A 60,193-nucleotide genomic window follows, 5' to 3' on the forward strand; every position below is an offset into this window, starting at 1 on the left:
AGAGAGCCACTGCATATGACTGGACTAAAGGCAAAAGTGGCTGAGCCACAATAGTAAGGCACATGTAACACACATAGGAGACACTTCTGAGGCACCAGGTTCTGGTGAACAGGGAACAAGGCACTGCAGGGCACAATAGGACCTCTTTCTCATAGGGCCACTACTTTCAAGAGCAGGAAATATAGTTGAATTTCCTAACACATGGATACAGACACAGAAGTTGGACAAAATGAGGAAACAGACAAAAATGTCCCAATGAAAATGAAAAAACAGGACAAAATCATAGCAAGAGAGCTAAAAAAAAAAATGGAGATAAACAATATGCCTGATAGAAAATTTAAAATATGGACTTGATACCACTGGACTTAAAAAAGAGTGGAGGACCTTGGTGACACCCTCAACAAAGAGGGGGCCCCTGGGTGGCTCCATTGGTTGAGTCCAACTCTTGATCTCAGCTCAGGTCATGATTTCACAGTTTGTGGGATCAAGCCCAACATCCGGCTCTGGGCTAACAGAGAAGAGCCTGCTTGGAATTCTTTCTCCTCTCTCTCTCTCTTCCCCTTCCTGGTTTGTGCGCATTCTCTCTCTCTCTCTCTTAATGAATAAAATTTAAAAAAAATACATTAGAGGGAATACATAGTAGACTAGAGGAACCAGATGAATGGATCAGTGACCTGGAGGCCACAGCAATGTAAAGCAATTGAGCTGAACAAAAGAGAGAAAAATAATAATAATAAATGAAAATAAACTTAGGGAACACAGTGACACCATCAAGAATAATAGCATTCACATTATATGGACTCCAGAAGAAGAAGAGAGGAAAAAAAGAAGGCAGAAAACTTATTGAATAAATAATAGCTGAAAACTTCCGGAATCTGGGGACGGCAACAAACATCTAGATCCAGAAGGCACAGAGACTCCCCCAACAAAATCAATCCAAGGAGGTCCACATCAAGACATACAGCATTTAAAATGAAAAAAAGTAATGCTAAAGAGAGAATTTTAAAAGCAGTAAGAGAAAAGAAAACAAACATGAGAGAATCTCATAAGGCTATCAGCTGATTTTTCAGCAAAAACTTTGCCATTCAGAAGAGAGTGGTGATATATTCAAAGTACTGAAAGAAAAAAATCTATAAACAAGAATACAGTACCCAGAAAAGCTATCATTCAGAATAGGGGGAAAGATAAAGGGGTTCATAACCACTAAATCAGTTCTACAAGAAATGTTAGAGGGGACTCTCTGAGTAGGGAAAAAAATTCTATTAGCAGGAGCAAGAAAAGTAAAAAGCACAAAAGCAGTAAAATTAAATATGTCTATGAAAATCAGTCAAGGGATTCACAAAATAAAAGGATGTAAAATATGACATCATATACCTAAAGCTTTGGGGAAGAGAAGTAAGGAATAGGTTCAAACTTAAGCAGCCATCAACTTAAAATATAGACTTCTATATGTATAAGATGTTACATACAAACTTAAAGGTAACCACAAATTAAAAATCAGAAATAGGGGCACCTGGGTGGCGCAGTTGCTTAAGTGCCAGACTTCAGCTTAGGTCACGATCTCGCAGTCCGTGAGTTCAAGCCCCTCGTCAGGCCCTATGCTAACAGCTCAGAGCCTAGAGCTTGCTTTGGATTCTACATCTCCCTCTCTCTCTGCCCCTCCCCTGCTCATGCTCTGTCTCTCTCACTCTCAAAAATGAATAAATGTTTAAAAAAAATTTTTTTAATCAGTAACAGATATACAAGATACAAAGAGCAAGGAATCCAAGTGCACCACTAAAGAAAGCAACCAAACTGTGAGGAAACAAAAGAAGAAAGGAACAGAGAAGAACTAAAAACACAACCATAAAACAAGTAACAAAATGGCAATAAGTACATACCTATCAATAATTACTTTGAATGTAAATGAACTAAAAACTCCAATCAAAAGACATAGGGTGACAGAATGGATAAAAAAAAAAAAAAAAGCAAGACCTATCTACATGCTGGCTAAAAGAGATTAATTTCACATATAATGACACCTGCAGATTGAAAATGAAGAGATGGAAAAGCATTCATCATGCAAATAGGAGTGAAAAGAAATCCAGAGTAGCAATACTTTTTTCGGACAAAATTGACTTTAAAACAAACACTGTAACAAGAGACAAAGAAGGACACTATAAATCATTAAGGAGACAATCCAACAAAATATAACAATTGTAAATATTCATGCCTCCATCATGAGAGCACCCAAACACATTAAGCAGTTAATAACAAACATAAAAGAAGTGACTGATAGTAACACAATAATAGTAGGAAACTTTAACACCCCACTTACATCAATGGATAGATCATCCAGGCAGAAAATCAACAAGGAAAACAGTAGTTTTGAAGGACACATTGGACCAGATGGATCTAACAGAAATATTAAGAACATTTCATCCTAAAACAAAAGAAGGCACATTCTTTTCAAGTGCACATAGAACACACAGAACATTCTCCAGAATAAATCATATATTAGGCCACAAAACAAGTCTCAACAAATTCAAAAAGACTGAAATCACCACATGTGGTCTTTTCTGACCACACGGTATGAAACCAGAAATCAACCACAAGAAAAAATATGAAAGGAACAAAAACACATGGGGGTTAAATAAAATGTCACTAAACAATGAATAGGTAAATTAAGATATCAAAGAGGAAATTTAAAAAATATATAGAGGCAAAAGTAAACAAGAACAAAATGGTTCAAAATCTTTGGGATGCAGCAAAAACTGTTCTAAGAGGGAAGTTTATAGCACTACAGGCCTACCTCAAGAAGAAAAACCTCAAATTAACAACCTCACCTTACACCTAAAGGATATATAACAAATAACAAACAAAACCCAAAACAAAAAACCCAATAGAACAGATTGATAAAACCAGAAGCTGGTTCTTTGAAGAGATCAACAAAATTGATAAACTTTTAGCTAGACTCGCTAAAAAAAAAAAAAAAGAATACACACACACATTGAAGACTCAAATAGACAAAATCATAAATGAAAAAGGAGAAATAACAACTTACACCACAGAAACACAAAGGATTATAAGAGAAATTATGAAAACCTATATCCCAGAAAATTGGACAACTTAGAGGAAATGGATAAATTTCTAGAAAACATATAACCTCTCAAACTGAAATCAGAAAAAAAAAATAGAAAATTTGAACAGACTGATTACTAGTAATGAAATTGAATTGGTAATCAAAACTCCCAACAAACCAGGACCAGATGACCTCACAAGTGAATTCTAACAAACATTTAAAGAAAAGTTAATACCTATTCTTCTCAAACTATTCCAAAAATTAGAAAAGGAAGGGAAGCTTCCAAATTCATTCAATGAGACCAGCATTACCCTAACACCAAAACCAGATAAACACACTGCAAAAACAAAACAAAACAAAACAAAACAGAACCACAGGCCAATATCTCCAATGAACATAAATGCAAAAAAAAACATAATCAACAAAATATTAGCAGACCAAATCCAGCAATACATTATGAAAATCATTCATCACAATCAGGTGGGTTTATTCCTGGGTTGCAAAGGTGGATTATTCCTGGGTTGCAAAGATAGTTCAATATTCACAAATAAATCAGTGTCATACACCACATCAACAAGAAAAAGAATAAGAACTATATGCTCATTTCAATAAATGCAAAAAAAGCAATTGACAAAGTATAACACCTGTACATGATAAAAACCCTCAGCTAAGTAGGTTTAGAGGGAACATACCTCAACATAATAAAGGACATATACGAACAACCCACAAATAACATCATACCCAATGGGAAAAAACTGAGAGCTTTTGCATTAAGGTCAGGAACAAGGCAAGGATGCCTACTGTCACCACTTTTATTCAACATAGTATTGGAAGTCCTAGCCACAGCAATCAGACAACAAAAAGAAATAAACAGCATCCAATCTGGTAAAGAAGTAAAGTTTCACTACTTGCAGATGACATGATACCATACACACACACACACACTATATATAAATATATATATAAAGATACTATATACATATATAAAGATACTATATATATATTACTATATATGTGTATGTATGTGTGTGTATGTATGTGTGTGTGTATATATATATATATGTATATATATGTGTGTATATATATATATATATGTATATGTATATATATATATATATATATATATCCCTAAAGATTCCACCAAAAAACTACTAGAACTGATAAATAAATTCAGTAAGGTCACAGATACAAAATCAATGTACAGAATCCATTTGTATTTCTATATACTAATAATGAAGTAGCAGAAAGAGAAATTAAGAAAACAGTCCCATTTACACTTGAACCAAAAAAATAATAAAATACTTAAGTATAAACTTAACCAAGGAGGTGAAAGACCTAAATTCTAAAAACTATAAAACACTATGAAACAAATCAAAGATGACATAAGTAAATGGAAAGGTATTCCGTGCACACGGTTGGAAGAATTAATATCCTAAAATGTGTATGGACCCAAAAAAGAAACCATGTACCTAAAGCAATCTTTAAAAAGAACAACAAAACTGGAAGTCTCACAATCCCAGATTTCAAGATACACTACAAAACTGTAGTAATGAAAAAGGTATTGTACTGACACAAAAATAGACACAAAGATAAACAGGACATAATACAGAGCCTCGAAATAAACCGAGACTTATATGGTTAATTAATCTTCAACAAAGGAGGCAAGAATATTCAATGGGAAAAAGACACTCTCTTCAAAACATGGTGTTGAGAAAACTGAATATCTACATCCAAAAGAATGATGGGGTGCCTGGGTGGCTCAGTCGGTTAAGGGTCCAACTTCAGCTAAGGTCATGATCTCATGGTTTGTGGGTTCAAGTCCTGCGCCGGGCTCTGTGCTGACAGCTCACAGCCTGAAGCCTGCTTCAGATTCTGTCTCCCTCTCTCTCTGCCCTCTCCCCCACTCGCACTCTCTCTCTCTCTCTCTCAAAAATAAACAATAAACATTAAAAAAATTTTAAACAAAAGAATGAAATTGAACCACTTTCTTTTATTTATTTTTTTTAATGTTTATTTATACTTTTGAGAGAGAGAGACAGAGCACAAGCAGGAGAGAGGTAGAAAGAAGGAGACAAAGAATCCGAAGCAGGCTCCAGGCTCTGAGCTGTCAGCACAGAGAACAATGCAGGACTCAAACTCACAAACCATGAGATCATGACCTGAGCTGAAGTTGGACGCTTAATTGACTGAGCCACCTAGGCACCCTGAAATCGAACCACTTGCTCACACCATACACACATATAAACTCAAAATGGACTAAGAACCTAAATGTAAGACCTGAAACCATAAAAATCCTAGAAGAGAGAACAGGCAATAATTTCTCTGACATTGGCCAAAACAACATTTATCTAGATATGTCTTCTGAGGCAAGGGAAATAAAACCAAAAATAAGCTATTGGGACTGCATCAAAATAAAAAGCTCTGCACAGCAAAGGAAACAGTCAACAAAACTACAAGACAACTAAAAGGGAGAAGATATTTGCAAATGACATACCCAATAAAGAGTAAGTATCCTAAATATATAACTCAAAAATATACAACTCAGCACCCAAAATACAAATAATCCAACTAGAAAATGGGCAGAAGACATAAACAGACATTTCTCCAAAGAAGACATATCAAGAAGATGGCCAATAGACATATGAAAAGATGCTCAACATCACTTATCACCAGAGAACTGGAAATTAAAACCACAAGGAGATATTATCTCACACCCATCAAAATGGCTGAAATCAAAAACACAAGAAACAAGTGTTGGCAAGGATGTGGAGAAAAAGGAATTCTCATGTACTCTTGGTGAGAATACAACCAGTCCAGCCACTGTGGAAGACAGTATGGAGGTTCCTCAAAAAATTAAAAATAGAATTACCATATAATCCAGTAATTGCATTACTGGGTATTTACCCAAAGATTATGAAAACATTAACTTGAAAAGGTATATGCACCTTTATACTTGTTGCAGCGTTATTTACAACAGCCAAATTATGAAAGCAGTCCAACTGTGTCCACTGACAGCAGAATGGATAAAGATGTAGTACATACATACAATGGACTATTATTACTCAGCCATAAAAAAGAATGAAATCTTGCCCTTTGCAACAACATGGATGGGGCTAGAGTATTATGGAAGGGAAATAAGTCAGTCAGAGGAAGACAAATACCATATGATTCCACTCATATGTGGAATTTAAGAAACAAATAAACAAAAGGGGAAAAAGACAAACTGAGAAACAGACTCACCTATCGAGAACAAACTGATGGTCACCAGAAGGCAGATGGGTGGGGGGATGGGTTAAACAGGTAATGGGGATGAAGGAGGGCACTTGTGATGAGCACCGGGTGATGCATGGAGATGCTGAATCATTACTGAACTAATGGACACTGAAACTAATATTACACCATATGTTAACTAATTGAAATAAAATAAAAATTAAAATGAAAAGAAGTATAAGTCCAGAAACCATATTATTAGCTGTTATGTTATGCTGTCTCCTAATGTTAGGTTATTATATGTGAGTTCTTTATATGTGTTCTCTATATTTATATATTTATATGTATTCTGTATATATCTGTACAGTCTGACAGTAACTAGGGAAGTGGGAACTCAACCAGGTCTCCCTGAGTCCAAAGTTGATGTTTTTCATCACTATTAACTTGTCATGGCATAACTAAATAGATTATTGAAAAATCAGGAAAATTCTCTACGTGCTACTGAAGCTGGAATGATATTCAGCTCTTAGTAAGCATTCATGGGAAATGGCTGATGAGAACCTAGTGAACAAGCATAGTAAACTATTATAAATACAGTATGACACCTATGTGCAAGGAAATTAAAATCCAGTCTAGAAAAAAGGACAAAAGGGAAGCACACCAAAATAGTTTAAATGGCAATGTTTGGGGGTGACTGGGTGGCTCAGTCAGTTGAGTGGCCAACTCTTGATTTCAGCTCAGGTTATGATCCCAGGGTCTGGGATCAAGTCCCATATCAGGCTCCACAGTGAGCATAGAGACTGCTTGAGATTCTCTTTCTCCCTCCATCCCTCCCCTACTCACATTCCCTATCTCTCTAAAATAAATTTTTTTAATTAAAAGAAATAATAATTGACAATGTTTGGGTAATAACATAGTCTCTTTTTTCTAATTTTTCTTTTTTTTCAATGTTGTGCTTTATTTTAAAATGTTTCTAGGGGCGCCTGGGTGGCTCAGTCGGTTGAGCGGCAGACTTCGCTCAGGTCATGATCTTGCGGTCCGTGAGTTCGAGCCCCGCATCGGCGCTGTGCTGACAGCTCAGAGCCTGGAGCCTGTTTCCGATTCTGTGTCTCCCTCTCTCTGACCCTCCCCCATTCATGCTCTGTCTCTCTCTGTCTCAAAAATAAATAAACGTTAAAAAAAATGTTTAGGGGCGCCTGGGTGGCGCAGTCGGTTAAGCGTCCGACTTCAGCCAGGTCACGATCTCGCGGTCCGTGAGTTCAAGCCCCGCGTCAGGCTCTGGGTTGATGGCTCAGAGCCTGGAGCCTGTTTCCGATTCTGTGTCTCCCTCTCTCTCTGACCCTCCCCTGTTCATGCTCTGTCTCTCTCTGTCCCAAAAATAAATAAACATTGAAAAAAAAAATTAAAAAAAAAAAAAATGTTTAAAAAAAAACTTTAAAAAAATAAAATAAAATAAAATGTTTCTATATCAAGTAATCGTACAATAATAAAATTTATTATAGTAAATTATTTATAATAATAATAATAATGATAAATCTAGCTCAGAGTTTCCAAGTTTAAAAGAACTGGCATAAAAAAAAAAGAACTGGCATAACTTAAGGATATTTATCTATATTAAAAAGTCACTAACCATGCTGTCCATTACTTTTTTTTCTAACAAAGCTTATGATTTCAAAAAGTGTTTTCTTAAATTTCCCATAATCAAGTTAAGAGAGCCAGTAAGTCCCTTGAGATAATGGGTGCAAGAGTAGGAATATTAAAAATGAACACTTAGCTGTGAATAGAAAAAGAGAAAAGGTGGATTGGGATGCTTGGGTGGCTCAGTCAGTTAAGCATCCAACTTCAGCTCAGGTCATGATCTCACTGGTTTGTGAGTTTGAGCCCACATGGGGCTCTGTGCTGAAAGCTGAGCCTGGAGCCTGCTTCAGATTCTGTGTCTCCTCCTCACTCTGCCCCTCCCCCGCTCATGCTCTGTCTCTGTCTCTCAATAATAAATAAACGTTTAAAAAAAATTTTTTTTTAAAGAGAAAAGGCAGGTTGGCCATCCAGCTTCATTGCAGTCAGTTTCATGGGTACTATACAGAACAAGGAAAGTCTCTTGACTCTGATATCAGCTGGTAAGATATAAATTATGACGAAGTCATACCAGCAATATTTCAAAGTGAAGACTCTTATCAATCACATTCTACTGTTTCTTATGCCTCACATTCCTGAGTTAATGTGTCCCTTAAAGTTGGCAGACTGTTTATATTTCTTCACTATTTAAACTGATTTATCTTTCAAGTGTAAATGAACTAGAATAAAATAAGTTGGTCTGCAAAATATAATACAAATCACAATTCAGAACCCAGTTTTTATTTAAACACAGATATATACATATCTAAGTATATATGTATACATGTGTGTTTTAAATATATAATAAAATATGGAAAATAATTCTAAAGAAATAATACAAAGTGTAAATATATATCTAAGTTCTCACATTTCACATGAGTGATAGATCCACATGAAATGTATCTGGGGTCATGAATGAACGACTATATTTAGAATATAACTCTTCCTATCCCAAGGTAAATGTCCTTTACAGCTCCAAAATTCTTACTCATTAAATAATTTCATAAAATAGCTTATTCCTGGCAACTTTTTCACATTTTTTTCTTCTGGAATATTCGTGGTAAGTTCCCCATGCTAAAAGACTTGTAGATGAGGACAACCGTTTACAGTTATTTGCATTCCTCTACTTTTCTCTACATTTCTCTATGCAATTCTCATATTCATTCACAGAAGAGTCATAGACACATAGTGACTGTTAAGTAGCTACTGATAGATTTCTGGAAGTTGTCTAATTTAAAAAGGCTACATGCTTCCAAATACGACCTTGAGAACCAAGAGAAAAAAGATATACTTAAATACAAGAGATCTGAGGATTTTTTTGTAATTTTTCATTTTGAAATATTTTCAGCTTTATAGAAAAGCTGCAAGAATAATATGGAACTTCTATATGCCCTTATTCCAGATTCCAAATGGTTAAAATTTATAATTGCTTTATTACCAACCCCCCCCCCCCTTCTCTCTCTCTCTTTCCCTGTGCATGTGTCTTGCTTTTCTCTACATAGATACCTTTGGAGAGTTAGTTGCGGGCATCTTGCCCCTTTGTTACAGCAAGTCAGCTGGTTTTAAGGGTTAACTCACCTTAAGGGAACACACTCTGCTTGCAAACCTAAGCGCCTTGATCTGTAACAGAACTAACTTACTTTCGTTGAGGTTTGCCGACTGCTGGCTTTGAGGAGTGACAGACCAGAACTTTCCCAGACTGCAGAGGCCAGCAAATCTCCATTTTCTGATTAGCCTAGCAACTTTTTTTTAGCAATTTTTTTTCTTTTTTTAGGTCACACAAATAATGTTACTAACCTCCCTTTGTGTATCTGTAAATCTCGCCCTCCTTTTCAGAAAGAAGAGAGTACTCCTGAACAAAACAAGAACGGAGGCCCTCACACAACCCAGGAGCACTGAGATAACGTTTGCAGCTGGCACCAGTGAGTATGCACGTGATTGAGAAATGCTGCAGGCCATTACATTTCTTTTGCTGATTAACTACCTTAAACCCCTTTAAAAACTCCTAGGCAGGGCAGAAACCTGAGTTGGTTTATGGACAAGTCTGTTTTCTCCCCAGTTGACCCACTTCCTGAATAAAGCTCAAATTTCCTTTCCACTCAAAACTTGTCTCTTGAGTATTGGCACTTCAAGCAATGGACAGCCAAACTTGGAGTTTGGTAACACCATTACATTTCAATGTTTCAGTGTGTATTTTTTTTTTCTTTTTAAGTTTTATTTATTTACTTTGAGACAGACAGCACAAGTGGGGAAGAGGCAGAAAAAGAGAATCCCAAGCAGGCTCCATGCTACCTGCACAGAGCCTGATGCGAGGCTCAGACTCTTGAACCATAAGATCATGACCTGAGCTGAAACCAAGAGTCAGACACTCAACCAACTGAGCCACCCAGGTGCTCCCAGTATGTATTTTCTAGATATAAGGAATGGTTTCTCACATAACCACAATATGTGGTTTATATTTATATTGATATAATACTATTATCTCATTTAGGTCCTTATTCTATAATTTCCCTGATTATCCTGTTGATATCTTTTATAGTAGGAGGGAGGGACAGGTTTCTTTTCCTGGTCCAGATCCAATCAACATTACAAATTGACCATTTTTAAAATCAAATGAGCCTCAGGGCGCCTGGGTGACTCAGTCAGTTAAGCATCCAACTCTTGGTTTTGGCTCAGGTCGTGACCTCACAGTTTGTGAGTTGAAGCCCCACATCAGGTTCCGTGCTGACACACACTCTGACCAAGTGTGGGGGGTAATCTAGGAATCCCCCGGGCTTACACCAATGGGTTAACAAGGCATAAAGAAATACAAAGTCACAAAATGCTCACACCCAAATTTGGGTAAACCAGATTGGAACTCCTAGAATAGGGGGGCGCAAAGACACCCCGAGAAAAGGGAGACACAAATGTGCCAGAAATAGGGAGATGAGAATGCACTCCAAAATAGGGAGGAGGTGTAGAGCCCCCAAAATAGAGAGGGAGAGGCAAAGACCTGAAATAGAAATGGCACAAAGGTGCCCAATACATAGGTATATGAAATAAACAAGATTAGATGTTCAGGGTGGAAGCACCCCCAATTTAGTACTATAGCAGAAAAGCTGCTTTCACAGGAGGATAGGGCCAGGTTAGGTAAGTTGGTGAATTGGACTATGGACCCCTGTGCTGCAGGCAAAGCAGCCCAGAGCGGAGATGGTTAACAAAAGAAAAGGTGCCTTATTAACCCTGAGGTTATTCCCCCTGTCTCATCCCCTAGGCTAGCTAAGATAAACAGGCACGGTGCCTCCTGTCTGCTGTTAACAACAATTTACCCATCTACCAGGCATGGGATTTTGTTTTGTATTGACTCAAACCCCAAACGCTTTTCCCTCACATCCACAAGTTAATGCTCACAGTTTCTTTGTCTCTTAGTACATGCTCATCACGTTTGTAAGCCTTCTGACCTGAATAAATATGGGGCAAGGACCCTTATTCGGGGCTCTTGTCTTCTCCCAGACATTAGCCATCTCTAGCTTTCAATCCTGTGTCTGCTCTTTTGCTGGCCAAAAGAGAACTTTAGAATTAGAGTCTACAACATCCAAGCTCAGAGCCTGCTTGGGATTCTCTCTCCCCCTCTATTTATGCCCTTCCCCCACTTTCATGCGCGCGCTCTCTCTCTCTCTCTCTCTCAAAATAAATAACAAGCAACAAAATCAAATGACCCTCCAGATGTTAGTAAATTGGTGCCAACTTCCAGATTCTAAAGTAGATTTCTAAAAACAAAGTCGTTCTTGCCAAAAAATGCTCAATATCACTCATCATCAGGGAAATACAAACCAAAACCACAATGAGATACCACTTCACACCTATCAGAATGGCTAAAATTAACAACCCAGGAAACAACAGATGTTGGCAAAAACGTGCAGACTGGGGAACCATCTTACACTATTGGTGGGAATGCAAACTAGAGCAGCCACTCTGGATAACAGTGTGGAGGTTCCTCAGAAAGTTAAAGATAAACTCTATGACCCATCAAATGCACTACCAGGTATTTATCCAAAGGATACAAAGCTACTAATTCAAAGGGGCACATACACCCTAATGTCTATAGCAGCATTATCAACAATAGCCAAACTATGAAAAGAGCCCAAATGTCCATCAACTGATGAATGGATAAAGAAGAAGTGGTGTATATATATAATGGAATATTACTTGGCAATCAAAAAGAATGAAATCTTGCCATTTGCAACAATGTGGATGGAGCTAGAGTGTATTGTGCTAAGCAAAATAAGTCAGTCAGAGAAAGACAAATATCATATGATTTCACTCATATGTGGAATTTAAGAAACAAAACAGATGAACATAGAGGAAGGAAAGGAAAAATAAAATAAGATAAAAACAGGGAGGAAAACCATAAGACACTCTTAACTAAATTGAGAGTTGCTGTAGGGGAAGTGGAGGGATGGGCTTAACGGGTGATGGGTTAAGGAGGGCACTTGTGTTGAGTACTGAGTGTTATATGTCAGTGATGAATCACTCAATTTTACTTCTGAAGCCATTACTACACTATATGTTAACTAGCTTGAATTTAAATAAAATCTTGCAAGAAAAAAAAATTCTATGAAAAGGAACTTTTGCCTTCAAAGTTAAACTATCATATTTGAAAATTAAAGTAACATTTTTGTAGCATAAATAAATAGAATGGAATAAGAACCATTAAATCCTAAATGATAAATGCTTAGCTGATCCTATGCAAGATTTTTACAAATTTTTTTCTACAGGAAAAAAAATTTTTAATTAATTTTAGTATGGATCTAAGTTCAATATGAACTGGGCTTGTGTATTTCATAATTAACAAAAATAGAAACAGAATTTTGTTACAGCTTGATTGTTTCACCTACTATTACTAATGGTATATTGTGATACACAAATATCTTGAACTTCATCCTTAAAAAATAATTGACTGGAGATGAGGAATTAAGATGGTGGAGAAGTAGGGGAACCCTGGGCTATCCCTATCCCTCAAACACAGCTGTATTGAGGTCAGATCACTTGGAACACCCTGGAAATCAATCTGAGGACTGGCAGATGGATATCCATCATTGAAGGGTGACAGTGTGGCAGGTGTGAGGTTTATTTTAACAAACAAATCAAAGTACATCTAGTTAAATGTCCACTCAACCACTGCAGGCAAGGAGGAGCTCTGCAGAGGACTGACCAATGGGAAAGAGCAGCCAAAATGCAACAGTAGAGTGCACACAGCATATACAGAAACATCCTGAAGTGCCAGGCTCTGGACAGTGCCTAACCCCTTTTTAATATAGCATTATCTTCAGATGCAGGAAACATAACCAGCATTCAAAATAGACAAAAGGCAGAAACTTAGCCAAAATGACAAGATGGAAGAATTCTCCCCAAAAGAAAGGTCAAAAAGAAATCAGAGCCAGGGACTTGCTCAACACAGATATAAGTAATATATCTGAACAAAAATTTAGAACAACAGTCATAAGACTACGGTCTGGACTTGAGAAAAGCATCGAAGACACCAGAGAAACCCTTGCTGCAGAGATCAAAGACCTAAGAACTAGTCAGACTGAAATAAAAACTGCTATAACTGATCTGCAAAAACAACTGGATATATTTTCAATGAGGACTGAGGAATCTGAGTAGAGAAGAAGTTATATAGAAGATAAAATTATGGAAAACTAAAAGCTCAAAAGAAGATGGAAAGAAAACTATTATACCATGCCAAGGGAGATCAGCAATTCCATAAAGCAAAAATAGTCTCCATATCATAGGAGTCCCAGAAGAAGAAGAGCAGGAAAAGGGGGAAGAAGGATTATTTGAACATATTAAAGCTAAGAACTTCACTAACCTGGGGAAGAGCACAGTAATTCAAGTCCAAGAGACACAGAGAACTCCCCTCAAAATCAACAAAAACAACTCAACACCACAACCTATCATAATGAAACTTGCAAATACAAAGGTAAAGAGAGAATTATGAAAGCAGCTAAGGGAAAATGTCCTTAACCTGCAAGAGTAGACACATAAAGGTAGTAGCAGACCTATCCACTGAAACTTGGCAGGCCAGAAGGGATTTGTAGTAAATATTCAAAGTGCTGAGTGGGAAAAATATGCAGCCAAGAAATATTTATCCAGCTAGCTTGTCATTCAGAATAGAAGAAGGGATAAAAAGTTTCCCAAACAACAAGTAAAGGAGTTTATGACGACTAAACCAGGCCTACAATATATTTTAAGGGGGACTTTGAATGGAGAAAAAAAAAGGCCAAAGCAACAAAGACTACAAAGTACCAGAACATCACTGGAAACACCAACTCCACAGGTAACACAACAGCACTAAATTCATATCTATAGTCACTCTGAATGTAAATGGAATAAATGCTCCAATCAAAAGATATTGGGTATCAGAATGCATAAAAAAAAATCAAGATCTATCCATATGCTGCCCACAAGAGGTTCATTAGACCTAAGACACCTGCAGATCGAAAGTGAGGGGATGGAGAACCATGTTAACAGATGTCAAAAGAAAGTCTGGGTAGCTATACTTATATCAGACAACCTAGATTTTAAATCAAAGACTGTAACAAGAGATTAAGAAGGACATTATATCATATCCATCAAGAAGATCTAACAATTAGAAATATTTATGCCCCAACTCAGAGGCACCCAAATATATAAATCAATTAGTAACCAACATAAAGAAACTAATTGATAATAATACCATAATGGTAGGGGACTTTAACACCCACTTACAGCAAAGAACAGATCATCTAAGCAGAAAATCAACAAGGAAACAATGGTTTTTAGTGACACACTTGACTGGATGGGCTTAGCAGATATATTTAGAACATTTCATCCTAAAGCAGAAGAATATACTTTCTTCTATATTTGCATGTCAATCAATGTAATACACCACATTAATAAAAACAAAGTGTAAGAATCATAGAATCCTATCAATAGACGCAAAAAAAGCATTTGACAAAATACAGCATCAATTCTTGATAAAAACCCCAACAAAGTAAGGATAGATGGAAACATCATAAAGGCCATACATGAAAGACCCACAGCTAATATCCACAGTGAGGAAAAACTAAGAGCTTTTCCCCTAAGGTCAGGAACAAGACAAGGATGTCTACTCTCACCATTACTATTTAACATAGTACTGGAGGTCTTAGCCTCAGCAATCAGACAACAAAAGGAGATAAAAGGCATCCAAATTGGCAAGGAAGAAGTCAAACTTTCACCATTGTATGTAGAAAACCCAAAAGACTCCACCAAAAAATTGTCAGAATTAATACATGAATTCAGCAAAGTTGCAGGATATAAAATCAACTTGCAGAAATCTGTTGCATTTCCATACACCAATAAGGAAGCAACAGAAAAAGAAATCAAGGAATCAATCCCATTTACAATTGCACCAAAAAAATAAGATATCTGGTAACAAAACTAACTAAAGAGGTAAAAGACCTGTACTCTGAGAGCTACAGAACACTTACGAAAGAAATTGAAGAGGACACAAAGAAATGGACAAACATTTCATGCTCATGGATCGGAAGAGCAAACATTGTTGAAATGTATATATTGCCAAAAGCAATCTACACATTTAATGTAATCCCTATCAAAATGCCATCAGTATTCATGGGGAGCCTGGGTGGGTGAGTCAGTTAAGCACCTGACTTCGGCTCACGTTATGATCTCGCAGTTCGTGAGTTCCAACCCCGCATCAGGCTCTGTGCTGACAGCTCAGAGCCTGGAGCCTGCTTCGGATTCTGTGTCTCCCTCTCTCTAACCCTCCCCTGCTTGCTCTCTCTCTCTCTCTCTCTCTCTCTCTCTGTCTCTAAATAATAAATATTAAAAAATTTTAAAAATACCATCAGCATTCCTTACAGAGCTAGATCAAACAATCCTAAAATGTGTATGGAAGCAGAAAAAAACCCAAATAGTCAAAGCAATACTGAAAAAGAAAAACAAAACTGAAGGCATCATGATTCTGTATTTCAACCCATATTACAAAGCTGTAGTCATAAAGATTATATGGTACTGGCACAAAAACAGACACAGAGGTCAATAGAATGGAAAGAAAACCCCAGAAATGGACCCACAACTATTTGGTCAACTAATCTTTGACAAAGCAGCAAAGAATAGTCAATGGAAAAAAGACAGTGTCTTCAACACATGGTGTTGGGATAACTGGACAGCAACATGCAGAAGAATGAAACTAGACTACTTTCTTACACCATACACAAAAGCAAATTCAAAATGGATGAAAGACCTAAATATGAAACAGGAAACCATCAAAATCCTACAGGACAACACAGGCAGCAACCTCTTTGCAGCAACTTGTTACTAGACACATCACCAACGGCAAGGGAAACAAAAGCAAATATAAACTATTGGGATTTCATCAAGAAGCTTCTACACAGCAAAGGAAACAATCAACAAAACTAAAAGACAGCCTACAGAATGAGTGAAGATATTTGCAAATGACATGACTCATAAAGGGATAGTATCCAAAATTTATAAAGAACTTATCAAACTCAACACCCAAAAAACAAATAATTCAGTAAAATATTGGCAAAAGACATGAATAGACACTTTTCCAAAGAAGACATCATGGCTAACAGACACATGAAAAGATGTTCAATATCACTCACCATCAGGGAAATACAAATCAAAACCACAACATGATACCACTTCACAAGAATGGCTAAAATTAACAACACAAGAAACAACAAGTATTGGTAAGGATGTGGAGAAAGGGGAATCCTCTTGCACTGCTAGTGGGAATACAAACTGGTGCAGCCACACTGGAAAACAGTATGAGGCTCCTCAGGAAAAAAAATAGAACTACCCTACAATTCACAGTGGTGCTGTTAGGTATTTACCCATAGGACACAAATACAGAGATTTGAAGGGGTACATGCACTTCATTGTTTATAGCAGCATTATCAACAATAGTCAAACTATGGAAAGAGCCCTAATGTCCACCAACTGATGAATGAATAAAGAAAATGTGGTATATATATACAATGGAATATCACTCAGTCATTAAAAAAGAATAAAAGCTTGCCATTTGCAATGACGTGGATGAAGCTAGAATGAGTTATGCTAAGCAAAATAAGTCAATCAGAGAAAGACAAATACCATATGATTTCACTCATATGTGGAATTTAAGAAACAAAACAGATGAACATATGGGAAGTGGGGGCGAAGAGAAGAGAGGGTAACAAACCACAAGAGACTCCTAATAATAGAGAACAAACTATGGGTTGATGGAGGGAAGTGGGTTAGGAGATGGGCTAGACAGGTGATGGGTATTTAGGAGGGCATTTGTTGTGATGAGCACTTGGTGTTGTATGTTATGAATCGCTAAAAACTACTCATGAAACCAATACTGCACTGTATGTTAACTAAAACTTAAATAAAAAAATAAAAATAGCTGACTGGAAATGTGAAGGAAAAGGAGAATACTGTGTAAATAAAACACCATCAACTTTCTGTGTATTTAGTTATCATTGACGTTTTTGTTTTGCATCGTCTTTTGCAACAAGTTTCCCATACGAAGTGTGTACTTTTAAAGTAATCATTGCTGAAAATACAAATTCATGCAAGGACTGATTGAAATTTGCAACAAGTTTTTCCCATTGAAACATCATGAATGGTGATTAGGTGCCTAAGCAAGCACACAATATCCCATCCAATCCATAATGTACCTGCTCATAGTATCAATGCATTCTAAGATCTAATTACAGGTACCAGGAGGGGTGGGAATGGCAAATAAAAAGGAAGAAAAACAAGCACAGAAACACACGAGTACTCTTGCATGTAAATGACTTGTAAACCTCCCATACTTGGATATGTGAATTAAGATCTTTGAGTTTATCACTCTATAGAAGTGGGTTCTCTGGGGCGCCTGGGTGGCGCAGTCGGTTAAGCGTCCGACTTCAGCCAGGTCACGATCTCGCGGTCCGTGAGTTCGAGCCCCGCGTCAGGCTCTGGGCTGATGGCTCAGAGCCTGGAGCCTGTTTCCGATTCTGTGTCTCCCTCTCTCTCTGCCCCTCCCCCGTTCATGCTCTGTCTCTCTCTGTCCCCCCCAAAAAATAAATAAACGTTGAAAAAAAAATTAAAAAAAAAAAAAAGAAGTGGGTTCTCTCACTTTTAGAGTCAGGGCATTCCTTTAAGCCTTTCAGAAGGTAAAACGACTCACTTACCAGATTCGTGCCTTGAATTCTGTGTGTACACATGTAAGTATGGATGGAGCAGAGGGGGAAAAAGAACAGGAAACTCTGAGAGGCAAGACTTGAAAGATAAGGCAGGGCTGTATTGCAGGGGCCTTATTGACCAGACTATAGACTTTGAGTTATTATACACTATGGGTAGGGGAAACATCAAAGGTGCTTCAACCAAGCGTGAGATGTTTAAGATGAAAACTACTTCAAGGAGTATGAAGGAACAGGCAAGGAGCAGTGCTAAAAGACCTGCTCCTTTGTTAAGGATGAAGAAAAATTGAAAGCCAACTCCCAAGGACATCTTCTCTGCACTTAGCTGCAGAATGACCCTGCTATGTCACCCCTTTGGCCAAGAGTATCCTTGGGCCTGATAAGTGTCCCATGAGAAGCAGGATTCTTCAATGAAGCTGCTGTGACTCAGAACCTCTAACTGAAAGAAGAGCAGGAAAGGTCACTGAGGAGGCCATAGTTGCCTTGGAAAGAGAGTGATTCCACAGCCCCTTGGCTAAGGTCCATTACTCCCCCCAACCAATCTCCTCTTTATTTTGGTGGGGGGTGAGGAATCTTCCCCCAAGACTCAGAATTGACAGCAATTTATCAGAAGGCAAACAAATTAACTTCTGCAATACTGACACCTTATCTTGGGTTTTGTTTGACAGAATTTCCTTAAGCATAAGATACATATTCTGAACAGGTTGGTGAGTGATTGTTCACTATTGATTCCATCTCTGGCTATCTCTAAGAGATTTAGACCCAATAAAAGATATTACTTCCTCCACCACTGGGGAAAATAAAGACAGAAATGGAGGCACAAGGGTCTCCAGAGAAAGTAGGGAGTGAGCAAGGGAATAGTTAGCACAGATATGTCTCCTGGCACAGCTCCCCTTCTAGAGACAGTAAATGAATCCTCAAGGAGCAAAAGACAAACTCTGCTTATAATTCCTGGATCCTACAGTACCTACATTCACTGATATTCATTCCAACCTATTTTTACACCTTCTCTCCAACTGGTTACACAAAGGCAACTACTTCTACTCTCAGAAAAGCCTACAAGAAACTGACTGAGAAGTTTCAGTTGGATTTCCTTTCATGCTTCAGGGAAGAAGGTAATGTAGTGCTTAGAGAGGGAAAAATATTAAAATATAGCTGGAGAATCTATATCTCTGAAAAAAAGCTTCCTGCTAATTCTACTACAGTCTTACATAAAACATTTGGTATTTATTTCATGTTAGATATCGATGAGTTGCTTCCACCTTGTCATTTCATTATCTCATTCAACAGTCTTTATCCCAGGGGAAGGCATTATCACCTCCATTTGACATTTGGGGAAAATAAGAGGTATGAAATAACTGGCTTGTAGAATTTCCCACAACAGTGCAATATAAGTGCTGGAATTCAAGTCCTGGGCTCCCATGTTCAAATCCAGTACTACTTCTATTATACCACAATTACCAACTACTTATGGGCAATGGGTAAGTACACTTACTTTCAAGAAAGTTTATACAATGGGATAGAGAGCTATGTATCACTAACTGGTTGCCAGGAATTTTACAAATGTTATTCATTTAACCCTCGAAACACTCTGTAGTTGGTACACTCACTCTCTCTGCCTTACAGAAAAGAAAACCAAATCATAGAGAGGTTAATAACTTCTCCAGCATTCACAGCTGTAAAGTGGTGGAGGCAGGATTTGAAGCCAGATGTAGTCCTCCATGGAACAGCCTCTCCTAGGCATAAGGCAGAGGGCTATGTTCATGAGGGAATTGTCTGGACTGGCTACTGAAAGAATTTAGTGAAGATACCAAGACTTTCACTTCATTGTGTTTCTGGGTCCAGTTTTAGGGAAAAAGAAAGTATCAGTGAAAAATATTCAGGTTGTTAGATTAGCATCCAGAAGTCAGAAGTTGGGATGTATCCAGGCTGTGAATACTCATTTCACAAGTTAAAAAGTGAAGCTTCTTTGCCTTATTAATCTTCTGTCCAAGCAGCCTGAATCGCATAGATACAGTGAGACCCCTGTGTTCACGTTCCCACAATGTTGGCCATACCACCCTCTGAGGCCCATTTAGGGGGACTCAGCCAACTTAGATGGACAGTTAACATGACAGCTGCCTTCTACACTTAGGAACTAACTGAAAAACAGTGAGTAATAAGACAGCTTAGCAGAAACATATCTACCTTTACTTTAATTTCATTAGATTCAGCATAAAATATTTTTACACACTTCCTATTTTCCAGAACAGTTTTGTCAGGCATTTACCTGGAAAACTATCCTGCAAGGGAGCTGTCCTGTATATCTTCATTTATAATTAACACAATATCCAGCAAGGGTTTTCATTTCAGGATTATATATCACTTCTAGAATTGTAAGTCTAACCTGTGCAGTCTGGGTATTCCTAGAATAACAACAAACATCTCAGAAATAAACAGGATTCAGAATTATGTAGTATAGCTCCCATTCTACATTCAAGAAACTAAGAGATGTTAAATAACTATGCTAGATCCATAAAGCAAGATAATTGTTTTTTGTTTATTCAACAGAATTTAGGCCCTTGTCTTTCTACTTTTCCTCTCTGCCACCCATCCTTTAGCAGTTAATCACTTAAAATAGAATAGTTTCTGTTACCAAGAACATTCAATCTCTCATAACCCTCTTTCAAATGAATTCCCTGAAAACTATATCAGAATTCTAGTAACTCAAGATAATACATGGAAGCTATTAAATAATTCATTCCTGCAAATTTTACTCACATTACATTTTAGGTTCATTTGGTGTAAAAATCACTTTCAAATAAATAATATTATTTTAAGCCTTGGAACATATTTCTCCCAAAATATAATTGTTGTTGTTTTTAAGAGGAGGGAGGGGCAGGGAGAGAGAATAGAGAGAATCCCAAACAGGCTCACGCTGTTGGCACAGAGCCTGAGTCAGGGCTCACACTCACAAAACATGAGATCATGATCTGAGCTGAAATCAAAGTCTGACACTTAACCAACTGAGCCACCCAGGTGCTCCAAAATATTTTCTTTTATAGATATTTTTAAAAGTTCTTATTCTCTTCATTACAACTTATGCGTTTTTCAAAGTATTCCATGATATACATATTTATAATTAGAAAAATATTTGTTAAAAAAAGAGCAGCTATACAACAATTTATTAAGTACCTATTACACACCACAACTATAATCAAACAATGAATTCAACAGACCAGTTCCCTGACTTCATTCAACTGGCAAATGCAACAAATAAATAAAGAAATAAAATAATTTTAGATCTTGATAAGCACCTAAAAGAAAATAAATAGAACTTTAGGAATGAAAGAATGGCAGAGGAACTAACATAGGGTGCTCAAAAGAAGAGAATATTAGTGCTGGAAACTGAAGAATGGGTTCCAGATGAGATTTCCAAACAAAAACAAACACACACACACACACACACACACACACACACACAAAACCTAGAGCAAAAGCACCTGGTCAGAGACAGACTTGGCTTATTCTAGTATAGGAAGAAGGTCCATGTAACTGAAGAAGAGGGAAGAAGGAAAGGCAGAGGAGGAAAAGAGGGAGAGGAAGAGAAAAAACTGGTGAAGTAGGTGAAGGCCAAATCATTCAGAGACTCATGCACCACAAAATGGAGCTTGGATTTTATTCTACGTTGGAGAAGTTACGGAGTGTTTTCACACAAAGAAATGACATGACCTTATTTACATTATTAAAAGGTCAATATGGCTACTGTGTAGAAAATGGGTTGTAAAGAAGCAAAGGCAGGAAGAAGAGAGATAATTCAGGAGGTCTTCGTGGTAATCCAGAGAGATAATAATGGTAGCTTGAACGAGGAAGTTCAGGAGAAAGAAAGAACGGCAGATGCATCAAGATAAATTTTAGAAATAGAGCAAATAGAAATTGTAACTGAGTTGTATGTGAAAGATAGGAGAAAGGGAGATGTGATATTAAAAGAGAAAGTCCATAAAGATTTACTCAAACTATCCACATTTCCAGTAATAAGATGTTCAAATAGATGACCAAGTATAAATTGAGATTTGAGGAAACCCAATAAAACAATCCAAACCAAAATACATAATCACTATTAAGCAACAGATTCCTTGAATTGATCAAGTCCAGGTATTCTGTCTGTAAACTTATTTACAAGCTTCATAGAATTTTTCTTTTAACTTCTGAGACTGGATAACCTGAGTTCATTCGTTACATCAAATCATGCCTTCTGCCATTTGTGAGTAAGCTGTGTACCAAATGGACTCCAATCAATATTAGTTTTAACACATTCTACAGAAACAGGCAAATTAGGGAAAAAAAATTTCTTCAACAAAAGCATAAAATCCTGAATATTTTTACTCTAAATGAGAGTTGCTTTACAAATATAAGCTTTCTAAATAAAACCCGCTTTCAGTGCCCTTTATGAGAAATAAATGTAGGGGCGCCTGGGTGGCTCCGTCAGTTAAGCGTCCGACTTCAGCTCAGGTCATGATCTCACAGTCCGTGAGTTCAAGCCCCACGTCAGGCTCTGTGCTGCTCTGTCTCTCTCTCTCTCTCAAAAATAAATGAATGAAAGAAAGAAAGAAAGAAAGAAAGAAAGAAAGAAAGAAAGAAAGAAAGAAAGAAAGAAAGAAGGAAAGAAAGAAAGAAGGAAGGAAAGAAGGAAAGAAAGAAAGGAAAGAAAGAAAGGAGGAAAGAAAGAAAGAAGGAAAGAAAGAAGGAAGGAAGGAAGGAAGGAAGGAAGGAAGGAAAGAAAGAGAGAAAGAAAGAAAGAAAGAAAGAAAGAAAGAAAGAAAGAAAGAAATGTATAATCACGTAGAACTTAGCCTAAGCTCCCCAGCAGACAAATTTAAAGCTCAGCAAAAGCATACAGAAGATGGAGTTCACAATACAGTCATCTTCTCCCCATCCCTTCCCACCCTAGCAGAAGCCACAAAAGCCCTGTGGCAGTCAATAGATATTGGGATAGAGATGGTTAGGATCTTAAAAGTTCTTATGAGACACATGCCCTTGCCATAGGAATCGAGTAAATGTTCTAAACAATCTTGGGTCCAGAAAAGAGGTGTGTGGTTCAAGCACATCACTTCATTCTTACCCCCAGAGAACAGACCTTTTCCAATATGGTCATATTATTGATGTTAATTTTATCTTTAGGATAACAATCCAAATGGCCTTAGGTGCTATTTTTTCAGGAGTTTTCTCCAGCACACTTGATTTACTCATAAAATTGTTAGACAATGGCATTAAAGATATTGAATCAACAGGTTAGATTGAAATATAGCCAAATGTCAAATAATTTTTAACTGATATCAAAGGTCCCACAGTTTCCTTGCTCCAGAATCACATGACCCAACAAGACACCTGCATATAAGCAGCTGCATTAGGTGACTACTCATGGAGGTCTTAAAGGTAATGCATTTATCCAATCATTTTTTAAAAATTACAGAAACCCTTATGCCCCAGGTCATCTCCATGACACTGCTGTTAGAAATTTCCTCAACTTCCTCTTTTTATTTTGTTAATGTTTTTATTTATTTTTGAGGGAAAGAGACAGAGAACTAGTGAGGGATGGGCAGAGAGAGAGGGAGACACACAATCCAGGCTCTTAATTGTCAGCACAGAACCTGATGCAGGGCTTGAACTCACAAATGGTGAGATCATGACCTGAGGCGAAGTCGGACACTCAAATGTCTGAGCCATCCAGGCGCTCCCCTCAGCTACTCTTACAAAGGCATTCGTGAAGAAGAGAGCTAACCCAGTATATTTAGTTTAGGAGGAGAGAAAAAGAGAATTATGCAGGGTAATGTCAGTCTGCATTGCAATCTCCTATCTGGGATAAGCTAAATGAAATAAGGATTTTAATCTCTTTTGTTCACTGCTATATCCCCAGTATCTAGGAAAAATACCTAGCAAACAGTAAACATTCAGTAAATATTGACTTAATAATTCATAAATAAACAGATCTCAGTTTCTTCTTTGGACAAGGAAAATGAAGCCCCTCTGCTATTCCAGGAACATGCAGTAATTATGGGTTTTTTCACAGCTTCCAGACACATGAAAATCTCAAATACTTTCAACACCTCCAGCACCATCACTGGCTTCATCCTCCTGGGCTTCCCTTGCTCCAGGGAGGGGCAGATCCTCCTCTTTGTGCTCTTCTCTGTTGTCTACCTCCTGACCCTCATGGGCAACGGGTCCATCATCTGTGCTGTGCGCTGGGATCAGAGACTCCACACCCCCATGTACATCTTGCTCGCCAATTTCTCCTTCCTAGAGATCTGGTATGTCACCTCCACTGTCCCCAACATGTTGGCCAACTTCCTGTCTGACACCAAGGTCATCTCCTTCTCTGGGTGCTTTCTCCAGTTCTACTTTTTCTTCTCCTTGGGTTCTACAGAATGCTTCTTCTTGGCTATTATGGCATTTGATCGGTACCTTGCCATCTGCTGGCCTCTACAATACCCTACTCTTATGACTGGACATCTCTGCACCAACCTTGTGGTCAGCTGCTGGGTACTTGGTTTCCTTTGGTTCCCAGTACCTATCATTGTTATTTCCCAAATGTCCTTCTGTGGATTCAGGATAATTGACCACTTCCTGTGTGATCCGGGTCCCCTATTAGCACTCACCTGTGCCAGAGTCCCAGTAATGGAGTTTTTTTGGACGATTATAAGTTCCTTGCTCTTATTTATTCCTTTCCTCTGCATCATGGGGTCCTATACTCTGGTCCTGAGAGCTGTGTTTAGAGTCCCTTCAGCAGCTGGACGAAGAAAAGCTTTCTCGACCTGTGGGTCCCATCTGGCCGTGGTTTCACTGTTCTATGGTTCGGTGATGGTCATGTATCTGAGCCCAACATCTGAGCATGAGGCTGGGATGCAGAAACTTGTGACTCTGTTTTATTCTGTAGGAACCCCACTCATTAATCCTGTGATCTACAGTCTAAGGAACAAAGATATGAAACATGCCCTGCAGAAATTTCTAGGAATATAGAAGTTATGATCTTGATAAAGAAAAATGGGGGTAATTGGCCTACCTTCATATTTTTTCAGGTGAAAAAAGTTAGTAGCTAATACCACTCTGAAAATTGTTCATCCTATTATTGAGCTTATTCATCATGGCTGTTTCTACTTTTCCTGGAATCATGAGAGCAAGAAAAGACTCATAGACATTATCCAATTCCCTCATTTTATAGATGAAGAAGCTGGGGAATGGAAATTTTGAGTGACTTGCTCTGGCCATAACTATATAATGCACAGAAAAATCTTTTTAAAGAGCTGTTCTTTCTACTCATAAAGAAATAAATACATAATAAACTATAAGAAAGTATTATTTTTTGCCGTTCAGATATGTAGCCATCAAATAATCTTTCATCTGAGGAGGGGGAAATATATATATTACTGATAGAATTGTAAATTGGTGCAACTTCTACTTAGGACAAATTGCAAAACAATTTAACAAAATTTAAAACGCACAGTATCCATTAACAGCAAATGCACTCACTCCTAAATACCTAGCCTACACATATAATCAATCATGCATATGTGAAAATATGCATGCAAAAGAATATTTATTGTTGCAGCATTGTAATACCAAATTACTAGAAATCACAAATGCCCATTTATGGAGACCTATTTAGATAACTTATGATGTGCCCATGCAATGGAAAATGATATAGAATTTTTTAAATGAGGGAGTTTTAGATGCACATAGATGGAACCACCCACAAGTTATATTGTTAAGAGAATAAACAATGTATAATACATAAGCTGTCATTTATGTATAAAATCATAAATGTGTATGTGTGTGTTTAAAGGATAGAATATCTTTCAAAGGGTAGATATGAAATCTAACAGTGGTTGAACTTGGGAAGGAAGATGATTGAGAATGTCTTAGATACAAGGCAAAGGAAAATATTTTCACTGTGTACTCTTTGGTATCCTTGATACATTTATTGATGATGATGATGATGATGATGATGATGTCATCTGTATTAGAAAAATTTCCAAGAATTGGATCCTGAGGAACAGTGTTTCCATAATTCCTGGATTCCTTGAGGAATCTATAAAGCAGGGTGTCTTCCCTGGGTCATAACATATGAAGGAGTCAGGATCTAAGAGCCCACAGATATCTTTTCATTCAGACTTCTTGGTTCTGGAGAGACGATGTGAGAATTACTTTGTCATCTGAGGATATCTAGGAGGATATAAACTGTTGAAGTTATATCTAGTCTCTTGTCAGAACAATTGTGTTTATTATATTCTTTATTGTTCACTCATTTATCAAAAACATTTAATGAATACCTTCAATATGTCAGGTACGGAGCTAGGAAATGAATCAAATAAGGTGAAAAATCACATTTGAGTCCTCATGGAACTGACAGTTTATGATGAGAAAAAATTTAAATTGTGAGGTGGATTATGACCAAGAGAGATATTAGTTGTTACAGAAGTCACCTGGAGAACAGTGTGTGCAAAGTAAGGAGAGGTGAGGGGGAAAAGAGCAGGAAAATGAATTATTCCCACATAGCTAATTATAGCTCATAGTCTACAGGATCACAGCAATAAAAAGGTCAGGAGTATCCCTGAAAAGGGTCTATTAAGCTCTTTTTTTAATTAACTAATTTATTTATTTTTTTAATTTACATCCAAGTTAGTTAGCATATAGTGCAACAATAATTTCAGGGGTAGATTCATTAATGCTCCTTACCACATTTAGCCCATCCCCCCTCACACAACACCTCTAACAACACTGTTTGTTCTCTATATTTAAAAGTCTCTTATGTTTTGTTCCAACCCTATTTTTGTAATATTTTTGCTTCCCTTATGTTCATCTGTTTCGTATCTGAAATTCCTCATATGAGTGAATTCATATGATATTTGTCTTTCTCTAATTTCGCTTAGCATAATATCCTCTAGTTCCATCCATGTAGTTGCAAATGGCAAGATTTCATTCTTTTTGATTGCTGAGTACTACTCAATTGTATATATGTACCACATCTTTTTTTTAGTTTTTATTAAAAAACATTTAATTTTTATTAAAATTTCAATAAGATAGCACTTTGAATTCCATGTATGGATCTCAGAGCAGTCTGTGAAACTCAAGTCAGTAATTCCTCAATTTATTTCATTAATCTTCAGATGAAAAATTAAGATTCTCAGAAGGTTGTAATTTTTTTTGTAATTTAACTTTATTTTTTATTTTTTAAAATTTACATCCAAATTAGTTAGTATATAGTGAAGGAATGATTTCAGAAGTAGATTCCTTAATGCCCCTTCCCCCCTCCCACAATCCCTACCATTTAGCCCATCCCCCCTCCCACAATCCCTCCAGCAACCCTCAGTTTGTTCTCCATATTTATGAGTCTCTTTTGTTTTGTCCCCTCCCTGTTTTTATATTATTTTTGTTTCCCTTCCCTTATGTTCATCTGTTTTGTCTCTTAAAGTCCTCATATGAGTGAAGTCATATGATTTTTGTCTTTCTCTGACTAATTTCACTTAGCATAATACCCTCCAGTTCCATCCACATAGTTGCAAATGGCAAGATTTCATTCTTTTTGATTACTGAGTAATACTCCATTGTATACATATACCGGATTTTCTTCATCCATTCATCCATTGATGGACATTTGGGCTCTTTACATACTTTGGCTATTGTTGATAGTGCTGCTATGAACATGGGGGTGCATGTGTCCCTTCAAAACAGCACACCTGTATCTCATGGATAAATCCCTAGTAGTGCAATTGCTGGGCCATAGGATAGTTCTATTTTTAGTTTTTTGAGGGACCTCCATACTGTTTTCCAGAGTGGCTGCACCAGCTTGCATTCCCACCAACAATACAAAAGAGATCCTCTTTCTCCGCATTCTGGCCAACATCTCTTGTTGCCTGAGTTATTCATTTTAGCCATTCTGACAGGTGTCAGGTGGTATCTCATTGTGGTTTTGATTTGTATTTCCCTGATGATGAGTGATGTTGAGCATTTTTTCATGTGTCGGTTGGCCATCTGGATGTCTTCTTTGGAGAAGTGTCTATTCATGTCTTTTGCCCATTTCTTCACTGGATTATTTGTGTTTTGGGTGTTGAGTTTGATAAGTTCTTTATAGATTTTGGATACTAACCCTTTACCTGATATGTCATTTGCAAATATCTTCTCCCATTCTGTCAGTTGCCTTTTAGTTTTGCTGATTGTTTCCTTCCCTGTGCAGAAGACTTTTATTTTGATGAGGTTCCAGTAGTTCATTTTTGCTTTTGTTTCCCTTGCCTCTGGAGACGTGTTGAGTAAGAAATTGCTGCAGCCAAGATCAAAGAGGTTTGTGCCTCCTTTCTCCTCAAGGATTTTGATGGCTTCCTGTCTTACATTGAGGTCTTTCATCCACTTTGAGTTTATTTTTGTGTATGGTGTAAGAAAGTGGTCCAGGTTCATTTTTTTGCATGTTGCTGTCAAGTTTTTCCAGCACCATTTGCTGAAGAGACTGTCTTTATTCCATTGGATATTCTTTCCTGCTTTGTCAAACATTAGTTGGCCATACGTTTGTGGGTCCATTTCTGGGTTCTCTATTCTGTTCCATTGATCTGAGTGTCTGTTTTGTGCCAGTACCATACTGTCTTGCTGATTACAGCTTTGTAATAAAGTTGGAAGTCTGGGATTGTGATGCCTCCAGCTTTGGTTTTCTTTTTCAAGATTGCTTTGGCTATTCGGGGTCTTTTCTGGTTCCATGCAAATTTTAAGATTGTTTGTTCTAGTTCTGTGAAGAATGCTTGTGTTATTTTGAGAGGGATTGCTCTATGACGCTCTTTTAACTTCAACTCATGTTCACCAATTTACTGCAATTATAGGCAAAAGAAGTCTAAATATAAAACATAAAAAAGTTAAAATCAAAATACATTTTTTAAAAACAACATCTGCAAAGGAACGTTATTATCATATAACTAAAATGTGGAAATTATTCTTCAAGGCTCATGAAACTTCAAATAGCCCATCTGATTTCCCTTAAGGTAGGAACCACAAGAGCTAGTAACTATATCAGTTCTTTGCCCTGCCCTTTACATTTAGCATTATATCTCAAAGTAAAATCATTTTTCTCTGAAATATGTATTTTTATATTGAAAATATCTTATCTTCTTTTATTTACACAGTGCTTGTTTATTATAAACATGTTTAGACACAAAGTATAAACAGATATAAATCACATTATCCTAAGATAACAATCATTAAATTTTAGGTAATCACCTCCTCAGTCAGACATGTCTATATGCATATACATATTATATTAAGTATATAATTTATATCAATGTATACATATAATTTATACCCACACATATATAGTTTTACATATATGGTCACAACAGACATGCTGTCTCTATGGAAGACACCCTCCACTTTATTCTTCACTTTTCTTTACTTTTCCTTTACTTACTCTTCCTTTCTCCCATCACTCCTTCCCCACTTCTCTCCAAAACCATCTGACACTCCCTTAAATAAGAATATTAATAACTAATGTATATCATTCTATGTTGTTCTCCAACCCATATAATTATATATTTATACACACAGAGACACACACCTTCACAGTTTTCGCTGGGAAGTTTTCACAATGCATACTTATTTTTATCATGATTTTTTCACTTAACATTATGTTGATGAATTCCTTCAAAGTCAACTACTATAAATTTTAACTCATTCTTCTTCTTGGCCCTTTAATTGTTCATTTAGCACTATTTACTCAGCTGTTTCTCTACTTCTATGCATTAACTTCCTATTTTTATCCCTATAAACAATGATGCAACACACACACACACACACATACAGGCACACACACTCTAACGTACTTGGGTCTTTATTTTTATGGGATAGATTTTCAGGAGTGTGGAAAAGGAGTTAAGATGGCAGAGGAGGGGCGCCTGGGTGGCTCAGTCGGTTAAGCGTCCGACTTCAGCTCAGGTCACGATCTCACGGTCCATGAGTTCGAGCCCCGCGTCAGGCTCTAGGCTGATGGCTCAGAGCCTGGAGCCTGCTTCCGATTCTGTGTCTCCCTCTCTCTCTGCCACTCCCCCATTCATGCTCTGTCTCTCTCTGTCCCCAAAATAAATAAACGTTAAAAAAAATTTTTTTTAAAAAGATGGCAGAGGAATAGGAAGACCCTAGGTTTGCTTTGTCCTCAAGCACAGTTAGATAAATATCAAATCATTTTGAACACCCAAGAAATATATCTGAGGACTGAGAGAGCAAAACTGCACAACTAGAGGTGAATAAACCACCACATTGTGGAAGGTAGGAACTGCATAGAGTTGATTTGGAGGAGAGAAGAGCTGTGGGTGCTGTGTAGGGGAGGGAGCCCTGATTGTAAAGAGAGGAAGGAGAAAGAGAGAGAAAGAGTGAAAGTGCACATGGGGAATTTCACAATACTCCCAAAACCATTAACTGGAAAAAGGAGAGGGGCTGATTGCAAGTTCTTATAAGCAGTGGAGCTCAAAGTCTGAAGTTTTAGAAGTCTGAGCCATCACCAGGGTTGTGACTAGTGAACTTGGCGGTGCTCTAGTGGGGAAAGAGGGTGGAGACCCAGGAGCAGGTAGTGTGATCCTCTGGGTCACACAGGGAGAAGCAATTCCCCTGCTTGGAGTGATTTGAGAGCTGGGACACAGCCTGCCCAGGAGCAAAAGAGCCAGTGGGCACCATTGAGTTGCCCCATTCACTAACATAAGAATGGAGATGCAGAAGGGAAAATGGGTGATGGGCATTGAGGAGGGCACTTGTTGGGATGAGCACTGGGTGTTGTATGTAAGCCAATTTGGCAATAAATTATATTTAAAAAAGATTAAGGCAGACAAACAAACAAAAAAAGAATGGGTATGCTGGCTGAGGGCAGCAAGCCTTGGTGCCTGCTTTCTCCTGTGCTTTACCATAAATCTGAACTGCTGCATGTTCACGCAACCAATATCTCGGATAAGCCAGCACTGGCCATAATGAAACAAGATCTCCCCCAGATGATTAGCATGGGTGGCACTACACAGATCTCCAAAATTTGAAGTTTTGAAACCCAAGTGGGTACCTGAGATGAAAATGCATGAGTGCTGTGCTGCCTGGCAGGTGGACAGCTCAGACATAGGCAGGGTGAAGACAGGGATCTGGCAGAAGCAGGGACACAGGAGAAGTGATTGTTTGCTCTTCTGTGAGGGCTTCCTGAAGAGTGGCAGGCAGAAGCTTACCATTCCATGGGGGAGAGCAGGGCAATGCCATTTTCACCCCACCCATAAGCATGGACCAACTTCAGTGAACAAAACAGTGCCATAAAGTGGAGCCCAGAGGTGCTGACATGAAGCCCCACTTCCATGCGCCCTGGAGAAGCATCTCCACTAGGGCAAGTCCCTGCAGTAGGCTCCACCCCCGCAAGATCAGTACAAAGTCCTGGCACACACACAGTCTACTGCAAGTGCTGCAAAGCTTCAGGTCCAGGGGATATATGATCTAACTTCTTTTGTTTTTTCTTTTTTTTTTTTTTTTTTTTTTTTTCCAGCGTTTATTTATTTTTGGGACAGAGAGAGACAGAGCATGAACGGGGGAGGGGCAGAGAGAGAGGGAGACACAGAATCGGAAACAGGCTCCAGGCTCTGAGCCATCAGCCCAGAGCCCGACGCGGGGCTCGAACTCACAGACTGCGAGATCGTGACCTGGCTGAAGTCGGACGCTCAACCGACTGCGCCACCCAGGCGCCCCTTGTTTTTTCTTTTGATACAGAAAAAGCAATTTTATTGGTTGATTGATTGATTTAATTTAGCTTCTTTTAACAAGCAGACAAAAACACGTCTAGAATCTAGCTTCCCTATCTTTTCTAACATCGACAATATGCCAAGATGGAGGAATTCACCCCAAAAGAAAGAATAGGAATAAGTAATGCCCCAGTGATTTCATCAATACAGATATAAGTAAGATGTCTGAACTAGAATTAAAACAACACTTATAAAGATACAACTGGGCATGAAAAATCATAGAACACTAGAGAATCCTTTACTACAGAGATAAAAGAACGAAAAACTAGTCAGGCCAAAAAAAATGTTATAACTAAGATGCAAACCCAAATAGATGCCATGACAAGGATGGATGAAGCAAATGAATGTATAAGTGATACAGATGATAAAATTATGGAACATAATGAAGCTGAAAAGAAGAGGGAAAGAAAGGTAGTGAATCTTGAATGTAGACTTGGGGAATTCAGCAAGTCTTTAAAACATAATAACATTCATATTATAGGAGTCCCAGAATATGACAGAGAAAAAGGAGCAGGTTTATTTGGGCAAATTATAGCTAAAAATTTCCCTAACCTGGGGAAGGAAACAGACATCAAAATCCAATAAACACAGAGAACTCTCATTAAATTCAACAAAAGCCAGCCATCATCAAGACATATCACAGTCAAATTCACCAAATACACAAACAGGAAAGAATCCTGAAAGAGCAAGGGGAAATAAAACCAAAAACCTTAACCTATAAGGAAAGACAGGTCAGGTTCACAGCAGAACCTTGGCAGTCCAGAAGGGAGTAGCAGGAAATATTGAATGTGCTGAATGGGGAAAAAAATATGCAGCCAAGAAATATTTAACCAGCAAGGCTGTCATTCAGAATACAAGGAGAGATAAAAAAGTTTCCCAGATAAACAAAAATGAAAGGAGTTCGTGACAGTTAAACCAGTCCTGCAAGAAATATTAAAAGGGACTCTTTGAGTGGGGGGAAAAGGACCAAAAGCAGCAAAGACTAGAAAGGAAGAGAGAATATCACCAAAACACCAACTTTACAAGTAATGCTATGGCACCAAATTCATATCCTTCAATAATTACTCTGAATGTAAATGGACTAAACGCTCCAATCAAAAGACACAGGTTGTCAGAATGGATTTAAAAAACAAGACCCGTCTATATGTTGCCCACAAGAGACTCATTTTTGACCTAAAGACACCAGCAGATTGAAAGTGAAGGCATGAAGAACTATCTATCATGCTAATGGATGCCAAAAGAAAGCCAGTGTAGCCATACTTATATCAGACAAACTAGATTTTAAAACAAAGACTGTAACAAGAGATCAAGAAGGGCTTGATTAAGGGGTTTATCCACCAAGAAGATTTAACCATTGTAAATACTTATGCCGCCTACTTGAAAAAAAGCCAAATATATAAATCAATTAATAGCAAACATAAAGAAACTTATGTATAATAATACCATAATATTATGGAAATTTAAAACCCTACTAACAGCAATGAACAGTTCACTAAGCTGAAAATCAACAAGGAAACAATGACTTTGAATGACCACTGGACTGGATGGACTTAACAGATATATTCAGAACATTTTACCCTAAAAGCAGCAGAATACACATTCTTCTCGAGTGCACATGGAACATTCTCTAGAAGAGATCATATACTGGGTCACAAATCATCCCTCAACAGGTACCCAAAAAAAGATTATACAATGCATATTTTCAGATCACAGCGCTATGATATTTGAAATGAACCACAAGAAAAAAATTTGGAAAGCCTTGAAATACATGGAGGTTAAAGAACATCCTACTAAAGAATGAATGGATTAACTAGGAAATTGAAGAAATTTAAAAATTCATGAAAGCAAATGAAAATGAAAACATGACAGTCCAAACACCTCTGCAGCAAAGGTGGTCCTAAGAGGAAAGTACATTGCAATTCAGGCCTATCTCATGAACCAAGAAAGGTCTGAAATACACAAACTATCCTTACACCTAAAGGAGCAGTAAATGAAGCCTAAAGCCAGCAGAGGAAGGGAAATAATAAAGATTAGAGCAGAAATAAATGATATAGAAAGAAAGAAACAAACAAGAAAGTATAACATGTCAATGAAACTAAATGTTGGTTCTTTCAAAGAATAAACAAAATTGATAAACCTCTAGCCAGACTTATCAAAAAGAAAAGAGGGATGCCTGGGCAGCTCATTTGGTTAAGCATCCAACTTCAGCTCAGGTCATGATCTCACAGTTTATGGGTTTGAGCCCCACATCAGGCTCTGTGCCGACAGCTCAGAGTCTGGAGCCTGCTTCCAATTCTGTGTCTCCCCCTCTCTCTCTCTGCCCCACCCCCCACATGTGTTCTCTCACTCATTCTCTCCCCCTCCTCTCTCTCTCTCTCTCAAAAATGAAATAAAAATAAACATTTAAAAAAAGAGAGAGAGACAAAGAGCCCAAATAAACAAAATCACAAATGAAAGAGGAGAGATCACAACCAACACCACAGAAATATAAACAATTATAAGAGAATACTATGAAAAATTATATGCCAACACATTGGGCAATCTGGAAGAAATGGAAAAATTCCTAGAAACTCATGTACTACCAAAACTGAAACAGAAAGAAATAGAAAATCTGAACAGACTGATAACCAGAAAAGAAATTGAATCAGTAATCAAAAATCTCCCAACAACAAGAGCCTGGGCCAGATGGCTTCCCAGGGGGACTTTACCAGACATTTAAAGAAGAAATAATACCTATTCTTCTCAAACTGTTCCAAAAAAAGAGAAATCTAAGGAAAGCTTCCAGATTCATTCTACAATACCAGCAACCTTGATTCCAAAACCAAAGACCCCACTAAAAAGGAGAATTAAATGCTAATGTCCTTGATGAACCTGGATGCAAAAATTCTCAACAAGATACTGTCAAATCAAATTCAACAGTACATTAAAAGAATTATTCACCATGATCAAGTGGGATTTATTTCTGGGTTGAAGGATTGGTTCAATATTTGCATTTCAATCAATGTAATACACCACATTAATAAAAAGAAAGGGTAAGAATCATAGGATCCTGTCAATAGATGCAGAAAAAAGCATTTAACAAAATACAGCATCCAATCTTGATAAAAATCCTCAACAAAGTTGGGATAGATGGAACATACCTCAATGTCATAAAGGCCATATATGCAAGGCCCATGGCTAATATCTTCAATAGGGAAAAACCAATAGCTTTTCCCATAAGATCAAGAACAAGACAAGGATGTCCACCTCATCATTATTATTTAATATAGTACTGGAAGTCTTAGCCTCAGCAATCAGACAATAAAACGAAATAAAAGGCATCCAAATCAGCAAAGAAGAAGTCAAATTTTCACTATTCACAGATGACATGATCCTCTATGTAGGAAACCCAAAAGACTCCACCAAAAATTTCTAGAACTAATACATGAATTCAGCAAAGTCACAGGATATAAAATCAATGAACAGAAATCCATTGCATATCTATACACCAATAACAAAGCAGCAGAAAAAAAAATATCAAGGAGTCAATCCCATTTACAACTGCACCAAAAACCATAAGCTATCTAGGAATAAATCTAAAGAGGTAAAACGTCTATACTCTGAAAACTATAGAAAACTTATGAAAGAAACTTAAGAGGACACAAAGAAATGGAAATACATTTCATGCTCATGGATTGGTAGAACTGACATAGTTAAAATGTCTATACTAGCCAAAGCAAATACACATTTAACGTAATCCCTATCAAAATACCACAACATTGTTCACAGTGCTAGAATAAACAATCCCAAAATAAGTATGGAACCAGAAAAGACTCCAAATATCCAAAGCAATCCTGAAAAGAAACCAAAGCTGGAGGCATCATAATTCCAGACTTCAAGCTATATTGCAAAGCTGTAGTCATCAAGACAGTATAGTACTGGCAAAAAAACAGACACATAGATCAATGGAACACAATAGAAAACCCATAAATCGACCCACAAGTGTATAGTCAACTAATCTTTGACAAAGCAGGAAAGAGCAGCCAATAGAAGAAAGACAGTCTCTTCAAAAAATGGTGTTGGGAAAACTGGACAGAAACATCCAGAACACTGAAAATTGGCCACTTTCTTACACCATACACAAAAATAAACTCAAAATGAATGAAAGATCTATGTCTACATTTTAACTAAACTCCCAGCTGTGGGACTTGGGGAATGAAATATATATTCAGTGATGTGTATGGAGGTACAAAACAGAGTATCAGTGGGTTCATGTCACACAGAAAGTGCTCAGTAATGTTAGGAAAAGAAGAAAATGAGGATTAAGTATATAAGGACACCAATGAATAAATACAGATACATCAGAATTGTCAGAGCCACTGGGTCATGATAATGGGATAGTGCAATGGATGTTCAGGTATGAGTCATTGGCCATGACAGAGAGCCAGCAGCGTTCAGTAGTGTCAGGGAAATGAAGCAGAAGTGAGCAAAGTAGTGAAGAAATAAATGGTGTTGGACTGAATTTTGATCAGTATACTGTGTGAATGTGCAGGAAATGAGAATGTAATCATTACCCCCAACAATTCATCAACATAGCCTCATAGAACAATGGATCCAAACTCCATGACCTCCCCATGACTTCATGACCTTCCCACCAACTTTAGTTTTTCCACTTACTAGTTGTGCAATGGCAGAAAGTAACTAAAATCCTTTAAGTCTCAGTCCCCTTGTATGTAAAGCTAAAATTAAATATAATCTTTGAAAGCCCCATAAATCGTTCAAATTACTGTTCAGTCCCAGGCAAACATCAATTATTTCCATGTTGATTATTGCATAGTTTTGCATTAGAGTGAGAAGGGGATGGGGAGTTACACCAGACGGTTTTATGGTTAACCCTTAATTCATAATTCAATAAGATTAAGAAGAGAGGGACTTCTGGGTAGCTCAATCAGTTAAGTGTCCAACTCTTGGTTTAGGCTCAGGTCATGATCTTGCAGTTCGTGAGTTTGAGCCCCACATTGGACTCTGTGCTGACAGTGCGGAGCCTGTTTGGGATTCTCTCTCTTCCCTCTCTCACCTTTCTCTCTGCCCCTACCCTGTTTGCTCTCTCTCTCTCAAAATAAATAAACTTAAAAAATAAAAGATTAAGAAGAGAGTTTTAGAAACATAAGCTTATATTTTATATAACTGTTAATCATTGGTAAGAGATAAGTGATATACAGAAGATAAGGATATTTTCTATTGAGGCTGTGAGTAGGGTTTGATATGCCTTTTCTGAACTAACGCTATAATTCCCAACGCAAAGACCATATCCAGTTTAGCCAGAGAGATGGTTAGCCCTATTCCAAGTTGCAAGGAACTAAATTATCAAGTCAATCAAACAATTAAGATAAAAATTTAATAAGGAAACTATTGCAGACCCTGCAAAAAAAATGGTAGTCAGTCAATCTCACATCACTTAGCCATCGTATCAGAAACATCTAAACCAACTAATTCCAAAACTCCTTTGTATTGTATTTGTACAGCCAGCAAATCTGACTCTATTTCCCCTGAGTGGACACCCACAGTCAATGAGTGACACTGACATGATTTATGGCAAGGACCTGAGTAAGTACCCATGTCACATGTCAGCTCCAACTGAACAGTCAGTATACATAGAGCCTGTTCATCAATACTTTAAAGGGAGAGGATAAAGAATCAGGGAGTGAAATGCTATTCCCCACTACAATACTCTAGGAGTTAGAGCCTGTCCCACCCCCTAACTTGATGTAAATAGGATGACAGAAGTGATACCCTAGGTCATTCCATTGACATTCACTAACTGCTGGTCTTTTTACATTTAATAGATACATGAACATTTATAACACCTCCAAAGTGCCAACACTCTGACTGACTTCTCTTGCCCTGAGATTTGGATCCTCCTCTTTGTGCTCTTCTCTATTGTCCACCATGGATACTACATCCTACAAGCTCTATTGGTATATGGCTTCCAGCTAAATTCAGCCAATGGGAAACACTATCAGGAGATCAGAGGCAAGGAAGAGAGATAAGTTAGCTTCAACACAGCCTATATACCCAGGCAAATGGCGATTATTCCTGTGCTTTAGAGTGCCCCACTCTGGCCACTTCCAATTCTCTAATGGTGAGGTGGCTGTGGAACCAACAAGACGTTCCCACAGACAGCCTACACCCTCTCCCTTTCTAGATCAAGCCCTGAGTATGTAGGACTCTGGAATTCCTTGCTCTAATGGCCCCAAGTCCACTTCCAGGGCCTGTGTGAACCTCTTCCCTTAGTCTATCTTCTGAATGGCAGACTCTGTGTACATTCCTAGATCATACAGGTGACAACTGGAGCCAATTTGAAGGATGTGGACAGAGCCTGGATATACAAGCTAGATGTCCTCCTGTGAGTATGAGGGCCCCTCACATTGTGGAACAAATTCAAGGGTAAGAAGAGAAAGGAGTAAGCCACAAGCCGGGGTCAGGAGTCAGAGGTCAGCTCTCTCCACACCACCATTCTGCATGAAACTCCCAGGAATCTGAGAATTCAAATTTGAACCTAATAGTCTAAGTCCATACAAAGTACACCTGAAAATGTAGAAGCATATGATATATTTTACAGAACAGTTTGTTAGTTTGATTTTTAACTTTTAAATATTTAGATTTAACTTTTAAATATTTAACTTTTAAATATTAGTATGTGAGTGTCCACTTGTACTCGTGCCCTGGGACCCAAAAACATTCTGGCTCACCCTGAACAGTACATTTCTTCTGTGTTCACTACTTGGTGCTAGCAATGGCTGCATCTCTCTATGACTGTAGCTTCTCTCAGAGGACACCTGCTTGACAGCTCCAGCTCTCATGGGGGCTCCTGAACACTATTTCCTCTCTTGATCTTTTCAGGTCTTGTGTAATGATAGTTTCTCAGTGCTACTAGTCTCTGAGTCTCTGAGTACCTCACTATCCATTCTTGATTCTCTTAACTCTATGTGTCTATTAAAAGTCTCTTAATTAGAGTCTCTTCAGCTGAACCCTCTGAATGAACTTGTGTTCCCCAATAGGACCTTGGTGGATACACCTGGCACCATGTTGGTGAAGTATGTGAGCCACCTCATAGTGTAAGGTATAATGAAAAAGAACATCAGATGGAAAGAGGAATGTCCTAAAAGAAATAATGACATGAAATTTATTATCTTTGAAAAATAAATATTTTGTTCTTCCTCCCCGAGGAAGGACTATTATATTTTTTGATGAACATACTCTTTGATCCATTAAGTCTAGGTGTCAATCCCAAAGAAACAACTTGTTCCCAAAGAAACAACTCTTTTTTTTTAACATATGCATGCAGGTTTTATTTTATTTTATTGTGATTTTTTAATATAATGTATTGTCAACTTGGCTAACATACAGTGTGTACAGTATGCCCTTGGTTTTGGGGGTAGATTCCCATGGTTCATCACTTACATACAACAACAGTGCTCATCCCAACAAGTGCTATCTTTAATGCCCACACTCATTTTCCCCTCTCCCCTACCCCCCATCAACCCTCAGTTTGCTCTCTGTATTTAAGAGTCTCTTATGGTTTGCCTTCATCCCTCTCTGTTTGTAACTATTTTTCCCCTTCCCTTCCCCCATAGTCTTCTGTTAAGTTTCTCAATTTCCACATGTTAGTGAAAACATATGATATCTGTCTTTCTCTGACTGACTTATTTCACTTAGCATAATACACTCCAGTTCCATGCATCCACATTGTGGCAAATGGCATGATTTCATTCTTTCTCAATGCCAAGTAGTATTCCCTTTGTATATAAACCACATCTTCTTTATCCATTCATCAGTTGATGGACATTTAGGTTCTTTCCATAATCTGGCTATTGTTGAAAGAGCTGCCATAAAAATTGGGGTACATGTGCCCTTATACAAAGGATACAGGAGCATAAATTCCTAGTAGTGCTATTGCTGGGGTCGTAGGGAAGTTCTATTTTTAATTTTTTGAGGAACCTCCACACTGTTTTCCACAGCAGCTGCACCAGTTTGCAGTGCAAGAGGGTTGCTGTTTCTCTACATCCTCACCAGCAACTGTACTTTCCTGAGTTGTTCATTTTAGCCACTCTAACTGGTGTGAGGTAGTATTTTGATTTGTCTTTCCCTGATGGTGAGGGATGTTGAGCATGTTTTCATGTGTCTGTTGGCCATCTGGATGTCTTCTTTGGAAAAGTGTCTATTCATGTCTTTTGCCCATTTCTTCACTGGATTACTTGTTTTTTGGGTGTTGAGTTTGGTAAGTTCTTTATAGATTTTGGATATTAACCCTTTATCTGATATGTCATTTGCAAATATCTTTTCCCATTCCTTGGTTGCCTTTTAGTTTTGTTGATTATTTCCTTGGCAGTGCAGCTTTTTATCTTGATGAGGTCCCAATAGTTCATTTTTGCTTTTAATTCCCTTGCCTTTGGAGATGTGTCGAGCAAGAAACTGCTGCAGCTGAGGTCAAAGAGGTTGTTGCCTGTTCTCTCCTCTAGGATTTTGATGGTTTCCTGTCTCACATTTAGGTCTTTCATCCATTTTGAGTTTACTCTTGTGTATGGTGTAAGAAATCAATGTGATACATCACATTAATAAAAGAAAGGATAAGAACCATATGATTCTGTCAATAGATGCAGAAAAAGCATTTGATAAATACAGCATCCTTTCTTAATAAAAACTCTAAAGAAAGTTGTAATAGAAGGAACACACCTAAGCATCATAAAAGCCATATCTGAAAAGCCCACAGCTAATATCATCCTCAGTGGGGAAAAACTGAGAGCTTTCCTGCTGAGATCAGGAACACAACAGGGACTGTTGTTCAAACAACAACTGTTGTTTAACACAGTATTGGAAGTTCTAGCATCAGCAATAAGACAACAAAATGAAATAAAAGGCATCAAAGGCATCAAAATTGGCAAAGAAGTCAAACATTCACTTTCATATGTAGACATAATACTCCACACGGAAAACCCAAAAGACTCAACCAAAAGGCTGCTAGAACTGGTACATGAATTCAGCACAGTTGCAGGGTACAAAATCAATGTACAGAAATCAGTTGCATTACTATACACCAATAATGAAACAACAGAAAGAGAAATCAAGAAACTGATCCCATTTACAATTGTACCAAGAACCATAAAATACTTAGGAACAAACCTAACCAAAGGGGTAAAAGATCTGTATGCTGAAAACTAAAGAAAATTTATGAAGGAAATTGAAGAAGACACAAAGAAATGGAAGAAACAACTCTTAATAAGCCTTTAAACACAATAACAGCTAACATTTACTGGATACTTGCTGTGTGTCTGGCATTGTTCTAAGTATTAGCTCAGTTAAACCTCACAATAATATTATGAGGTGGTCACTGTTGTTACTTCCATTTTACACATGAGGAAAGGAGGGCAAGTTGTTTCAGTGACTTGGTCAGGAATGTTAGTGAGTTTAGAGCCAGGATTTGAACCCCTGCACTTCAGTTCTATCCATCTCTGCTGCTTCATTATGATAGCTGATTATATATGAACCACTGCTAAACACTTTATAGGCATTATCTTTTTTAGTCCTAATGAAGTAGGCACTATTATACTCATTTTACAGAGAGGAGACTAAGGTATGGATAAGAATATAATTGCCCAAAAGCAAACTTATAATAACGACAGGTTAATTCAAACCCAAGTCATCTTAGCCAAAGCACATACCCTCACATACTGCCATTTTGTCATAACTTAGTTACAAACAATAACAAATACAGAAAACATTCTCAGTGTTAAAAGTTTAAAATCATTTAAAATGCTTACTTAATGTTTAGGACTTGTAAATGGCTAATTAGAACTTTAAGTAAATGGATATAATATTGAAAACACACTGTTAATCCTCTGTGGGGAAAAAAAGAAGGAAATAAAAAATCTAATCCTTGGGAAAACTAAATATTGGAATAAATATACCAATGATATCCTGTGTCTCTAGTAAAAGTATACTTGATTTTTTTCTTCTTTTCATTTTTGCTTTTTCTAACTACCTACATTAAGTACAGAGTATATCAAGAGGAATTTCAAATTATAATTAAGTATGTTATTTTATTAATAAAATAGTAAACTTGGCTCAATGATTCCTAGGTTTGAAGGACTGATATATCTTATGTTTATTCACCCATTATTAAATCTCAATAACCATACTGTTCACCTAATTCTTTGTGATAAAAATTGTATTTATAATGTCAGAATATATGTCATTCATTAATTTTTTCAGAATTAAATCCAGAGAGTCAATCCATGGCAATAAATTCATGGGGAGCAGGAAAGCAGGAGGATTAGGAAAATGTCTATTTAAAAATTGATAGAGAAAAGAAAAGGCTGTGAGTCTCACTCAGCTTGATCTCTCTCGTACTACAGAGAATATAGTAACTTTCTTTTCTCTGATAGCTCCTCAGAAAATGCAGATGGCAAAATCCTAAACAAGACACACTGGGACAATTTCTGGAGCCCTCCAGCCCACTCTGGATCTTCATATGCCCATCATATGGCTTTCTGGGGAGTTTGGCTGGGAAGGCATTATAATGCCAAGAAAGATAAGGCAGAGTCCTCTCCTGAAACCAGCCTTACCTGAGCCTGCCATGGATTGCGCAGATTACAAGAACTGGGTCTATATCTGCACTTCCCTGGACCAGTGTAGTAGGCAGAATAATGACATTCCAAAGATATTCATGCCCTAATCTCTAAACCTATGAACTCTAAGGTAATATGGTTGCATTGTTTTTAGCCACTAAATTTGTGGTATTTGTTATAGCATCAATAAGAAACTAACACAATCAACTGGATAAGAACCTGGAATATTCATATTGTAGTAATACTCTGAAGGAAACTGTGTGCCAAGGAGGATGTGAACACATCTTCTGTTTGGACTATGTAAGTAACTACTTTGGGAAAGAAAGTAAAGCATGCTGCTCTCCAGCTTAGCCAACAGATGATAAAATAAACAATTAGTATGATCCAACTTGGTAGCAAGCTTCAAAATATGGTAGTAAGTTTAAAAAGTTGAAAGAAGACACATCTAATAAGCCTATGCATATAAGCTCAACTAATCTTTAGAATAGGACAAAGAATACCATTGGGGAAAGGATAGTGTCAATAAATGGTGTGAGAAAATTGGATATCCACATGCAAAAGAATGAAATTGGAACTATATCTCACACCATACACAAAATCAACTCAAATAGATTAAAGACTTAGATATAAGACCTAAAACTGGAAAACTCCTAGAAGTAACCATAAGGGTAAAGCTTCCTACTACAGGGGAAAAGTTTCTGGTCTGAGCAATGATTTTTTGGATATGACACCAAAAGTACATGCAACAAAAGCAAAAACTAAGTGATACTACATCAAACTAAAAATTCTGCACAGCAAAAGAAACAAACAAAATGAAAAGTGACCTACAGAATGGCAAAGTATTTGCAAACCATACATTTGACAAGAGGTTAAAACCCAAAATATATAAAGAACTTCTACAACTCAAAAAAATTTTTTTAATTTTTACCAAAGTTTATTGGTGAATGCTGAGTGGCTATGCTAGTTTAGTTTCATAATTAGCATAAAGAGAAACAAAAAACAGGACATCTGGGTGGCTTAATCAGCTGAGCGTCTGACTTGGCTCAAGTCATGATCTCGCAGTTCATGAGATGGAGCCCCACATCGGGCTCACTGCTGTCAGTCTGAGAGCACAAAGCCTGCTTCAGATTCTCTGTCCTCCCTCTCTGCCCTTCCACTGTTTGCACTCTCCCAAAAAAATAAATAAGATTTTAAAGAGGAAAGAAAAAAAAAGAAAAACAAAACATGCCCATAATCTAATCTTGTCTAGCTACTATGACCAGTGAAAAGAAGATGACAGAATTAGGTAAGGCAAAAGTGGTTTGCTCTTTCTCCAAAAAAGTTGTAGAGTGAGTCATATGGAGAATAAGTGTAGATTACATATTTATAGGTGAATTTGAAGAATAGAATTTCATAATTCACCTTTCCAAACAAAGTACATAATAGTTTTAAAGAAAACATAAAAAAATAGCACCCATCTCATAGCATTTAAGTTGTCAAAAGTTTATTTGGAAAAAAATGTTTGACTGGGTTGTTTGAAACCTGAAACAAATTTGTTTATCTAAACATTGCTACAAATGGTAGTAGGGCTATAATGTACCTGCCCCTATGTCTTTGTTGGTCTCTCCAGAAATAAATCCTGAGACAAGGATTCAAGTGCAGGTAGCTCATTTGGGTAATGAAGGGAACATTGACAGGGAAAAGTGAAACAAGGAAGGGAAGTATTCCAACAAAAGGTACATTGTCAAGCCAGCTACCACTGTGGGTAATGAGATAATCCCTCTGGAGAACCCCAGAGTAGCCAAGTAGACATCCCAGAGTTATCCCACTATATGATCGAGGAAGCTGGAATATTGACGCCCCAACTGTCATCTGTCTATAGTTGAGGGCTTCTGGTGAGTGCAGAGGTCATTAACTATAGAACTTCCAGCCTGGAAGAATAAAGAATGGGCAGGCAAAGCTGGTTTCCCAGTCAAGAAAAAAAATTGGGAAATAAATGTGGATGTTGGCAGTTATGCTGAAGTGAAAAAAAAAGGAGGAAATATGGAGACAATATGGACAAGAAACCAATGATCTCCATTACATTATACTAATACCACCTCCAAGAATTCTGTGAGAAAATATCTGGGCTGAGGGGAACAATTAGAGGAGAGGCTAACAAAAAAAGAAAAGGAATATAAAGAGGACATTTCAATAAATTAGTTCTCTTCATCTGCATGAGTAAATTAATCTCTCTGTGTCCCTCACCCCACAGGGCTTAACTCCCCTACTGCTAGTCGTTAATGCAATGCTTCTGTCTACTTTTCAGAGGATAAAATTATTCACTCCATGAAAATATATGATCTTTCATTGAGTGCCTAAGTAGATTGATGTGGCCATGACACAAGGACATCTGTAGGAAATGGTGAGGAAAAGGAATATAACAACAATAATAGTAATAATAATGATGGGCTCAAACTGAACAGCAGGTGTCCTGATTTGCCAATTTTGAATCCTGTGTTGTAGACTGAGAGAAACATCAAAGCTGTTCAAACATGGAAATGAAATGAACTAAGTCTTTTTTTTTTAATTTTTTAATGTTTATCTATTTTGAGAGAGAGAAATAGAGTGCAAGCAGGGGAAGGGCAGAGAGGGAGACACAGATCCAAAGCAGGTTCCAGGCTCTGAGCTGTCAGCACAGAGCCCAACACAGGGCTTGAACCCATGGACCACAAGATCATGACCTGAGATGAAGTCAGAGGTTTAACTGACTGAACCACCCAGGTGTCCCTAAAAAGTCTTTAAGATGAAACTCCTTCCATAGTTGGAAACAGGGAGAATGAGTTGTGCTAAAAGAGCGGCACCCCATCAGAGATGAGGAAGGCATAAAGCCCATCTCCTAGGTGCACCTGCTGGAGTGGAACTATGAACCGCTCTGCTCTGGCCTCTCTTGGACCTGGGAACTGTGCCCTGAGACTCAGCTGCTTGAGGCTCACAGAGCCCAACCATAAACAAGAAAGGGAAAGATCTATGAAGAAACTAGGTAAGAGCCAAGAAGATTGATTCCTGCTGTAACTGAGCAGCCCTCTATGCCTGAGATCACATCACACTTTCCCCCATCTCTCATTTCTGGAAAATCAGAAGAGGCTCTGTCCCTAAAACCCATGATTGACAACACTCAGCAGAGGCCCAGTGAGTGGCTTCCTTCATACAGCCACCATACCCCATGTTACTTTGATAGACTTTCCCTTGGGCAGCTGGCAGGTGCTCCAAGTAGTTTGGAGATTGACTAGACCTCTTGTCATCCCTGAGAAGTTTGTGGCTGGAAAAGGTAATATTTTCTACTCTACTGGAATACAAAGGCAGAGTGCTCGCTTCGGCAGCACATATACTAAAATTGGAACGATACAGAGAAGATTAGCATGGCCCCTGAGCAAGGATGACATGCAAATTCGTGAAGCGTTCCATATTTTTGCTAATTGGGATACAAAGGCAGAAGGCATCAGGGTCTCCAGAGAAAGCAGGCCCCATGGGAAGAAAAGAACTAGCACAGAACAGTCTCCTGATACCATTCTTCTTCTAGAAGTAGAAAGGTGATTCTCATGGAGTAGGGCTCACTCCCTGGAGGCTCTGTTTATAATCCCTCCAACCCCTGGCAAACACCAAGAGATTATCCTATTTCTACACTTTCACTCCTCGATGGTTTTGTGGAAAAGACCACCTCTCCTCTCCAGGAAGATCAGACACCGTAAGAGAAAACTTCAGGTTTGGATTGCCCTTTTGTCCCCTTGAAAGGAATGAAATCGTGCTTGGAGGAGAAAATAAACATAAAAGACCTAGAAAAGCTAGAAAAGGTACTACCCCCTAAATAAGTCTCCCCTTTACTTTGCTTCAGGTACATATTCTAGAGCTAACAATTCCTAAGCATTTTTGTGTGTCAGGAGGTAGATAAGATTCTTCCACAGGTTCTCTCATTCAACCATTTGGTGAAAGTGTTACTCAGCTCATTTTACAGATGAACAAACCAGGAAATAGTTTATATAATTGATCTGAGAAAGTTTCCACAGTTGGTAAAGTATGATTTGTAATTCAAACCCTAGGCTCATTACTTCAAGTTGTTTGCTTTTCTACTATGCTTAGCTGCCTATTACTTCTCATAAATGAGAACATTGTCCTTATTTTCAAGGGTTTTGCAGAAATGACACAGGTGTGACAATATGTCCAAACCAAATGAAGTAGATGGATGTGCTGTTATGAGAGCAGACCAATAACCCTTTCATGTCATTGTGCCTTCTTAGACCTGCTTTAGGAAAAAAGTAAAATATCAGAGAAACATCTTTCTCTCATCTTACACATTATATCTCAAGACCTGGCTGTCCTAGATTGGGTCTATCCAATCTTTCCAAAATATAATAGAAGTGAGAGTGTAGTTTATTTTGTTTGGCTCATCAATTGATTCAGTCCAAGCATCCTGAATATGTAACATAACTTCAGCAGCAGTGTATTCATATGTGCACTAGGTCCGACACATCACTTTCTAAAGCAGTCTGGAGAAACCTTCTGCCACTGACCAAAGCCTCATGCCAGGTAAACACCACTGCCGCTCTCTGTACAGAGGAGCCAAGTAATAAAAGGCGGGTAACAATACAGTCTTGTTAGATTTATCTTTTGGAGGGGGGCACTTGGGTGGCTCAATGGGTTATGCATCCAATTCTTGATTTTGGTTCAGGTCATGATCTCCCAGCTTGTGTGATCAAGCACCATGTCAGGGCTCTGTGCAAGCAGTGTGGAGCCTGCTTAGAATTCTCTCTCTCCCTCTCTCTCTGCCCCTCCCCAGCTCTCAAGCACATGCATGTACTTTCTGTCTCTCTCTCAAAATAAATAAATAAACTTAAAAAAAGAGAAATATCTTTTTTTTCACCCACTGTCAATTTAGTTAAGTCAAGCATGAAATGATGATGGCACATAGAGAATCATTTTTCATCTCTTCTTGTTTTCCAGGGCAGCTTTGTCAGACTCTCAAAGTCAGAGAATGCCCTGAAAGGTAGTTGGCCTGGATCTTTTGGCTTCATGTATGAGCAAAACTCTATCCAACTGATGTTTTATCTGAGACATAAGTGTAACTAAAATATCACCTCTATATCTATTAAAGTCTTTATAGCATGTGTATTTGTCCTGTACTTGGAATAGGAGTAAGCATTTTATACTAAAAAGTGATTAAAAATCATATGCTGTTGCTCCCCTTTCATATAAAGAAAATAAAGCTTACAAAAACAAACAAACCTCCACTATAGCCACTAAGCAACTTTGTTGTGATGCCAAATTTAGAATTTTCATCCCAATATCTCCTACTTCAACATCCAGAGCTGTGGGACCATAAGTATCTTTAGCAGTCAGACCAAAACCTCTGGGTTTGGAGTGGAACATGTTCTACTACCCAGAATATTCCATCTCACATTGCTTCCTTTGGAAGGAATTCCTCTCAAGTCTGAGTTAATGCTCTAGTAGTCTCAGGTCAGTTGGAGCCTTTCTTGTACATTTCATTTCCTAAAATTTCATCTCACAACTTTTTTGAAGTTCAAATGAAGTTGCTGGTAAATGTTTATCTATCATCTATCTATATTCTCTGTACAGTATAGGTAATCTTTTTTTGACAGATATTTACAAAATACTATTTTCTTCAGACTGTGCTGGGCACTTAGGATAAAGAGTGAACTTGAAGGACGAAAACCATGAGTCAGGAAAGTATTTGGTTGCTTCTATTAACTAGAAGAAGGCCAATATTCTATTTGTGAACTATCATGTGCACATGCAAATTGTGTGTGTACACATGTATGTATGTGTGTAGAGACAGAGAGAACTAGGCGAATCCTGATGGCTTTGTAAACTCATTTAATAATTTAGCTGAAAGCTGGCCAAACAGGTCTGTTAGCTCAGTAGAAGAGGTTGATTGCAACTGCTGACCACTATAGGTCCTCTCTTTTTCTTATAAAGTCATTATTGTTGGACCAAGTTACCACTGTTCCACAGTCAAATGGATGGTTCTTGCCTTCCTGTCCCTATAAATATACATAGAGCAAGAGTCACCAAACTGTGACCAAAGGACCAAATCTAGCCATCTGCCTGTGTTTGTATGGCCACTGAACTAAGAATTTTTACATTTTTAACTTAAATTTGAAAATCAATATATGAATAATACTGCAACACATGCAAGTTATATGAAACTCAAATTTCAGTGGACATAAATAACATTTTATTGAAACACAGCCACATGTGTTCATTTAGGTATTGTCTGTGGCTGCTTTCACATAACAGCAAAGGGGAGTAGTTGTGATAGAGACTATATTGCCTTCAAGCCAAAATTTTTAAGAAAAAGCTTGCTGACCCTCAGTTTAAAGCATTATAGAAATGGGTCCCTCTCTACTGAAATGATGACTAGGGTGGGTATAATCCAAAGATGTGTATCTCCCAGGGAGATCAGCACAGGGGATAATGTACACCCTGTAACCCATCTGCTTGTGGAACCCTATTTTATATTTGAAGTCTTTATGTTAGTGAAGTATGTGTGTGCCTCCTTTTCACAACAGAGTGTATGTATATGTGTGTGGGCATGTGAGTATAAGAGACAGAGAAAATGTGTATATATGTGTGTGTTTGGTTAACAGTATCACAAGATGAGGTTGGGGATATTAAGAGGGGCAAATAAAAGACCCTAGTTTGGAGATTTTCATTTTATTCTAAGTGCTTTGGGAAGTTAATTGAAGTCTGTGTGCAAGAAAAAGGACTGATATGATTTCCCTTTTTCCAATAGTCATTCTGGCTGTGGCATGGATAGGAGGTTGTAGAGGGCAATGGTGGAAGCCAGAAGCAGTTAGGACAGCATCACAGTGGTCCAGCGGAGAAAAGACAGCTTGAAATACAGAGAAGTGGGTGGAGCTGAGACTTATTTTGGAGAAAAATCAACAGAGATTGCTGATAATTAGACATGAGGGTAAAAGAAAGGGGGGAAATATTACACTGAAGTAAGTTCTATCAGGGAAAAAAAAAAGAGTTCTTAAACATTTAATCCAAGGGGCCAATTGTTAGATTGTTGAGCAGAAGCTTACTCCTAAAATGAAATTTCATAAATACTAGCAAATCAGTCCTGGTCAAAAATACTAATTATTAGTAACATTTGTTTTTAGTTGATCATAATTAAGTTACCTTGCTCTGCATTGGTACTAGACTTTTGGACTTAATATTTTTCAGAATCCACCAAGGACCTTTTCACATAGCAGAATGCTTCCTGTGTGTCTTTGTTTTTATTTTTGAGCAATCAGCGGGCTCATGTGACTCCATATAACTGAAAACACACTTCCAGGTATACTGCAAAAAAGGCTAAATGCTTAATGTCCTTAACCACGAGTGGAGCTGGTACAGAACAACTTTTTAAAAATGTTAAGCACTTCTTTTTAAAAAAAATTTTTTTACATTTATTTATTTATTTTTGAGAGACAGAGACAGAGCACAAGCGGGGGACGGACAGAGAGGGAAAGAGACACAGATTCCAAAGCAGGCTCCAGGCTCCAAGCTGTTGGCACAGAGCCTGATGCGGGGCTCAAACTCACAAACTGCAAGATCATGACCTGAGCCAAGTCAGCTGCTCAACCAACTGAGCCACCCAGGCACCCCATTAAACACTTCAGTTGTCTGCTTCCAACTCCCTTTTATAAAAGATAAATATGTGGTCTCAGAAATTTATTGGGCCCCTAAACAACTAAGTTTAAAAGCAGATGCTGAAAACTATAGAAAGCTTATGAAGGAAATTGAAGAAGACACAAAGAAATGGAAAAACATTCCATGCTCATGGATTGGAAGAATAAATATTGTTAAAATGTCAATACTGCCTAAAGCAATCTACACATTCAATGCAATCCCACAAAATTGCACCAGCATTCTTCTAGAAGCTAGAACAAGCAATCCTAAAATTTGTATGGAACCACAAAAGGCCCTGAATAGCCAAAGTAATTTTGAAGAAGACCAAAGCAGGAGGCATCACAATCCCAGACTTTAACCTCTACTACAAAGCTGTAATCATCAAGACAGCATGGTATTGGCACAAAAACAGACACATAGACCAATGGAATAGAATAGAAACCTCAGAACTAGACCCACAAAAGTATGGCCAACTCATCTTTGACAAAGCAGGAAAGAATATCCAATGGAAACAAGACAGTCTCTTTAACAAATGGTGCTGGGAGAACTGGACAGCAACATGCAGAAGGATGAAACTAGACCACTTTCTTATACCATTCACAAAAATAAACTCAAAATGGATAAAGGACCTGAATGTGAGACAGGAAACCATCAAAACCCTAGAGGAGAAAGCAGGAAAAAACCTCTCTGACCTCAGCTGTAGCAATTTCTTACTTGACACATCCCCAAAGGCAAGGGAATTAGAAGCAAAAATGAACTATTGGGACCTCGTGAAGATAAAAAGCTTCTGCACAGCAAAGGAAACAATCAACACAACTAAAAGGCAACCGATGGAATGGGAAAAGATATTTGCAAATGACACATCAGACAAAGGGCTAGTATCCAAAATGTATAAAGAGCTTACCAAACTCCACACCCGAAAAACAAATAATCCAATGAAGAAATGGGCAGAAGACATGAATAGACACTTCTCTAAAGAAGACATCCAGATGGCCAACAGGCACATGAAAAGATGCTCAACATCACTCCTCATCAGGGAAACACAAATCGAAACCACACTCAGATATCACCTCATGCCAGTCAGAATGGCTAAAATGAACAAAACAGGAGACTATAGATGCTGGAGAGGATGTGGAGAAATGGGAACCCTCTTGCACTGTTGGTGGGAATGCAAACTGGTGCAGTCACTCTGGAAAGCAGTGTGGAGGTTCCTCCAAAAATTAAAAATAGATCTACCCTATGACCCAGCAGTAGCACTGCTAGGAATTTACCAAGGGATACAGGAGTACTGATGCATAGAAGCACTTGTACCCCAATGTTTATAGCAGCACTCTCAACAATAGTCAAATTGTGGAAAGAGCCTAATTGTCCATCAACTGATGAATGGATAAAGAAATTGTGGTTTATATACACAATGGAATACTACGTTGCAATGAGAAAGAATGAAATATGGCCATTTGTAGCAACGTGGATGGAACTGGAGAGTGTGATGCTAAGTGAAATAAGTCATACAGAGAAGAACAGATTCCATATGTTTTCACTCCTATGTGGATCCTGAGAAACTTAACAGAAGACCATGGGGGAGGGGAAGGAAAAAAAATGGTTAGAGAGGGAGGGAGCCAAAACATAAGAGACTCCTAAAAAGTGAGAACAAACTGAGGGTTTATGGGGGGTGGGAGGGAGGGGAGGGAGGGTGATGGGTATTGAGGAGGGCACCTGTTGGGATGAGCACTGGGTGTTGTATGGAAACCAATTTGACAATAAATTTCATATTAAAAAAAAAAAGCAGAGGGGCACCTGGGTGGCTCAGTTGGTTGAGCGTCTGACTTCAGCTCAGGTCATGATCTCACAGTTCCTGAGTTCGAGCCCCGCGACAGGCTCTGTGCTGACAGCTTGGAGCCTAGAGCCTGCTTCGGATTCTGTGTCTCCCTCTCTCTCTCTGCCCCTAACCCACTCACATTATGTCTCTGTCTCTCTCAAAAATAAATAAACATTTAAAAAAATTTAAAAAAGAAAACATGTTAGTGGGTTTTAAAAAAAAAAAGCAGAAAAGGAAAAGACTTCCAGAAAGTTAAAGTTCATAGTGCGGATACCAGAATCTAGCCTACTTTCACCCCACCAAAAGCAGGGTCCATTAAGCCCTATACTAGTTTATATACATTAAATAGAAGCAGATCTGTAGAGATCTTATCGGCTCCAAGAATCCCCCATGGCCTTGAAATCAAGGGGTCCTGAGTTTAAAATGATGCAGAAGTGTTTTAAAAGAATATTTATTGTGTTATAACTTCCCAGTCTCATCACCACCCAACACAATTGCATTCTTCTTCCAACACAACACTCTAAGTGTCCACACCTAATTCTTGAGATGGGGCGTCAGCTGGCTGCGCCACATTTTGCTCTTGACCCTACAGATTTCCCAGAACTTGACTACTCCTAGTAAGAAATTATTAGGCTCCCTGGGTCTCTTGCCAAATTTCAAAAAGCAAAATATGGATTTAACACTAGAAAAGAAGCAGTGAGGGACACAACTTTCTTTATGTTGCTCATTTATATACTTATTTACAGAGGATTCGAAGTGATTCTAAGTCCTGAGGCATGATTGTTCAACAAAAGTACTCTTACTCATTTAGAATAAAAGAAAGGCATCATGTGTATATTCATCCTTTAAAAGCCACTCTGTCTTGAGATGCTCCCCAGTAGTTTCTAGGAGATGGAGTAAAATTTTAGCTCTGCATCCCCTACAAATCCACTGCTATTTAGAATTCCATGTTATCAATAACATCCATAACCTGCACTGCTGGAATAGAATTCTATCTATAACTGTAGAGTAGGCAAATTCGTATCTCTTTTTCAGGTAAGCACAGACTTGTTTCAACATGGGCCATTAACAATTCTTTCACCTTGGTCAACTGGATGACTACAATTGTTGTTTTAACACAACAGAAACTAAGATTAATTCCCTCCAGTTGGCTTGACTGTTTTACACATGAAATTGGCGTATATTATTAAATTAATAAGTTAATCATTTAGTTTTAAATAAGGCCAGTTTCAAGTCATGTAAAAGAAGTCATTCAAAAAGTTCTGAGTTGGGGCGCCTGGGTGGCGCAGTCGGTTAAGCGTCCGACTTCAGCCAGGTCACGATCTCGCAGTCTGTGAGTTCGAGCCCCGCGTCGGGCTCTGGGCTGATGGCTCAGAGCCTGGAGCCTGTTTCCGATTCTGTGTCTCCCTCTCTCTCTGCCCCTCCCCCGTTCATGCTCTGTCTCTCTCTGTCTCAAAAATAAATAAACGTTGAAAAAAAAAAATTAAAAAAAAAAAAAAAGTTCTGAGTTTGTGTAACATAACTAACAAGTTTGACTCAGTTTCTGCCACAACTGCAATGATGTCACCTCTTTTAAAAATGGAAAAATTCCATTTTTGAAAGGATATGTAGGTAGGTAAGTAGGTAGATAGAAACTCTATTAAGCATAAGGTCTAATATAACCTTAAAACACCTCTATAACACTCTCCTTCAAGACCTTATCAATTCTAACCAAAGTTTTCTTGATTCCACAGTGAAAATGTGAATGAGAATAAAAAGCAACCCAGGTCAATTATTTCAATTTCAAAGAGAAAAGGTCACTATTAACATACATGTCTTTATTTTCTTTCCCAAAATTGTTTAAATATAATCTGGGGCCTCATGTGTCTTTACAGTCATTCAATAATTTGATGGGGTTTTTTTACAGCTCCCAGATACATGAATATCTCCAACACCCCCAACACCTCCAGCACCATCACTGGCTTCATCCTCCTGGGCTTCCCTTGCTCCAGGGAGGGGCAGATCCTCCTCTTTGTGCTCTTCTCTGTTGTCTACCTCCTGACCCTCATGGGCAACGGGTCCATCATCTGTGCTGTGCGCTGGGATCAGAGACTCCACACCCCCATGTACATCTTGCTCGCCAACTTCTCCTTCCTAGAGATCTGGTATGTCACCTCCACTGTCCCCAACATGTTGGCCAACTTCCTGTCTGACACCAAGGTCATCTCCTTCTCTGGGTGCTTTCTCCAGTTCTACTTTTTCTTCTCCTTGGGTTCTACAGAATGCTTCTTCTTGGCTATTATGGCATTTGATCGGTACCTTGCCATCTGCCGGCCTCTACACTATCCAACCATTATGACTGGACGTCTCTGCACCAATCTTGTGGTAAGCTGCTGGGTATTTGGTTTCCTCTGGTTCTTGATTCCCATCATCATCATCTCACAAATGTCCTTCTGTGGATCCAGGATTATTGACCACTTCCTCTGTGATCCAGGTCCTCTTCTAACACTCACCTGCAAAAAAGCTCCTGTGGTAGAGATTATCTTCTCCACTTTAAGTCCTCTGCCCCTTGTTATTCCCTTTCTCTTCATCATGGGATCCTATGCTCTGGTCCTAAGAGCAGTGTTGAAAGTCCCTTCATCATCTGGGAAAAGAAAGGCTTTCTCCACCTGTGGGTCTCATCTGGCCGTGGTTTCACTGTTCTATGGCTCAGTACTGGTCATGTATGGGAGCCCAACATCTGAGCATGAAGCTGGAACACAGAAGATTGTGACTCTGTTTTATTCTGTTGTGACCCCATTCCTTAATCCAGTGATATACAGTCTTAGGAACAAAGATATGAAAAATGCCCTGCAGAAATTTCTGGAAATATAAAAAGTGTTCATCAAAAAGGCTCTTGGGAAATTACAGCCCAATATTATATTTAACTTACTTACAAACATTTACAAAAATTGTATTTAACTTATTTTCAGGTAAAAAAAAAAACTAGTTTTTAAAAAAAATTTTGAGGGGCACCTGGGTGGCTCAGTCGGTTAAGCGTCCGACTTTGGCTCGGGTCACGATCTCACGGTCCGTGAGTTCGAGCCCCGCATCAGGCTCTGGGCTGATGGCTCAGAGCCTGGAGCCTGCTTCTGATTCTGTGTCTCCCTCTCTCTCTGCCCCTCCCCCGTTCACGGTCTGTCTCTCGCTGTCTCAAAAATAAATAAACGTTAAAAAAAATTTTTTTTTTAATTTGAGTGTATTTGACACAATATTACATTAATTTCAGGCATATAACTTAGCAGATTGACAAGCTTATACACTATGCTATGTTCACAAGTATAGCTACCATCTGTCTCATTAAATCACTGTTACTATATCATTGATTGTATTCCTTATGCTCTGCTTTTTATTCCTGTGATTTACTCATTCCATTACTGGAAGTCTGTATCTTTCTCTCTTCTTCACCCATCTTTCCCAACCCCCATCCCCCTCCACCCCTGCAACCATCAGTTTGTTCTCTGTATTTATAAGTCTAATTCTGCTTTATGTTTGCTTGTTCATTCTTAAAATACCATTTTTGAGTGGAATTATATGGTATTTGTCTTTCTCTGACTTATTTCAGTTAGCAAAGAAACCTCCAGGTCCATCCATGTTGAATCAAATGACAAGATCTCATCCTTTTTTGTGGTTGTGTAATATTCCATTGTGAATATTTTCCTTATCCATTCATCTATTGATTTACACTTAGGTTACTCCCATGTCTTAGTTTCCCTGGTTAAATATCCAGTAGTGGAATTACTAGATCATATGGTACTTCTATTTTTAATTTTTTCAGGAACCTCCATATTGTTTTCCACAGTCGCTGCACAAATTTACATTCCCACCAACAGTGCACAAGGGTTCTTTTTTCTCCATTTCCTCAGCCAATACTTGTTTCTTGTGTTTTTTATTTTAGCCATTCTGACAGGTGTGAGGTGATATATATCATTATGGTTTTGATTTACATTTCCCTGATGATTAGTGATGTTTAACATAAAAAAAAACTAGTTCGGGATAGAAGGAACATACTTAAAGATCATAAAAGCCATTTATGAAAAGCCCACAGCTAACATCATCCTCAAGGGGAAAAACTGAGAGCTTTTTCCCTGAGATCAGGAACACGACAGGGATGCCCACTCTCACCGCTGTTGTTTAACATAGTGCTGGAAGTTCTAGCATCAGCAATCAGACAACAAAAGGAAATCAAAGGCATCAAAATTGGCAAAGATGAAGTCAAGCTTTCGCTCTTTGCAGATGACATGATATTATACATGGAAAATCCGATAGACTCCACCAAAAGTCTGCTAGAATTGATACATGAATTCAGCAAAGTTGCAGGATACAAAATCAATGTACAGAAATCGGTTGCATTCTTATACACTAACAATGAAGCAACAGAAAGACAAATAAAGAAACTGATCCCATTCACAATTGCACCAAGAAGCATAAAATACCTAGGAATAAATCTAACCAAAGATGTAAAGGATCTGTATGCTGAAAACTATAGAAAGCTTACGAAGGAAATTGAAGAAGATTTAAAGAAATGGAAAGACATTCCCTGCTCATGGATTGGAAAAATAAATATTGTCAAAATGTCAATACTACCCAAAGCTATCTACACATTCAATGCAATCCCAATCAAAATTGCACCAGCATTCTTCTCGAAACTAGAACAAGCAATCCTAAAATTCATATGGAACCACAAAAGGCCCCGAATAGCCAAAGGAATTTTGAAGAAGAAGACCAAAGCAGGAGGCATGACAATCCCAGACTTTAGCCTCTACTACAAAGCTGTCATTATCAAGACAGCATGGTATTGGCACAAAAACAGACACATAGACCAATGGAATAGAATAGAAACCCCAGAACTAGATCCACAAACGTATGGCCAACTCATCTTTGACAAAGCAGGAAAGAACATCCAATGGAAAAAAGACAGCCTCTTTAACAAATGGTGCTGGGAGAACTGGACAGCAACATGCAGAAGGTTGAAACTAGACCACTTTCTCACACCATTCACAAAAATAAACTCAAAATGGATAAAGGACCTGAATGTGAGACAGGAAACCATCAAAACCTTAGAGGAGAAAGCAGGAAAAGACCTCTCTGACCTCAGCCGTAGCAATCTCTTACTCGACACATCCCCAAAGGCAAGGGAATTAAAAGCAAAAGTGAATTACTGGGACCTTATGAAGATAAAAAGCTTCTGCACAGCAAAGGAAACAACCAACAAAACTAAAAGGCAACCAACGGAATGGGAAAAGATATTTGCAAATGACATATCGGACAAAGGGCTAGTATCCAGAATCTATAAAGAGCTCACCAAACTCCACACCCGAAAAACAAATAACCCAGTGAAGAAATGGGCAGAAAACATGAATAGACACTTCTCTAAAGAAGACATCCGGATGGCCAACAGGCACATGAAAAGATGTTCAGCGTCGCTCCTTATCAGGGAAGTACAAATCAAAACCACACTCAGGTATCACCTCACGCCAGTCAGAGTGGCCAAAATGAACAAATCAGGAGACTATAGATGCTGGCGAGGATGTGGAGAAACGGGAACCCTCTTGCACTGTTGGTGGGAATGCAAATTGGTGCAGCCGCTCTGGAAAACAGTGTGGAGGTTCCTCAGAAAATTAAAAATAGACCTACCCTATGACCCAGCAATAGCACTGCTGGGAATTTATCCAAGGGATACAGGAGTACTGATGCATAGGGGCACTTGTACCCCAATGTTCATAGCAGCACTCTCAACAATAGCCAAATTATGGAAAGAGCCTAAATGTCCATCAATTGATGAATGGATAAAGAAATTGTGGTTTATATACACAATGGAATACTACGTGGCAATGAGAAAAAATGAAATATGGCCTTTTGTAGCAACGTGGATGGAACTGGAGAGTGTGATGCTAAGTGAAATAAGCCATACAGAGAAAGACAGATACCATATGGTTTCACTCTTATGTGGATCCTGAGAAACTTGGCAGGAACCCATGGGGGAGGGGGAGGAAAAAAGAAAAAAAAAAAAAAAGAGGTTAGAGTGGGAGAGAGCCAAAGCATGGGAGACTGTTAAAAACTGAGAACAAACTGAGGGTTGATGGGGGGTGGGAGGGAGGAGAGGGTGGGTGATGGGTATTGAGGAGGGCACCTTTTGGGATGAGCACTGGGTGTTGTATGGAAACCCATTTGACAATAAATTTCATATAATAAAAAAAAAAAAAGAACAAAAAAAAAAGCATAGCTAATCATAGGGCATTGTCTTTTTGTAAGTACACCTCAGGCTACAAAATAAAAGCACTTTAATAAAAAGCATCTGTGCTGGTAAAGAAGAAGATAAACTGTCACTATTTGCAGATGACATGATACTATTTTTAGAAAGCCCTAAAGAATCTACAAAAAAACTATTAGAATAAATTAAATCAGTAAATTTTCAGGACACAAAATTAATTCTGAGAAATCAATTGTGTTTCTATATATTAATAAGTGTAGAAAGAAAAATTAAGGAAACAATCCCAATTATTACAGCTGCACCAAAAAGAATAAGATACCTAGGAATAAACATCACTAAGGAGGTGAAAGACCTGTACTCTGAAAATTATAAAACATTCATGAAAGATATTGAAGATAACAAACAAATTGAAAGATATTCCATGCTCATGTTTTTTGAAGAAGTAATACTGCTAAAATTTCCATACAACCCAAAGCAATCTATGGATTCAATCCCTATTGAAGTACCAACAGCATTTTTCACAGAACTAGAGCAAATGATTTTAAAGTTTGTATGGAATCACAAAAGACTCCAAATAGCCAAAGCAATCCTAATAAAGAATAACAAAGCTGGAGGTATCACAATTCTAGATTTTGAAATATACCACAAAGCTATAGTAATTGAAACGGTATGGTACTGGCACAAAAATAGACTGGGAAACAGTATGGAGTTTCCTCAAAAAATTAATAATATAAATACTATATAATCTAATAATTCCAGTACTGGGTATTTACTCCAAAAAAAAATACTAATTCAAAATAAACATGCATGCTTAATGTTAATTGAAGCATTATTTACAATAGTCAAGATATGGAAGCAACCTAAGCATCCATCAATAAATGAATAGATCAAGAAGACATGATATATACATACAATGGAATATTACTCACCCATAAAAAATGAGATATTGCCATTTGTGACAATGGATGGACCTAAAGGTCCATTATTACACTATGTGAAATAAGTCAGACAAAGAAAGGCAAGTATGATATGATTTCACTTCTGTGTGGGATCTAAAAAGCAAAACAAATGAATAAATGAAGAAAAAGCAGAATCAGACCTATAAATACAGAGAACAAACTGATGGCTGACAGAAGGGAGAGGAGTAGAGGGGTGGGCAAAATCTGTGAAGGGGAATGGGAGATATGGGCTTCCAGTTACGGAATGAATAAGTCATGAGAATAAAAGGCACAGAAAAGAGAATATAGTCAATGGTATTGTAATAGCATTGAATGGTGACAAGTGGTAGCTACACTTTTGGTGAGCATAGCATAACATATTATTGACAAGCACCGAGTAATGTATAGAATTGTTAAATCACCACATTATACACCTAACATCAATATAACACTGTATGTTGACTATACTAGAATTAAATTTTTTTAAATAAAGTTGTTGAACCACTATGTTGTACCTGAAACCAATATAACATTGAGTGTCAACTATACTCAAATTTAAAAATAAATAAATAATTTTTAATTTTTTTAGAGCAAGAATATAAGTACTTACAGAAAATCTTCTATAAGCCACTATATAACTAACTACTCCCAGAGATTAATGAGCTCCCCAAAACAAAATGGCTGTAAAATGCAATGTAAATTAAAGCCCAAATTGAAATATTATGTAAAAAATTTTAGTAAACACAAATTTTCATAATAGAAAGATGGTTACTTCAATCTACCATCCTGATAAAAATAAAGAAAAATACTGATTTTTTTTAAGTAATCTCTATGCCCAACGTGGGCTTGAACTCATGACCATGAGATCAAGAATCACATGCTCTACTGACTGAGCCAGCCAGTTGCCCCTCAAAAATACTGCATTAAAAAAAATAAAACTTGAAAATACTGACAATATGAAGAGTCAATAGGAAACTCCTAAGTCAAAAAAATTTTTTTGGAAGTCTGAATGCTAAGCACTGGTCATGTTCAGAATGCACTTGCCTATAAATAAAATCATTATGCTTCAT

General features: G+C 37.9%; 2 protein-coding genes and 1 non-coding gene across 3 annotated transcripts; all 3 read left to right on the top strand.

Annotated features, from left to right (window-relative positions):
• The first annotated feature begins 24,135 nt into the window (after nt 1–24,135).
• Nucleotides 24,136–25,098, top strand: LOC123582231 (olfactory receptor 11G2-like). The gene has a single exon (XM_045448482.1). The coding sequence runs from the start codon at nt 24,136–24,138 to the stop codon at nt 25,096–25,098; it is 963 nt and encodes a 320-aa protein (XP_045304438.1).
• A 20,708-nt stretch (nt 25,099–45,806) lies between these two features.
• LOC123584502 lies at nt 45,807–45,913 on the top strand. Its single transcript, XR_006705469.1, has one exon. It is a non-coding gene; the product is annotated as a U6 spliceosomal RNA (small nuclear RNA).
• A 7,942-nt stretch (nt 45,914–53,855) lies between these two features.
• Nucleotides 53,856–54,806, top strand: LOC123582232 (olfactory receptor 11G2). Its single transcript, XM_045448483.1, has one exon. The coding sequence runs from the start codon at nt 53,871–53,873 to the stop codon at nt 54,804–54,806; it is 936 nt and encodes a 311-aa protein (XP_045304439.1). The 5' UTR covers nt 53,856–53,870.
• The last annotated feature ends 5,387 nt before the right edge of the window (nt 54,807–60,193 follow it).

This window comes from Leopardus geoffroyi, chromosome B3 (genome assembly GCF_018350155.1).
Source record: "Leopardus geoffroyi isolate Oge1 chromosome B3, O.geoffroyi_Oge1_pat1.0, whole genome shotgun sequence".
NCBI classification, from domain to species: Eukaryota; Metazoa; Chordata; class Mammalia; order Carnivora; family Felidae; genus Leopardus; species Leopardus geoffroyi.

Coding starts and splice junctions, on each gene's coding strand:
- LOC123582231 (XM_045448482.1), top strand. CDS start 24,136: ATGGGTTTTTTCACAGCTTCCAGACACATGAAAATCTCAAATACTTTC.
- LOC123582232 (XM_045448483.1), top strand. CDS start 53,871: ATGAATATCTCCAACACCCCCAACACCTCCAGCACCATCACTGGCTTC.